Below are 72089 nucleotides of genomic sequence, written 5' to 3'. Positions count from 1 at the left end.
AAAAAGCCTCGGTTCAATGATGAGAAAACATTCAGTTTAATTATCTATTAGTTTGTTTTTTTTTGTAGATCTGTTTAGAATGACATTAACCATGCTATAATCACCCTGCGTCATGTTTAGAAAAAAAAAGGCAATAAAGTTCAATTACAGTGTACAAACGCATAAACATCTTGTACGGGTAACAGATGCAATTTATGACTGGAGCTACAATTTGATCCTTTAACCTTAAACAGATTGCTAATGTGTCAGACTATCTGCCCAGTGGTGTGTTCTCAAGGCTAGGGTGACACGTTTTGAGCCCCTGGATGAAGTGTTGGTTACTCTATATGAGCATGTCTTGCAGGTCATAAGCCTGTCACTGCCAAAGTGGGTTTCTTTTACTGCCACACTGGCGATAATCAGCTGATGCTGGCTGTCAGTCGACATGGCAATGGTACAGACAGGGGACAGGCTCAGAGGACACATGATCGCCCTGCTGACAAGCATCCCTAACCCCAGCTGCTCCGACGGCTCCTCTGTCATCTGGGAGGACGAGGGAAAGGGGCCACAGGCTGAGAGGAAGGTGGCAACAGGGGCCTGCTGAGAAAAGGACAAGGAAAGAGGCTGAGGAAAGCACGAGTTTCAGCACCCCCAACATAGCTGTGCACCACACCCCTCTCAGCGCGGCCCTCCATTGCCCAGCGATAGAGGTTCAAAAAGAGCCGAGCTCACAACGGGCGACGGCAGGTCCCACACTAAGCCAACAATCAGGTGCTACATTGTTGCACGGCATTAACTCAGACCACTGGGGTGACATGTCACAGGATTCTTGTATATATATTTATACATGCATGTATATGTTTGTCTTTGTTGTTTACACCTGTCACTACAGTTCCTGCTGTTTGCCAGAGGAGACAAAAAAAACTGAACTTTTCACCTACATCCAAAACAGCTTAAACGATTCATTTTGCCATGCAGCATGGTGCAGGCAGTGGCATGCTGTGGGGATGATTTCCTTCTGCACTTATGAGGAAGCTGGCCGGATTTGATGATAGAGTAGATTGAACTAAATACATGAAAATTGTGGAAGTAGACAGGTTACATACAACAAATAACATTAAATCTAACAGTTGATAATTCAGCATGTTTGATAAAGTCTCTGTGTTATGTTATGATCTATATGCTACATTGCTTCAGCAATAGGGATAATGATTAGTATTCTGTTTATAGTTAAATCATCACTGAGGGATTCTCCTCACTGAGTCGAGTTTGGTCACATATGTAGTCATCCAGCTGAGATGCGCTGTGTTCCTTCATGTTTAGGGAGGAAGAACACCCTTCCTCTTGACATGTCAGTGGTTCTGCCCATGACATCTCCAATAGACTCGGCAGTGAATTCTGGCAACCCAGATCTGCTTTGGATTTGTCCAGCTTTGCTATATTGAAGTAAAGATTCGGTCCTTTCTTTTGAGCCACAACCACTGACCACTCCACTGTAGCACCCTCGATATTCATTTGATGGCCTGTTGTAAGAATTGCCCACTCATGTGAAGATCTCTCATCAGTCTGACTGTAGATGTTGCATCAAAGCGGCAACATCTAACTTTCACCAGATAGATATCTGCACTCCGTCCTCACTGTCTAGCTCAATGCTGCAATGATATTTTCTCGTTGTAGCCTTCCTGCATTGCATCATACCAAAAAAAGTGAGCTCAATAAAGTAAGCCCTTTTCAGGGTTACATGGCTTTGTGTTACATTTTTCTGTAAATGTGGTGAAACTGAGATATTTTTTTTCTCTTGACCTTTACAGCTATCTATAGTAAATAGGTTTTATTAAAAAAAAACAAAAAATCACAATGAGCTGACCGACAAACGTGCACACATACACAAACACGCACACTGGAGGAAGCTGGAGTACCTGCAGAGGATCACTGCATCCACATGGAGAACATGAAAACTACATGGTGAAACAGTCCAGGATTTCAACAAACACACTTTTTGCTGCAAGGTTGAGAAATGGCAAAATGCATGTTTTGTACTATTGGATTTATTTCTATTTCATTTTATTTTTATATTAATTTTTAGACATGATCTCAAACTTTTGAACTTTTGATCCTATTATTCTGGTTGTTTTAAATAAAGTGCTCACACATTTTTTATTGCTCTCACTTCCAGTACTTCTTTTTTAACAGTATGCGGCAGCTCTGGAAAAGAATTATGTTCTTTTATTCTATGAACTACTCACAACATTTGTCCAAAATTCCAAGCAAAAACTCAGTATTTATTTGTAGAAAATGAGAAATAATCAACATAACAAATGCAAAGAAAACAAGTTCATATTCATTTAGAAACAACAATACTAATGTTTTAACTCAGAAATCAATATTTGGTGGAATAACCATGAGGTTTTCAATGGGGTTTAGTGCAGTGCTATCTTAATTTTTTTCCAGAGCTGTGAATGTTGTTCTGTGCTATATTGTCATAAATTATCACTTAGTTATGCGCATGTATAACAATATTTTCCCTAAGCGGAACCCAGATTAAGTCTGACAATCTCAACACACAGTTGGCAGTTTTCATTTTCATTCAGCAAAATGAGGTGTTGGATAGTGTTCCTAGCTGCAAATAACCCTGCTGCATCTAACATTTAAATATAGAATTGAGTCGTGGAGCTCTGAAAGCTATGCATCGCCTTGAAAAGTTCAGCACAGTTATTAGTTTAAACTTAACTGTAGCCCCTTATAGACACGGCGTTGTGGGCACTTGGCCACATGCTGACGTGCTCAAATGATCCTACGTTAACGCACATGTGGCAAAGTTCAGGCGTGGACGCGCAGCCCGTGTCGAGCTGAGGCTGCGAGAGCACGCTGTCCCCCCTGGGGGAGGATGGGCTGGGGGGGGGGGTTGACCTCTCCAGCATTGATTGGCAGGTAAACGGCTCAACCTGAATCTTCTCTTCAAGGAATGTGCTTGTGTCTGTCGGAGTGAGGAGCAGCTGGCAGGAGTAAAGACAGAAGATGAAGTCAGCTTTAAGTGTTAGGATAAGAACCTCACAGCTCTGGGTGCCATTTAGCAGCACACCAGACTCTCTCATTTTAGACGCTCATTAGCAAACTGAGGACTGGTTATTGCATCGCAGAGAGAGCGCCTGCTCACCGACAAGACTGTGATTACACTGACGGAGCTACTGCTTAAAGGATTCAGTTTAAAAATGTTCTTACTGCACATAATTAGCCATGACACTGTTTCCTAATCAATCCACAATCTAGACGTTCCTGGGTTTTTGCCACTAGTAATCACATGAGGGCTGAATTATTCTGATAGCTACTTATTCAGATTAAATTTTGCAGGATTGCTGCGCTGCAAAAAAGACGCACGCGCTCACACGTTTCCTCAACCCCCACGAACTGCAAGTGTTGACGTGTTGAGTGTTGATGTATGCATATCCCCTCTCACATACAGCGCTTTAATACCCAGCGAAGGGGCCTGACAAGCACCTCTCTCTCTAGCTCTCACTGCCTGAATTCTCCAATGAACTGAATTAATATCTACGTTACATATGATTAAAAAGAAACATCTAAAGAGAGATTTAGTGTAATTTCTTCACATTAACACCTCTTGCATCACTCTGGAACTGAGAGCATTTGTGTTATGTGACCTCATGTCTTATTCCTGGCCAACATAGCTCAGGAATAAGTCAAACTATTAAATTATCAATGTTGACTGAGGGGAATTTATTTCATTCAAGCATAAATAAATCCAATGAAAAGGCCTCGGGGTATATGATTTGCAGCCATTTGATCAGGTGGATTGCTGGCTGCAGGGTCTCGCTAACCCTGAAAAAAGAAAAAAAAGTCTTTTTATCTTTAAATCCAACCACTCTCCTTTAACCCTAATCTATCATCTCCGTTATCCTGCATGAATAATTGGTGGCCTTAAATAACCACGGCAGGCGTGATTAATCGAAAGGGGTGAGGTGTTGAGATCTGGTCCTACGGTGAATGTGCCGAGCCAGCAAACACCTCGCACTTCTGTGGCCACTGCCATCTGTCTCCCAGTGGGGCTCGTTCCTCCACAGCAACCCCTGCGACTATAACAACATTACCAACAATTTTCTGACACATATAACGCAGATGTCTTCCAGCTACCGCAGGATCTGCTATGTAAATGAGTTTACAATCGACTCCCTTTTTTTTATCCACCTAATAGCCACTAACCTAAAAGGAAAACCACAATGACTAATTTCTGATCTCTGTCAGTTGTTTATTAGGTTAAAAATATCATGAGTACCTACTACTACAAAAAAAATAAAAATCTTACCAACACTTTCTTACATGTTTTAAATCGTTAAACTGATTAGCATTATATTATAAACATAGGTTAAAAAAAAGCCTCCAGGAATTACAGTGCTCGTATATCTACAAACGGAGAAGAGGTGGAATAATGGTGAGCTTTTCTCAGGACTGATCGACTTACCAAAATCACTCTAAGAGTGCAGTGAAGACTCATCCGGCAGGTCCCAAAGTAACCAAGAACAACATCCAAATGCTGCAGAACTGCATTTGCTCAGTTAAGGTCAGAGTTCACAACGATGCAGTAAAAAGAGACTGGGCAGAAATAACATCCATGCGGGAGTTAGAAGCAGTGAAGACGATGTTCTCGTTTTTATGGACTTACTGTGGTTGCAGTTGTGATTCTTGCCGGACTGGTGACCTGGATAAGCCCCTCCTTCAACCAATTAAAAGGCAAACAATTAGATGATCTCAGTTAGATGTCAGATGAAAAATTTTGTTTTCTAGCTCTTGGATGCTAAATACCCATACCACTTAATATCAAAAACTGACACTGTGTGGTTTTAGCCTATGAACCGGTTATATCTGCTAGTCAGTCCTCTCTAGTTCTGCCCCGAGTGAAATGAAGTTTGGATTTTGTGCCAGGCTTTCAACTGAATAGCAAGAACAAAGATGGTATTTCTCTGCTCTTTCCAGGCTGCATTGTTGTGTAAAAACTTTTTCCAATGGACTCATGATCATCTAATAAGTTGAAGTAGCACAACCACGGTATACTCCACAGTGAAACATGGAGCTGTGGCCTGTTGTGAAGTCATGGACTAGTAATATCTGTTGACATAGTGACGCAGATCTATGACCTCTTTCTACAACAAGTAAGGTATTACAGGTTACAAATAACAACAGAAACTCAATAAGAGAAAAAACAAGGAGAACCTTAAATCTGTCCTGCACAAACTTAGTTTGTGACACAATATCTATTGTTGTCAAGAAAACCAGAAGTAGAAACTGGAGCATCATGAACGTCATCTGCTTAAAGTTAAGTGGGATGAAATCACAACAATAATGTAGACAATCTAAGCTGATTTAAGTTTAGTGTGTTATTACACTGCATTCTAGGGATTATGTTTGTTTTTTTTTGCTTGTGTTATTTGTTTTAATAACTCTAATTGAATTTCTGACTGGGACCTTAAATCTGCAAATGCCTAATCTGAAACTTGAATAGCTACTTGGCTATCAATGTGCTGTGTTATAGATCCCAATTACATAGTTTTTTTGTTGGTTAAGCTTGCTTGCATTATGGTTCAAAATTCTTTCAAAGCAGTTTGGAAAATATGTTTCCTAAAACTTCCAACAATTACTAAAGGGATCAGGCAAGATAATAATATAATTTCCACCCTATAATGTCAAAGTAAGTTGTATTGCTACAGATGGCCTTGGGTTAACCAAGCATTCTTGAAAGGGACAGTGCAGATCAACAACAGTTCAAGATGTTTCCATAGTCTAGAACAGGAAAAACAGGGCTCACATTTACAAACACAGTTTCTTTCTTTGCATATTTATTTCGTTTTTCAACTATTTTCAACTGTTTTCTCACCAGGTACAAATTATTTTCTGTTAAAAAATAAAACTGTAGCTTAGCTAAATGCAGCTCACAGGGGTCTAAATCTTACCGACTCTAAGGGCAACCACTGGATGTGTAGCGCCATGTTGGACCTTTATTTTTAGTATCGCATGGCGATGAAAGCTTCATCCAGCTTTCCTCTGACCTTCACTGTTAAAATGAAGTAAAACAATAATCTCATTATTAAAAATATTTAAGAAATGTTTCACTTTATGCCTTTTAGAAATCGGGTCATCCTTTAATCGCTCAGCTATTCACAGTAACAGATATCTTGACAGGGCTTCCCAAAATTTCACATGCCAGCACATGATATGACGCATTACTCGTCTTAGCACGCTGACACTCCTGCGCCACTGACAGCTGAGGCAGAGGCATCCGTGACCAGGAGTCCAGATTGCAGACAGATAGGTCAGCCAGGTGATGCACATTAGTTTGTGGTAAATGTATGCTCTGCTGGCAGAAAACATGCTGCAAGCTGCAGAAAACATGAACTAATACCGTGTCAATACGTCTGAGGGTAAGGTGAAAAGTAATCACAGATGCATCTGTGCAGAGAATGTAGAAATGATGAGTCACGCCTAGAAAGCTGGAACTTTCTTGTGTATTTTCTTACGTAGCTTTCATCCCATGTTGACGTCCATGTAACACAAATCTACTCTACTCTGAGCGTCACTTACAAATAAACAACTTAATCACATAAACCGAGGTTGTTTTTCCAGTGTTGGCACAGACACAGACACCAACCAGTGGTTATTGAATTTCCAGATTCTTTATTAAATGATATTAGGCTCATCAAGAACATGGACACAAAATATTTTCTGCAAACAGTGTAACACTTTTTAATCACAAGTGGCAGTTAAAGATTGCACAATGGGAAGTAAAAACGTAAAAACAACAGAATGTGAAATATAATGAATATTCTTTATTTTACCACAGAGGAGAAATTCAGGAGAAATAACAGAAGCATCGATGTATGTAGATTCACACACAAAAAAAATCGAAATGTTTTAAAAATATATTAAACGAAATACAAAATTATATTAAAACTCTACGCAGTTATCAGAAACAGGATACTTTGATATTAGGGATGACATTTTATGTAATGTGTATTTGTATTTGTGAATTAAAAAGACAACATACATGACATACTTACATTCTGGTAAACATTGTGTAGATGTTTACCAGAAATCAATTGTGCAATAAAACAGTAAGATAAAGTAAGATAAATGTCTAAAAAGATAAAATATGCTGTGACACATTTGGCATAAAAACAGTACAAATGAGTTCAAACCAATGAAGCAAAACAAGCACAATCTCTGTAATAATTTTGTCTGTTTTACTCAGTTTTTCCGTCTCTCTTAAATGGTGTGACATCACCTCTACTCGTAATATCAATAATTATTGAGCTCTCAGTGCAGTGGGGTCAAAATTGAATTACCATTAAAAATAACTTGGCGAGAAATCAGAATCAGATAAAATTGATATCAGCAGGTCGAATCTTCACAAATACAATAAATTGGCAACAAAACACAGATCTTTGTGTAAGAGTCCAGTCTGCTGAGTTTTTACTCATGAGGTAAAAAAAAATAGATATGAATATTTTCAGATTACTGAAGCTGTTTCAGAATCTTCTTTATCAAGTCTCATTAATAACAATAGCAATTACATTAACTAACACAAACAGCAAAGGCCTCCATTATATTGGTAATGTACTGGCAGTCGCAGAAGTCACAAGCAGCAGATATTTAATTAATACAACATAAAAAACCTAAACAAGAATAGAATAGCTAATTAGGTCCTTGGTGTAATTGATGTGACATGTTTAGCTTGTTTCACGGCAGACTTGAACCTCTCCATATTATTTTAGTGCTACACTTTCCACCCATCTCAGAGTGACACCACATACTGACCTAATGATATCATAAACACTGCAGTTTAATGTGGCTATTAATACGCGAGGAGCTCCTCCAGCCTGCCTTATTAATTACACGCTGATGAAATTTGACAGCATTGCTCCTGGGTTGGCCAGCAGCAGTAGCAGCACATTATTACCACTGCCTTTCATATTTCAAGACAGTAAACATGAGCTAATGTAATTCAGAGATACCCCCACTCTCTCTTATTGAAGTTGCCATTTTGTCTTCTTCATATAACAAGCCAATGCCAATTAGAAAATGAGTTTGAAGAGCAGTTTGTGTATTTAGCTAATGATGAATGAGGAAAAACAGAGAAATGGTTGGTGTGCTGTTTACTTTCAGTTTCAGTGTGTCTAGCCGTGTTTGCGCTGCCCTGACTGTGGTTTTAAGGCACACACCAACAGAGACGGAAAATGCGACTGGTGTTGTACGAACCCCTCACTGACTTAAGACCTGGACTAGAAGAAAAATATTTGAGACTTGAATTGTATTCCACCCTAAGGGACTTGAAACAACTTCAGATGTGAGCAAAAGACTTGACATGGACTCTGAGTTGGACTTTCTCCTTGAGTTAATGAGACTTGACTCAGGCGAAAGCTTGAGGCTTGACTTGGATTTGAGACCTGATTCTGATTTGGACTTAGAGTTCAGGTTTTGAGACTTGGTACTTAAATACTCGAGACTTCACTTGGACTTGTCTCTCAGAAACATGAGAGACAAGTGAAAGATTTTAGACTTGAGATAGATTTGCTGTTCAGGGATGATTTGAACTTAAGTTTGGGTGAAAGACTGGAGATTTGATGAGGAGTTGAAGTAAAATAGTTGAGACTTGACTTGACTGACTTGGGATGAAATACTTGAGACTGTATTTGGTTTGAGAATTAATTAGGACTTGGAGAAAAAAAAAGACTTGCAAAAGCATATCATTTATACTGAACTTATTATAGTTTTATGGTTGGGCACAGTTCTTTCCTTAGGTATAATTATAACTCAAACTTTTCTCTGATACCATTATGTCATTACAGACAGTTGCTGGCCACTGCCTTATTTTCCACTGTAAGGGAAGGAACTGAGAGGAACATTCTGTTAATTGGACATCGAGTAAGCCTAACAATGAGCTATGCATGCATGGTGAGATTTGCTCCGCAGAGCCGGGGCTAAGGATTGGGAGGAAGAGGCGTTCTAATTGGCCGTAGAATGAGAAGCTCAAGCCAGCCGTACACGTTCGAGCTGCGACAGCGGACTACTCCCCTCATCTCCGTGAAAATGAGCTCAAGATTCACAGCCTCAGGAGACATAATACATGACAAAGCCAACAATAACGGTTAATTTGAAATCATGTCGCAGTCCTCTCTCTTGCCATCTCCCTCGTCTCCCTCTTTTCGATTTTGCTTCCTCTGTCCCTTCTTCTCCTGCTCTCCCCCTGAAATAACTCATTCATCCTAAAAATGGTTTTCAGTGGGGTTTTTTTCCCTGCCTCCACCCAAGCCCACCCCTGAATACCATTAGTCCCATCCCTCTATGCTCTAATGACCAAATGCATTTCCTAGATTTTCTCTGCAGCAGCCCTTATTATCCTGAAGCTAATGTTTTAAATTCAATTGCAACAATCCATATCCAGGCCAATTTACTGTCTCCTTTTTTTAAAGGCGGCCTTCGCAACGCAAGCTTTAGAGAGCGCCGTCTGTGGAGTGGAGATAAAAGTGGCAGGCTCGCTGTGCGTGTACGAGCCTCCAATCCCCGAACAACAGGACATTTGTTGTTGGTGTATTCACCCAGCGTCTTGACAATACCCCACCACCTCCTCGTCCACATTCATAAAACACTAAAGCAAAAGTGTTCAAAGCATGCAAAGCAGGTCTTGATGAATTCATGAATGTGCCCAAAACGCCCACTTCCTGCACACATGCACGCTCACATGACCTGCACCGCTCTAGCTGCAGGCAAACCGCCTATTAATGTTTCACAGCGTAGTGTATCTGTGTCTCTGTCTCGGTTTCGTTTTTTTCAAGGGCACACTGCCAGGAGGCGAAAGTGTAGGATGAGGGGCGGGAGGGGTGCTGGTGGAGGGCTGGGTGTTCAGATACAGACAATATTTCCCCCCATCTCTTGTGCCTCAATGCTTCAGTGCTTGCCAGACTCAATCACATGTGCAGTGTGCTTTCATGAATTAATAACGGGCACTTTGGAGGCCTGGCAGGAACATGGTGACCACACGCTGATGGAAGTTTAATGAGCAGCACGGGGACCACGCTGCCATGGCACCGTCGGGTCTCTCAGCGCACTAGGCCATGTCCCCGGCCTTCTCTGCAGAGGCACAGTGTTTGGACTCTCATTACCTAGATAAATATATCTGCCCTCTGGATCAGCCCACAGGCTTCTGCTTCCTCCTCCTCCTCCCCAAGAGATGCTATCACAGCCCTGATTACACTGCCCTGCCCTTGGGACGACGGCTGGGCTGGAATCACAAGAACACAAACATCAGTCTCAATTCACTTCCTTGCTAAACATCAGACCCTTGCACAGCCGCTGATCCGCCACAAGTCTGCTGAGGTACAGGACAAGTCCGGCCAGAGATCACTCCAGAGCAGCGGCTGGTGTAAGGCTCAATGGTTTTTCCAATAGGCAATTATCTAAATCAGGTCACATTTGGATTCAAGCTGAAGCATGGGGTAATTACAGAGGTCAGTCACCAAGAGTGTACCTCCCTTCCTCTCCCCTCCCGCCTCCTTATTTCCAATATCCATCTCCCTCCTGCTCACCATTCAGCCTCTCAGGAACAACCCACTGATGAATCTCTGAGATTCAACACGCTCACGGATTTAAGGCCAGCCACAAGCATTGATTTGAAATGGCCGATGTAGCAGGGCGCAGAGCATCCTGCCTGTGATAATGACTAGATCAAATGCATCACACCTCCTGAACCGGTTGGTCCAATACCAACGTGATTCCAGACCAAATTCAATCACACACCTAATTCCCTTTTAGACTCAGCCAGGTCTCTTTTTGTTTTTTTACTTAAACTCCTTCCTTACTTCCATCCAAATGTAGAATAGTGATCGTTAATTTATCAAAAATGAGACTAAAGCGCAGTACCTCAAAGTATTCCTTACCCTTCAATGTTTTCAGATGAATTTGTCAAGTTTTTGGCAATATGTAATAAAATAAAGAGCACAATGGTAACGTGGAAATAAAGTAATACAAGATTTAAATATGAAAGAAAAAAATATAAAATCTCAGGAAGTGCATTTCAAGAAAATTCATGCCAACAGGAGGAACCATTTCAAAACCGAGTAATTACATTAATAACACTCTCAAAGTTAAATGCAGCCAGATTGTCAGATTTAAGCAGGTATTAAACATACTTTTCAAGACAGTATTTCTGCATTAAAAATGTTTTTGTTAATCTGATGTAATGTCCCAAACCTAAATTTAAGGATCTTAAGACTCTAAGTGGAAAATCATTATAAATAGCAGAAATAAATGCTTCAGTCTTTGTGTAATTAATCTCTAAAACATGTTTCACCTGGTGAATTAAGGAAATAAATGAAAAAATTGTCAGATTTTTTGAATATCACTGCATATTGGTGTCTATCCATACTGCTGCGTGCTAGAGAAGAACATTTCATGTTAACATACAGAAAACGCTTTGATTTAATTCCATTATAAGCTGCAAATGTGACTGGAACAAGAAAAAACACGAACAAAAGATGCTATATTTCCTGGAAATACATATTTAGTAGTATGTTGTGGCAAGAACTGAAGGAGCAAATGCATCATACAGCTCCATAAATAGGCTGATGTACAATCCAATCTCATTAAATATGGCAAATGTCATGCACATTCGCGTCTTTCTTGATAACAGTGAGTCATGGGTCTGTCAGAACAAAGTGGCGAGGAACATTAATGTGAAAGAGAGCTAATTATGGATGGCAGAATCTTTTAACACTTTAGCACATTAGTGAAGCCAGCGCCATCGGATATTTCATGTATGATACTTAGTGGGTAATTCTCACAATTTTACACCATTTATTTGTTCTGTCTTTCATTTGTAAACTGCATAATGTTTGGTTGAGAATAAGATGCTTTTTTATTACCTAATACGATATATTCCCCTCATCAATTAAATATGTAGTTCATTATTTGTTTCAGATTTTTTTTTTTTTTTTTTTTTTTTACATTTCTCATTTATTTCACTTACAGTATTATGACAAAGCCTTGTTATGATCACAATTTCTACTTGATGCCACTTTGACGAACTACAGGTGGAAGGGATAGTTAAGCGTTTATTTTTCCCCAGGTAAGATTTGGGGATTTTGTTTTTCTTTTTTTTTTTTACTAGAAACACTTATCCTACCTGAAGCAGAACAGGCTGAAGAAAAGTGAAGAAATCCTCAGAACACGGTAACACAGATCACACATTTAACTAATTTGAGCTATTTAAAGCAACTCAAACTGAAAGTGTTTGTACCTGTCACATGCAGCGCGACATAAGCTAACAACATCCTACGCTTTCACGTTAAAAGTTTGTTGATTTTTCTTAGTTATTAATGCATGAGACTAGGTTGCTTGATGTTGTTGACTGCATAATTTCCAAACATCTACAAGATCTGGAGCAGCACAGACATGTATTATTGTGACTGCATGTTTCAAAATTATTCAGAATCCAAAGGTTTACTCCACTCAAGGTGGAGTCTCTTCTTTTTCACATATTGTTTCTAATTTCAAAACATGTTTATTTATTTCATTTTGACACTTTACCATACAGATTATAGTGCGCTGTTCTGTGGAAGCAGCTAAACAACATTCAGGTTTACTGCTTCCATGTTTGAATAATTCACTTATTCACTCTGTAGCACTTTTCATCTGCTTTCATGTTCATCTCTGAATCAAAGTAACTGGAAAATAATACTGCATTATTTATTATATAGCACATATTGTGCTTTTAACGTTACTAAATGAAGAGCACTGTAGGCAGATAACACACATTTTCCACTCTTTATGATGAAGGTCTACCTACTTACAACACACTTAAAAAAACGTTTTTGTACAATTTTTGCATCTGGTGTTTTTGTAGATGTGTAAATTACCTGAATACATTCTCCACAGCCACTGCAAGCAGAACATGCACGTTGATACACCTCAGTGGTCTGTCTGTGCCATTTGTATTCAAAAAGTAACTGATGGCTTTGGAGGGAAATGTAATATGCACTTGTAATGAAATGGAAGGGCCTCCTTGAATTCCCCTGTGTGCAGAGGTCTCTTCGTTTTCTTGCCTCTTGCACCTCTTGCTCTCATGTTTATATAACAGTACAATCTCAATCATTCTCTCCAGCTGGTTGAAGGTTACCAGGGCCAAGAGGGTAACAAATGGGCTCAGCGCACCATCTGAGAGCTAGCAAGCTGAAGGCTGGATAATGGTCTGTCATAATGGACAATATAGGCAGAGCCCTCCTGAGACCGGGATACCAAAGAACAAGTAGGCTGAATTATTCATGGTTACCATGGCGGCCCGCACAGCTGCATTACATTAGGCTCTTCATTAGCTGAGGCGTATTCTACAAAAAGCTCGAAACTAAAATATGACCAATATCCCCCATTGAGGGAAGACATTATCATAAACTCTCGAGGGGGTTTATTCCTGCCTAAATGTGCCTGAGTGCTGACCTTCCTCGCCGCAGTAATAATGTGGTGGGGATTAAAATGTGATTCCATCCACGACAAGAGCTCCTCATGCTTATTCTAATGATGGCTGCACTGTGACAGCCCGGCTACGTCTGACACTGCAGTCATTTCCCACTAATAAGACACTTAACACAGGGCCTCTTGCTCCTCTCTGCTCTTGAATTCGACAATGAGGTAGACACAAGTAGCTGAGGGGAAATTGCACTCTCGGTTATATTTGCTTTGCACGTATATGTACAAAGCTGTCATCAAGATGACATTTAGAAGACTGTATGTCAAGCAGTATAGCATTATAATATATAATACTACCTTTGTTTGCTTATACAGAAAATAAATCAAGTGTTATTAACAGTAGTCTGTATTAAATGATTTAAAAAAAAACATTTCTGTCTTTTACAGGTTGATTATAAAAAAAACGTTTTGATCCTTAAAATTGTCAAAATGTTTCACATTTGATTCTTTTATGAGACATTATCTGGTTTTTCCAAAACGGTTTGTCAATATATTAGCTAATAGAAGTCGTGTAATTTGGCTATTGGAAGCAAAATTATACATTTTCAATGCAAAAAAACGCCCAAAAACTAATTGCTTGAAACTAGCTTCATCGGACAACATTATACATTTTCCCCTCAAGCTTAACTCTTGTAGTTCAACAAGGCAGGTTTCTGAGGAAAAGTAACTCTGTTTCCAATAGAGACGTCTCATAAGTACTCATATGAAAATGATGCTTTTGGTTTTGCAGAGCTAATTATACAAAAACTTGTGTTAATGTTTGACTTGTACAACCATAAATTTCATAGCTTGTCAGAAAAACACCTGATCTTCGCTGACTTGATGTCATGTTAAGACACTGAGAAAAAACGTCTAACTACTTTGAATTCTGTTATTTTTTAGTTATTTTTTTAGTGCTGTTATTATTTGCCATACACTAACAGTGTGGGACATCAGCTTGATCAGTTGTTTAGATGTATGATGTTTTCATGCCTATCAAAGTCAGTTTGGGCGTAAATTTGCATTTGTAGGTATTTATTATTCATGTGAAGAGAAAAATTAGCCTGTGAAAAATTGTGGATGCAAGTTGTCATTGTATTTGACATTAATGGGTGTGCATATAACAAGGCAGCTTCCCCTTAAGGAGCCAAATTCTGGGCTTGAGAATGGTCCAGACATTACACCTTGCTTCATTAGACTTGCAACGTCCAACTAACTCCTGATTGGTGGATTATTTAGCAACTTTCTTTTCAGCTCGGCTCCAACTGACTGTCAAAACTAAGAACTCGGATTCTCTTTTCCTAGCTATGAAATAGCGGTGCAGATCTTAACTTTTGTGAATTGGTCAAGAAAGTCATTAAAATTCAGTTATCCAGTCCATGGACAACCAAATTTTACTAAAGGAGCTGTGTATGTATGGCATCCTTAAAACAACTTATTTTTGTGTGGGGGAAAAAAAAGCCTAACCAGTCTCACTGATGAATATGTAAATTGAGCTCTTCAGAATAAACTACAGCATTTTAAAAATGCTACTAAAATTTCTGTAAATCACCTGGTATTGCTCATTTTAAAGCTACACATGACTAGTTGTCCTCTATAAAAAATACATCCTTTGAAGCCTTTTATATCTTTAAACAACCATGCAATTGAAATCAAAACATTGAGGAAAAAGCAATAGTGATTAAAAACCGTTCACTCTTTGTTTGGACGAGAACAACTAAAGGGAATTATTCACTCTTTTCTTTATTCTTTTTTGAAATATGATGTTTTTTTAAAAGTTCAACACCAGTTGTGTCTCTTTGAGAACATGTAGCAGCACCACTGCGAGCCGTTTGAATGCATACAGTAACACAAGATTGATTTCTTGACAAATTTCATTTTGTCATAGAAAAGTGCACAGACTTGTTTTTCTTTCTGGACTCTTGATATTCCTGCACCGTGAAAACCTCCACAACAGACATGTCTGTTTGTCATATTGTGTGTTGTTCCTCACACCAGTGAGCAGCAGCACCCATGACTGAGCAGCACATGTACAGACTTGTCTGTCAGACTGAGGTTGTGTGAAATCTGTTCCGTGTGAGCCACCACTGTACATGTACAGCTGATACCTTGCTAGCGTTGCCACAAATATGAATGTAGAGACCATAATATATTAGATGTCCTTCATTTGTTTCATCATCTTTAAATCTTTAGCAAATGAAACAAAAGTAACCTCCTAGGAGACCACCAGCTCCTACCAGCTGTGGAAAAAAAGAGAGCATAAAATAAATAGTTTTGGGTTCACTTCTGTTTCACTCACTGACCATAGAGCACACACACCTCATAATTTAATAATAGGGAGCAGACTGTCAGAGCAGAGGAGCTCGTGCTGGTCACTCTGCTGCCAAACAAACCCACAATTCAGGGACCCATGAGTTAGAACGACCCGTAGAGTTTCTTTTAAACCCACAATATTGGTGAAACTCATGTCAAAACTGAACACAGAAATGCACAAATGCACACATGACACACGCAGCCAGTAATGTATGCCTTATTGAGCACAGTTAAGGATCTACTTTCCAGAGAAGGCAAAAGGATTAGCGCTGCTGAAACATGAGCAGTTATTGAAAAGTCAATACATTGTCATTAAAAGTGAAGATTGTTCCCTCAAAGAGAAGATATCGATCCATTCATGTGCTTACTGGTCATCAACTCGACCAGAGGTCCGCTGCCAAACGGGGATGTGAGGTTTCTATTTCCTGATGTTAACCCTTGCTGGTGTATCCAAATAGTCTCAGTGACCTTAAATGACTCAAAGAGGGTTAGAGGTCATCTCGGTTAGATAACTACAATCATGTAGTGGCGTGAACACAAAACAGACGTTGCACGTGTATTTCTGTATTTCACGTTTTGCCACATTACAGCTACAAAACTCAATCCACTTTACACATCTGGCCTTTAAGGGAGGGCTGGAGGAAGAAAAAACAAGCCTTGAAAAATCCTGTGTGTAGTTTTTCATAAGTTTTAGCTGTAAAAAGAAAAGATATTCTTTTCTTTCAGGTTCACATTAAGAAGAGTGAGGGAGTTATAGATCCTTTTAACAATGAACTGCAGAGACAGTCACTGTAGGATAATGCAGCACTGCAGTGTACTTCTTTGCAGTTCAGAATAATTGTGCACATTATTTTGGCCAAAGAGATAATCTAAAGACTAAAAGTAAAAGCGAAAATAAATCTCTGCAGCCATGTCTTCCATACAAAGCAATGAGAAAAAACAGAAAATCTCAAAAGCTGTTTAATCACATGATGCTGTCTGCACAGTGATTGTGGACTTCATCCTCCTGTGCTTTCACTAACCTCTCTGACACACCCCTCTTTTCTTAGAAACAATGCATTATTTAATTGGATATTACTCTGAGGCAATCCACATGCAGAGCAAATCATAAGAGAGACCTAGACGATTCCTTAATCCTTTGAATTTGTGTACACTGTGTGATTTAGCGATGCAGTGGAGCAAAACTCAATCATTTGAACAGAAAGAAAATGCCTTCTTTAATATTTTTAATCCTCTTTGAACTGTAAACTCCATCTGTAGTTTAAAGTGATGACTCATTCAAAGCATGATCTTAATCCGTTTTCACGCAGCTTAGTTCTGAAACCAAAGGGAATCAGAGGGGGTGGGGGGATTGAAAGCAGTCGTCAATGCAACAAACCAGAAACAGTTGCATTTATTTTCATACAAGGGCATTAATGCTTCTCTAATGCCCTCCCTCTGTGTTGATCAACACAATACAGTGGGGAAAAAAAATAAAACCCATAACCTGTTTTTAATAAGAAATTGCTAGTCTGCAAAACTCTACATAACGTAAACATTAAGATTAATTATTGATCTTACATTAATTGTTTTGAACATTTCAAGAACTTTTTGTGTGGACCTTTATATGTAATGCTGCTAATACATAGATTGCCTTCCCTTTGTTGTAATTTTGTGAAAATATCTTTCCCATGTGACTTACAAATGTTTTGTATTTTTTCCAAAGTTTACACCAAAGTAGACATCCATCCATCCATTTTCTTACACCCTTGTCCCTTGGTGGCGTCGGGAGGGGTGCTGGTGCCTCACCAGCTAACGTTCCGGGCAAGAGGCGGGGTCACCCTGGACAGGCCTACATTGGGCCTCATGTAGATCCGCCACTATGCACAGGGAGAATATGCAAACTACATGCAGAAAGACCGGGGCCGGGAATTGAACCCAGAACCTTCTTGCTGCAAGGCAACAGCTCTACCAACTGCACCACTGTGCAGCCCCAAAGTAGACATATTAAAGGAAATTGTTTTTATGATATTTTCATAAAAGATCCAGTGGATGTAAAATGTTTTGAGAACACTGTGTCTGCTGCAAGTTTGGATTTAATTTCTGCTTACCTGCAATGACCACGCAGCATTTCCAATAGCAAATAGCATATTTGCTATTGGAAATAGCAAATATGTTTGCTTTCCAATAGCAAACATATTGGAAATATGTTTGCTATTTCCAATGAAACAGGTGCTTACTTGTTTCAATAATTTATGCTCTGAATGTAATACGATTCCAATACCTATGCTCATGGGGTATTTAATCATAAAACGAGACTTCTTAATGTTTAATTAAGAAACATCTGCCCTAGATGTGGATAAGTTTTACTTCCATAAATATACTCGGCCAAGAAACAGTTTATTTTACCGTGTATTTGCTTGTAGTCTAATTTATGGGCCCCATCTGCCATCTGAAAAATAAAAACGCAAAAAATCTTTAATGATGCTCGTAAATGCTAATTGTCAAATTAAATTTTGAACATATCTAACTCTCAGCTAGCCAGATTGCAGTTTGTGTATCACTTGAAAGTCATAAATGTGCCACTTAATGACTTTATGAATGACAACTTTCCTGCTGTGGTTGCAAGTAAGAGCTCACATGCAGTCTGGTTTCTGTAGCCCAGAGCCAAACTCAATTCTCAGAGGAGTCGAGAGGCAGCTTGACTAAACAGATCTTCGCTGGTCTGCATTGTTTTAAACCCCTTTTCTTCCTCAAACAGCTACTAAAAGGAATGCGATATGTTCTTCATGCTCAGATGACATAAATCTTCGAGGTCGCCGTTCAGATCTGTACAACAATAAACTGCTTCTTTCAGTTTCTGCATCTTTAGGTCAAAGCTGACCACAAATTCATTTCAGTCGTACGCCGGTTAGACATGTTTTCCGCTGATTAAGAAAAGTCATCTCAGTTCTTTGCTCGCCTCTGATCAATGTGAGGTTTTGAGGCAGAGGTTTGGCACCTAAACTCAAAACTGCGCTTTCATACAAGCGAAATGTTCCCCCAGGCTGCGTTCACACCGAATCTGTCAAAGTGACACCTTCCCACGTGGTTGTGCTGAGATGTGGGCAGTTTTCTTTGTAACCACTGAGGGAAGATCAATTTTACAGAACACTCAATTCTGCTTCCTATCATCTCTTCTCATCTCTTTTTAACAAAACAGTTATATTAAAAGCCACAAACCTGTGCGAAAAACAAGAAGGTTTTAGTCTAAACATTCTCTGCAAGGCTTTTCACCCCCCTCTCTCTCTCTCTTGCTCAGTTTATGCAGGGATGAATGCAGCTCTGGGAGTTATGGATGGGTTAATTAGCAGTGAGAGCTCATCTCATTAGACAGTGAATGGCATTGGTGCTGAGTCTACAGCATGCTGTCAGAGCTCTGATAACACATTCTTCCACAGAGCTGCTTCAGCATCTCTGCGTGTTTATTTTTCTCTTTATAGACGGTGACACACATCATTAACCCCATGCCTCTTTCACACGACAATGATCCAAACTCACACTTACAAAATGACTTTGCCTGCCAGCTTGCCACATCATCTGAACAAGTTGTCCGTTTCTGATGGCAAGCTGTTATTGTCTTATTATAGCACTCCAAACTGTATTTTTCTCTTGGCTAATTTTGTGTTATTAGTATTAATGGGAAGCTTTTAAACATCTAATTAGCAAACAGTGTGTGCTGTTTAATCTGAGTGCGTGTTCTGTGACGGCCTCAGAGGTGTGTTGGAGAGCGTTAGTGGATGAAAGCAAAAAGTGCACAATAAGCAGGTGAGGGCAGAAGTTTTGGAGACGTTTAAAGAACGGTTTTATTACGTAGCAATAATCCAGGCGTTGTAAATCTCACATGGTGCCGTTCTTTTATGGAATGGAAACAGTGCGACACAACTGCAAACTTATCAAAACATGGCAATAAACTCACTGACAGGCCAGACAAGGAGAGAATTAAACACAGAAGAAGTCAAGAGGGCCACGGTGACTCTGGAGGAGCTGGAAAGACCCACGGCTCAGGTGGAGGAATCTGCTAACAGAACAAAAGGAGGACACAGCAAACATATGAAATAACATGCTCTAAATTAAACCAAAACTAAACTTTTTTTTGTGTAAGTGCAAAATATGTAGTGTGAAGACTAACATTGCACCCTAAAGGCCCTGAGATTGGTGATGACATTATTTTTGCCACTGGGAAACCTTTTTTGTGTGGAAATGGCTAAATTAAAATCTAGCCTTGAATCCTTTTTTTTCTGGAAAGCCTTGAAAATCGCTGTTCATTGATGCGTTCCTTTAAATTTGACTCAACGGGGATGTAGATTAGAAAGAAAGAGCAAAAATATCAGCCTGTAGATATGCAGGAAGTTCCATGAATTATTAGGTCAGTGGGGCTAATTACATTTGAACATTTCACTTTTCAGATAAAAAAAAGGTCAATTGAATGCTAAGGATGCTATTTTTTTAAATAATTCTGCACTACTGTGTTCATAAATTGACACTAAAATATATTGTAGTTTGCAGTTGCAATGAGACCAAAGATTAAATCACCATGTTAGAATGAAATCAGATTAATTACGAATCCCTCACAGAATAAAACTAGTCTTCAGCGTGCAAAAAATGAGTAAAAGGTACCAACACCTCTCAGAGACCACTGCTTCTTGCATACAGTACAAATAGAAAAACCTCACAGATAAGTAGATCTGGAAACATTTCCTTTTTGGGGGGCAAACGAGTGGCAAGAGGTCTAGGCTGGGTAATACTGCCTCTTGTCAAAAAACAAAGAACAAACATGCCATTACAGCAGTAAATCTGTAAGACAGGATCAGTGGTTTAAATGAGTCCAAGTGAAATGTGTCTCTCTACTCCAGAGGGCCAGTTGGGCCTCATGTAGATCCGCCTTGGCAGACTCTAACATTTTCTGTCTGGCATGTCTTAGTTTTGCTTAACACAGATTTATGAGACTGTTTCCAGCTGAGATAAGGTAAATTAAAGGTGTGCATTCTTTATAGGTCATGATTCAGCAGGACGACATGAAACCTCCACAGCAACGCCGTGTTTATAAATGGACAAAAACTCAGCGGAAGATATCTTTGAATGAGAAAATAAGAAAACCTCTCTTGTGGACGGCTCAAGTCATGTCACTCTCAGAACTGCTGCTTGTTGCGTTAAATAAAAATGACGTTTCGGTGGTGATTTCCTGGCCACTCCAGATAAATGACAGCTAATTTGCGCTTCCTGTAAAATTATTTTTATTAGCACCCGCTACCAATGTGATATTGAGTGCTTCGGTAGTCATTTATACGTCTATCAGTGGGCAGACTTTATAAATGCTTTGCAAATAAATGAAATTAGGTTTAAGGTGCTGTTCAACTGGTGAGTCCTGAAGTCTTAATGGAGCCCTGCCTCACTGGAAGATGTGCAAAAAGAACATACAGCCACAGTCCACTTTATTAGATACATCTTACTGCTGTTGTCCTGAAGCCTGTCTGGCACCAACATTCATATCACTAACAAAATCACCTACATCCCTTTTTTACCCATTCTGATGCCTGACTTGAACTTCAGCAGGAAATCTTTACCCATCAAAACCTAATTGTACCGAGTTGCTGCCACATGACTGACTGATTTCTCGATGTGTTAACATGAGCGTGAACTGGTAAGCCTAAGAAAATAGCACACGAGTGCAGCTAAATCATATAACAATCCGTAGTTAGAAACCTAACTTACCTGAAAAGTGCAATATACTACAGTAGAGAAAACCTATAAAGAGACTGGCCACTTTCAGGTCATAATTCACACTCTTGCTGCCCGCTTTGATCACCACCATTGTTGTCTAATAGGCCATGATTTCAAAGAGTAAGCCAGCATCTCAGAAGAAATCTGACTCACTGATAACTCTTTAGTGCAATCATCATCTGAAAAGTACAATTTTAACCACGATTTTCTGATTAGAACGACGCACAACAGCTTCAGGACAGCCAGGAAGATGATCACAAAACAGAGTTCATTCAACATGATTCTTCTGAAGTCAGTAGTGTGGCAGAAACGCCTGACACACATTTTATGCATATTGCTCACATGAGAGCTGTTGAGTTATGCACCGCAGTCTTTTCCCTGATCTCGGCTGCAAAAAATGGGGTTTTGTGTTTGTCATAGTTCTGCTGCGTGAACTAAAACAGGATAACATCAAGACTAAACTGTGATAAATTTGCACTGTGTTCACAACAGGAGGGGTAAGCAGAGAAGCTCATGTTCTAGCATAACCAAACATTTCCCAAAAGATGTCATATTTCTTAATATGAAGGAAATGCATGCTCGGCATATTGCTTTTGTCGTTTGAAAGTCGGCTGCGTGGTGGAGTAGGTGTGAATGCTGTTGATTTGCATCAAGAGAGTCTTGAGTTCAAATCTCGGCTTTCGGTCTTTCTGTGTGACTCGGTTCTTGTACTTCTGTCGATTTCATTTCCATACCCTTGTCTCCAGTTTATACTTTTTTTTTTCACAGGCTAAATCCAGCACCAAGGAATAACTGTCAATATTTAAACAATTTTAACAACCTAATGATGAAAATGTGATGCTACATATTTTATTTTGCCACCTGAATATTCCCACCATGTTGGTCAAACACAAATCATTTGACAAATCAGTCTCCACCCAGCAGGGTTAATGTCTCCTGCATATTTATAGCTTTTTTTTTTTTTTTTTCCAGATTTCCAATCAAAGTGGCTGGCATGTCTCTGGTGCGAGCCGCGCCTCTCAGTTCTCCATGAATCATTCATGCTGTTTAGCTCACAGTTGTTTGGGTGCATCTGGCTCGGGGAGGTATGAAGTTGGCCAAATGGAGAGGCCACATGGCAGCTCCAGATGTTTTGCTTTTGTATATGCACAGCTCATCAAAAACAACAAGCGGTGCCACCCTGGAGTCTGATGCCATCTGTGGGGGAGCAGACAACTGCTTCTCGAGTTCCCCAGTGAATAACTGGAGGACTCTTATACAAAGTTTTGAGTTATTTTCAGACAACCCCTAATGCCAGATTCAGCAACTCGGAGGACAGGAAAAGCGATTCGGCTGATGTAAAAAAAACAAAAAGAAAAGAAAAAAATGTGGGCAGCAGGCTGCTAATTTGAAGTCAGCTCTTCAGCAGGAGTGCTTGGGTTTAGGAAGAAGTAAGCATCTGCACAGCAGAAGTGTCCTAGAGCAAGACAGCAAATCCCTGACAGCTGCTGGGGAAGTTTTACAACTGTCTGACCTCCCTATGAAAAGAGGATGAAGCGCTTCACCCTTCAGGGATCAATTAAACAAAGAATAAGCATGCCATTACAGCAATAAACCCATCTGTAAGGCAGGATCAGTCTTCCAAATGAGTCCAAACAAAATGTTGCACAAGTAAGAATTTTACGGCTGATTCCAATATCCATGCTTTGCAAACTTTTGACCTACTGATGCCAGAATCGATAAATTCTCTCTCCAGGAAGTTAAATAAAAACAAAAGAAAATGATTTTTATATATTTCTCAGCCCTCTGATGTAATAGCTTAATGACTGTTAATATTAAGTGTAGAGGTGACGGCATACCACCGTGTGAGACCACTTTATGAGATATAATCTTTCACTTTCTTGAGCTTCTTATGTTAGCGATTGACCTGTTTAGCACAGTTAGCATTACTAAATTTGCAGTTTTCATGTCTGTATCCTTGAGAATGTTAACCATTATCTTCACTACAAGATTTCCTAAAGAAAGCCATCTTTTTCAAATCCGACATGTTCCAGGTAGTTGAAAGCAGAAAATGTGAAAAAGGGAGCAACTCTTGTTCTCCGTTCAACCTTCCTATTAATTTCTAAAGTCTCATTTTCTGTCAATCTCTTGCAACCTAAACAAACTGAGAAATGTCTCGACACATTGTCGAAAATGCTTGCAAATGCTACATTTTCTGCTTTACGTGACATTTCTCACTAGCACTAAAAATTGCTGACTATTATCTCCTGAAGCTTCCACACTGAAGAGGGTTGTCAGTGGAGCTGTCCAAACACTGAATGCCATCCTGGGTAGAATTTGCTTCATGTTGCCTCTGTACTGTTTCACTGAATGCATTTATCAGTGCTTTATTTTGCTAAATAAAAAAGGAAATTAATTGAAAATAATTTTAATTTCATGCAAATTCAAAATTTAAACATTGCTTTCAGTTGTAAAATAAAATTCACTTTGATTAAATTTGAGCACAGAAGCCGAGGGCCCTGGGAGACCTCTACTGTTCTGGGGACGATTAGCAGCTACGTAGTTCACTTATGCCTGTAGTCAGCTCTGCTATATGTGGTGCATGCACTGATTGGACAAGAGTTTAAAATTTGAATTCCGACTGGTCAATCACCAATCGGGGATGATCCGTCTGAAAATAATCTGATTTCTATTTTTTACTCAAAGTTTTACATATCTGTCTGCTCACATTATTCTAAACCCCGTTCTCTGCGGGCTTTTTGTGTCCAACCCCCTTTTGCACATCACAGCCATCCCCAGATTTCAGCTTCTCTCAGTAAAATCATTATTTAGTCCTTTTGTAAGCAAGCAGTGTCCCAGATCACAAATTAATCTTTCATATGTTTCCAAGATCTAGCCTGCTGTAATCCCATCTGTATGAGACACAACAAAGCACAGCGAGAGAGCGCCCATGAATTATTCATTCATTTCTCATGAAAGGCTTTCGTTATGTCTGTCATGTTTCACTCTTGCAGGGAAAATCCATTGATCCTTGCCTTTTCTCTGACAACAAGAACAAACAACCGACATCACATGGGCTGTGCATTTTGCAACGCTCCGGCAAATAGATCTGAGAGAAAACGCATCTGCAATGGGTTGCCAGGTTATCTATTCTACATATGTGCATAATTCGAACACACAAATCGCTCACTCATAATCGTCCTCACACCAGATTAAACATATCTCTTACCTAATAGCTGCGAGAGCGGCCTGAGGGAAAATGCTAAAGCGAGACACAGCGGATGAAGTCACATGCGCCTTGCCAGAAATCATTTATCTCCAGTATTATTATAATGTAACGAGCATGTCTTCTTTCTGACAAGTTGCCTCCATAATTCAGCGCTACAGAATAGAGAAAACAGCATTGTTAACAAGAAAAAGGCTTTAAATCACAAGCAGGAGTACATTTCCTGTGAAATATTAATGTGGAAAGTGTTTGTGTACAAGGAACAAAGGCCAGAGTGTTGTACATCAATGGGCTGACAGTGCTGCGGGCTCTGCTTACTCCAGCTATGGCACATTGTGTATGTATAAGGGATTGGTGCATTGGGGAAAGAGAGAGAGGGTCATTTATAATGTATAGGTCTGCTGGAGCATGAAGTGTTGAGTCTGCCTGGGTTAGTGTGCGCCGCTCAGTGTGGCTGGTCTTCACCTCGCTCCAAGCAGTTGCCTTATTTACTTTAAAGCCTGTCCTCTGGTGACTTGTTTGGGATCTCAGGATGCCTGATGGATGAGACAGATCCAATTCATTTTTACTGGGATGGGCAGAGAAGACGCGACTCTCCCTTTGAAAGTCACACGGTCCGCATTAGTGTCTCTTCACCTGCAGTGTAATGAGGTTAGTTGGGGAGTTGTCTGCAGGATGCTTCAGTGATGCTCAGCAATTCCAAAGTGGCAGACCTGGATTGAATCCAATCAAAACCAGTCCAGTTGCTTTCTGCCGAGCTATAGCTATGAAGACACACACTCATCCCACAGACTGGGCAGCAAACTGGTGGTTTAGTCGGGGAAACTTAGAGTAGGTGATTCACAACTGAGAATAAAGAAGAAGGAGCTAAGAGAAATAATTTAGCACTTTAAAACAATTCAAATTAAAAAAGAAAAGTGTCATATAAGTTGAACAGGACGCTACGGTAACATACTTTGCAATTTCGCAACAGACCATTGTTTCACTTTGGTAGGTTTTGCTCAGCCAAACAATGGGGCGTTTTTCAGCGTTTAATTATTTTCATTGATATGATGTCTCTCTACTGCCGGTAATGTTAATAATTTCACACAACCTCTTTTCAAAACATATGATCTAACATGGAGTTTGCATGTTCTCCCTGTGCATGGTGGGTTTTCTCCAGGTACTCCGGTTTCCTCTCACAGTCCAAAAACATGACTGTCAGGTTAATTGGCCTTTCCAAATTGCCCCTAGGTGTGAGTGTGTGTGTGCATGGTTGTGTGTCCTGTGTGTCTCTGTGTTGCCCTGTGACAGACTGGTGACCTGTCCAGGGTGACCCCGCCTCTCTCTCGGTACGCTAGCTGGAGATAGGCACAAGCAACCCTCCCAACCCCACTGAGGGACAAGGGTGTAAGAAAATGGATGGATGGATGTTTATGTTTTTATTTCCATTTTTGTTTTTTCACGTGGCAGTTCCTATTGCTTCATGGAATGTACCTTTTCAATACCTTGTTATTAAAAATAATACATTTGTTTCTTTGTAGAGATAGCACAAAACACTGCAGCGGTGCTTATAATTGGAAAAACACAGTTGATGGTCACTTTTGAGACTTTGGTTGAGCACAGGAATAATTTTTAGGACTTGGTAAACCCTAAATATCAAACTTTTAGACATTTAACCATGTTGTTTTGAGATTCGTGTCAGTTAATTGCCTTTTGAAAACAGTTTTACCTTGACTGTTGAATCAAATTCTCTTTTTACTGCATTGGATGTTTCATGTTTAGAAAAAAGTGGACAGAGACTGAAATATTTCTATTGTATGCAGCATTTCATAAAGAGGCACCAAAAAATTGTTTGGTGGTCAGATTTTGCCTTTTCTTTAGAGAAAAGCATGATACGAGATATAAACAAATATATGGATCCTGTTCTTTTATTGTCTTATTTTACAGCGCCCAAAGAGAAATTGGAAAGCTGATATAAGCAGGTTAAAGCGTAGCCCACTCCAAACCCCCCCAAAACAGAAACTGACCACAAAATTTACTTCTTGCTATTTTGGTGGTTTGGAATGTTTATCAGGCAAAAGGAAAGAAAGTAAACTTACCATACCATTAAAAATACTACTCTAAGTTCCCCCCCCCCCCCCCCCACTTTGCACCTGTAGCTTGTTCTGTTGTTGTCACTCATGTTTCTTTCATAGCTCGCTGCAGCTGATATGACAAGTTGCCCATGCTGATTGTGTGTACTTGACTATGTAGATTACACAGCAGCTTGAAGGATAAGAGTGTTGTTGTTAGCCCGGGCTGCCTCCTCCCTGCCTGTCAGCTCCAAGCGAAGATGAGCTTGTGGCCTGTTCTGTCTGTTGTTAATCCTGCCTGTTCTGCTTTGTCAAAGCCTGTGTTTGAACAATGGAGCTGTCTTCTTGTCTGCTAATTTAGGAACAAACATTTGCCTGCACAGCAAACAAGCTCTCCCAGGAAGTGCTATTAATAGGATAATTAAGCAGACGGTAATGAGCGGGATTACAGCTAATTATGACAAGATTTGTTTTGGCATTTGCCTGAGAGGCAGCAGAGTGTTAAAGTCTGCACAGGAGTTCATCGCTGCACTGAGTGAGCAGGCACCTGAGTAAACAGACTGGGACTCATTGGGGTGCTGGTGCGATGCGTGCGTGCTCTTCATGCGAATGTTTGTGGCTGAGTGTGAGGGAGTGCAGTGATAAACAAAAGAGGGTATAACAAAGGCTGTGGGGCTGCCAGAGCAGGCTAGCTCTGTGCAAGAGTGAAGGTTCGCCCAACGTGTCCCTACACAACGTTCTGAGCCGTGTGGCTGTCAGAATGCTTTAGAGGTCTGTTGTTTTGCCTTCTAGTTCATATTATCCATTCACAAATATTATGGACGTTGAAGATATTGTTTTTACATTTATATCTAAAATATAAAATTAAACAAACTGGTGGTTGAAACAACATCAGGAGATGAAATAGCACTTAGAGGAGCAGGAAATGTCATCTATCTTGACTTTCAAGCAGCAAGATAACTTGCAGGAGAAAGAATACGTGATCATCAATGTGTGTCCACCAGCCTGTGTTGAGTCTCCATGGCAACCAACTGGGTTTTTTTTTGTTTTTTTTTTTCTAGCCTTTGTCTCCACTGCATCCACTACTGTTTTGGGTTTTAACTAGATATGCACCACAATGTCAAGATATAAAAATTTCACAAAACACCCATTACGTTATCTTTGAGATAAGAGGATGTTAGCTGCCAGCACTGCTTGGTCAAGCTTGATAAAACTGTGTTTTTTTTTTATTTAGCTGGTCATTTAAATGTATTATTAACCTGTTAAGCTATAGTAATAAATGTAACAACTGGCATTTATGAAATTATAAAAACTGCCAATTTGGTGGCATATGATAAATAATAAAGTCCACTTTGAGGAAGCCAGACTCTGCTGCAATTAAGCTTCTGGGTTTGAGAGAACTTAAAGCAAAAAGTATTCTGGCTTTCCTGTTTTTAGGTAGACGTTTTTGCCATTCAGCCATTACAAACCAAAAACTTGTTCATCTGAAAAACAATTAGTTTGGAAAAAACACATTGAGACAATAGATTTTGAACTTTCATTTCATGCAGCGGGCCTGAACAGTTAATGCTTATTTTTATAAGGTGTTTTTATTGATCATCAATTTATTTTAACAAGTCTCTTAAATTAAATGACCCTCGTGAATAAATGGATCCCACAGGATATTGTAGAAATGTTAAAGTATTCTTTGGTGGATATTGTGTATTTCATTGTTTACAAACGGTTCTAAAGGAGCACAAAGAGGAGCATACTTCAAATAAAGGGCACATTTTATCCAACCCAGCTTCAGCCCAATTCTCTGCGGGGTTTTGAACCAAAAATAGGCGTCAATCGTGGCAGTATGTTTGATTTTTGAATGTTTTGTGAATTTGATGGTATTGTGTTATTTCATACATGTTAAAGCTTAATTATTATGGGGATGTCATAACTCGGTCATCTCAGATCTTGGCTTTTCCAATAAACTGATCTAAACGACGTAAAAGGAAGATGTGAACACCGATTTGTTACAGATACAAAAGGATGCAAAATAAAATTTAAACAGCTCTTTTACTGGTTTGTTTTTCATGATATCAAAAAGTGTAAATTTGTATGACAAAAAAACTTGATTTAGCTTCATTTCAACACTTGAGTCTTTATTTTTGTTCCACTTCTAAAGATATGAGCAAAAAGGCAAATCCTTTATTTGATGCAAGATAAAAAAAAAGACATCTTGACTCCTTTTGATATATTCTTGGTTGTAGAATCAGTGTCATTTTACTCATGTGATAAGAGATTAAATTAGACTTCCTTCCTTCTCGGGGACTCAGCATTCAAAGGAATTAAAACTGCGGGGTGACTTTAAGCGACATGATCCTAAATTCACAAGATTCAATCAAAAACTGACAACAAACATGCCTAGTTAAGGTGACGGGGAATCTTAATGCGATTGTAGCTAAAGCTTAGACAGCAAGCCGCCTCCATTAAAGCGTGCTGCACAGCCCAGCAAGCTCCAGATAAGACAGCTGAGTCTGGGATTTAGAGCTTTGGCTTATCATCATCTTCACACCACTGTCTCACCACTAGCAGAGCACACAGACCCTGAAATCCAAGTTTGTCTTCAGGCTGTAGGTGCAGTCAAATTCAGAGGGGGATGGGCGGGAGGGGGCATTTAAATGCGTTACAACTTCTAATTAGGACCTTGATCTCTTTTTGCCTTCTTAAAAACACAACTGCTTTGGCACGACAGCAAGACTTTTCATTCTGCTGCAGAAGCCGGGATGAGATTATGGCGGGAGGGAGAGAGCGAGCTGCGTGGAGCACTGTTTCAGAAATAAAATTGCTTTTATTCCACCCAACATGTGTTCAGTGAGATTAAGGCATAATCTTGCGAGGTTTAATAGGAATGCGTTCGTGGCCTTCCAGCTGAGGCAGAAAAAGTGGAGCATGTATGCTCCCACTTTAAATCCTGTTTATTGAATTATAAGGAACCTTAAAGGATAGGGAACGTGATGCATACATTTTAATATTTTATGAAATCTCGAAGCATGCCATCGTGTAAATATGCAATGTTTAAAAAGCTTTTTCTTTCATTTTTTTTGAAAGTGAAATCACTTTAATTTAGTTCTATGTTGAAAAATAGCACATACTGTAGATTTTAATATAAAGAAGGTTGTTTTTATACAATGCATGAAATTTGACCAATTCAATAGCATATCTCATTTTGCATAAATTCCCATTTAAAGAGTTACATTTCATTATTTTCACTATTTTCAGTCTTTAACACCAGATGTATCATTGTTTTGATACTAGCCTTTTGAGATCCCTACCTTTTAAACATCAAAAAACACATACTACACTTTAATCATTAAAAGGAAAGACAGAAATGGATGCAAAATATTATATTGCTTTGATCATGTATTTTACACATTTATATAACGATATATGCATTTTTTGTGTGTTTTTCTGAAATCCCTGCTACTTATCAAAATAACTTTTCTACAAAAACCTGATTTATAGAGCAAAAATGATAAAAATGATAAATGTTAACATTTTGTCATGCATAGAGAATAATCTATTCTTGATTGCAATTACTACAGAGATACATTTCTTAGTGTGTTTTTATGATACAGTCAACCATCTGGGGGTTAAAGAATTATATAGAATGTCAAGCATTTAGGAATATTTAGAAACGCATGTGAGAAATTATCCTTTTATTTAAGAATCAACATGAAAGAGCCAAAGCAATCATAGAAATGCCATTCCAGACTACATAGTGCTTTACTCTGCAACATAAGAACATAGTGGAAATCCCTAACCTCAATTTATGTAATCCAAAGACCTCGCATGAACTTCAGTTTGAGCTGTGGCTTTCAAGAGGTATTTGGAAGTTAAAGTCTCAGATCAGATTTGGACAGATTAGAATTACGAGTTGGAAGTCTGGGAGGGGTGGATATGAGGATTTGCACCGCTCCACGAGACGGCCCTGTCAGTGATAAGTTATACTGAGCCACGGGGTAAGAGGATTGCCTGGACTAATCCGAATCAAAAGACATACCATGTGAATTACATCCCGAAACAGGTTCGCTTACAAAGATTAGAAGCCTGCATGTAAATCCTGTCATACTCTACTTGGCGCTGGAAGAGGAGCCTGAAAGAACAAACACAAACATGTGCTTTGTACCCCGCTGCAGCGTTCTGGCACCGGGTCCTCCACAGGAGTCGGTGGCTTCCTTGATTGCAGCTTTCTCCTCGGTGTTCTTCAGGAGATTAACTGTCCGTCGTTGAGACAATCTAGGCCAGGCACACTAATTATTCACACAACATCTAAGAAAGTGCTTATACAGAGGGTTGAGAATAACCATCCCCGAGTGTGCTGACACCCACAGAGCCTCCTGCTGTTGCCTCCTCCCTCTTCATCCCTCGCCATTCCTCCCTCCAACAATCTCTAAGATAACCTCCGGTTCAATGAAGCATTTGTTTCTCTTCCTGTTTGACATGGGCGATTGCATCAAGGCATCTGGCAGCAACTTACTGTTAAGACGTCAAAGTCTGTTACTCTCCACTGCCGTGACAGGAGAAAATAGTTTTTAGGTCTGTTTTCTCCCTTTCTCTCTTACCTCTGTGGAAGCACTGAACAAACAAGGCTTGTATCTCTGGCCCAGAATGCTTCAAAGAGCACATGTCTGCTGGGACTGGCTGTGAAATGTAGAACAGTGTTGGCTGCTTAGCTTTGCACTTCAGCCAGAGCAAGCTCATATAAGAGCTCTGCAGAAATCCGGGCAGATCTGTAAAWMWRGGGGGGGGGGGTGCGTTATATGGCACAAGCTCCTTCACTGCAAGAGGTGTAAACATTTTATTGCCGTAGAAAGACAGAACTGCAGTTTCATAAATTATCCTTTACAGATAGTGTGGGTAATAAGACAAAGTGATGTCAGAAGCTTGAGTTACACGGGGTTATAACTCCTGATAAAAGCTGATGACTATCCCTGCATAAAAAGGGGAGTGAGTGTGCTGGGCCGCGGTGTATATAAGGGAGATATACTAATATCATTACCCTACACATCAAGGCTTGCAGGAATGCAGTAAAGCAAAGCTATTTTGTTGCAGATTGAGTGGATGTAAATGCTTTAGGGCACGGTGTAAATGGGAAGCACTGAGACGAAAGCAGTGGGAGCCGGCGCAAGAAAAACTATCAACCGGGTGGTGCAAAACTCTCCGCAGCGCTATGAAGCATGCCGAATAGAGGTCTCTCACTGCAGTATAACGGCTCATAAAGCCGCAAATGGTATTTCCACTTCATTCAGTCTCAGGGCCATGTTCCAAGGAGCTCCCTCAACGATGGAATTGAACCCATTAGCAATCGATTAAAGAACCAGCAGGCAGTCACTGCTCCCGCCTGCGGGGGGAGGACAGCGTCTGGCGGTAGGGGCGAGAGGAGGCCCGTTAGCCAGCATACCTGCCCCGGGGATTGAGGTTCAAATCTTTGTTTATGCAGAAATAGTGGCCAATATGCTGGCCTTGGGTGACGCCCCCTCAGGCTCAGATTAAGATATTGACATTGCAAAGGAATATTGCATGTCGGGGTTTGATTGACACCTCATGTCGCTGATGGGAAAGGTACAACACCGTGCCCGGAGAAGGAGGCTCCCAGGACACCTGCTACTCCTCAAGACATTATGAGTTACGCTCCTGATAAGCATATTCATAAATCCTATCGAGTGTTTGAGATGTGGATGTTTACCCAGACCGTGAGAGATATGAATGATGAGCAATTTGACCTTTGGCAGCGGAGAAGAATTTTAATCAAGTGACATCATTTGACCAATCCATAAAATGATATGAAATGGAAATAGCCATCTGATTACCCCGGACCTAGAATAGCTTTACACATATGACCTAATTTGACCCACATGTGTGCATGTAAACAAATTATAATATCATCCAAAGTTAATTTAGTACAGAAGTGAAACTCAGAAAATGCCAAAAGTGACATTTGTGCTGAATTTGCCACCAATCTGGTCTAACATTGTCAAGAAGAAGATGAGAGAATCTAACGGCAACAAAAAAATTAAAAAGGCCACAATTAAAGCAACCCAAGTTTCCTTAGAACCTCTGCTGATCCACAGTCTGATATCCTTAGCATTTCATACAAAAAAGCAGCAACGGGAGTACAGATATACTTTTCAATAGGTGATATTTTGCATTAAAAATCCTCTTCATTATTGATCTTATAAAATATTGCAATGTTCCGAGAAGTTCAATGTGGGGCTGCCATTACCAACAGAAGTCACCTGGAACATCTCTGTATAATGAATCCATGTGGCTTTCATATTTTAAAACTGAATTACTGAGATAAATTAAATTTTAAATTACATTCGACTTGATTGAGTCGCACCTGTACACATCACCGTATATATTCAATGGACATAAGCCTGTCAGCTTTTATTCTTGGTTTTGACCTTTGTCTGCGTGGGCCTCATAACTGACATTTTCAATTACACTGCAAACAACTTATCAATATGCATGGATTTCCCAGCCAATATGAGAGCAAACAGAGTCGTTTGGAGAGCTGAGTCTGTCAGGGGAGAGAAACAGGGCAGACATGTCAAGGTCAGGATTTTGTTAATGAGGGACGGGCCGCTGAATAATTGAATGGGCCGAGCAGTATCGACTGTTGAAGCAGAAGCATTTAAAGCGCTGGCGATCGTTAAGAAAAATCCTCCCAGCACTTTATGTTCCATGGCAGTAATTTATGCACGGGCATCCAAGCGGGTGCCCTATGGTTCACAGGACTGAATGCACAAAGCAATGAGTGGATTAGCCAAGCACACTTTAGAGACAGCAGCCAAGCGTGCAAGTCATTCCTCTGGATGAAGTGACAGCTCTGGCAGAGCAATTATAATTCAGCTGTGCATTTTTAAACACACGCACAAAGGAAGCTCTGCGTAAACGGAAAAATAGCTAACAAAGTCTGAAATGCAGAGGCTGAGAACTACCGTTATCTAAAATGATGTGTCACATACGCCAAGAGTTCCCATTTCACCATTTTTACGTTTTCACATTTCTGTCTCCAAATTCCACCGTTTCCCCAGATCGAGATTTTCAGAAACCTCGTTGCTTATTAGCCAGTTTGGTGGCGTACAAACGCAAACTCTTGCTCACATTTACACCAACGTCTTCACACTTTGAAAGAAACAAGAAGTCCCTAAGTGGTTAGAATGTAAATGTGGAACCTTCAAAAAGGGAAGAAAGAATGAAAAAGGACGGATGGATGGACGGATGAATGGATGGATGGAACAGCACAATTAAATGCTTGTAAACAAGATCAGCAATTCTAGTTTTTCCTAATGCTCCCATTGTTTTGAGCTCAATCTCCGGCGTTTTTAATCTGCACCGAGAGCTGCTCAAGCTGTTGTTGTTGCAGCAACATACTCGAGCAGTTCTCAGGCCTTTAAGCCGGCACCCCTCTTTCCTCACAGTAGGTTGGCAGCTTTGGGAGGGAGGGGGAGCCAAAGAGAGAGGGGGGGGGGGTTAATCCCTCTATGTAATTACTGCTCCCTGCAACGGCCAGACCATCTCTGTGTAAATCAGATTAGCTGACCTAAATCGCTCTCGTTTCTCTCTACTGCATCAAACAATTCCTTATCTTTGACCATAGAGCTAAACAACACCACTACTCCAACCTTCCACCCCCCCTCCCACCAAAAAAGACATGGCCTGTTTATTTGATCAGCACAGGAAAGCAAACAGTTCCTCCATGATACACAAACAGACTGGACTGGGCAGGGCCGGCCTGGCTGGGTGGCCGCAGAGAGGCTGAGTCACTGGCCGGGGCCGACGACATGCAGATAACCGGCTCCATCACGTCCGCAACTTTCATACGGGCGAAGCCATTAAAACGAGAGGAAGCCCGGCAGACGCATAAAGATGTTGCTGAGAGCTCGGTAAATAAAGGTCAGCGAACATGATAGAGATGTATTACTGCTCTCTGTGCTGCCTCCTCACCTCCTTCCCATCCAATTTATTCCTCCGGTCTTACATTTACAACTCTGAGAGCAAAGGGAGGGAGGTGGCGGTAGGGGGGAGGAGAGGGAGAGGGAGAGGAAATGCTGCTCTTCAGTGGGAACAGAGACGGGCTAAAGTAAAGAGGGGGAACAAATGAGGTCTGTGATCCTGCCTGTCCCCCCTCCTCCCTCACTCCCTCCCCCCCTGAGCCCCAATCAGGCTGAACCACTGCTCTCAGCGCGACAGCCAGGCCTTTGTTGCTGTCTGAATGGAGGTTAAATATCCCTCGAAATCAGAGCTCTTTGGCTTTCTGGACGCATAGTCAGAGACCCGGTGCCTTTCACATGCTAATGCCTGTGTTTTTTATTTCCTTTGTAACCATGGTTAGACAGTGGTATCATGCTAAAGGGTGATGAATAAAGCTGGTGAATTTGTTTTTTTCTCAGCTTCTTCCCCTCTCTCTCTCTCCCCCACATTTTGAGCCTCGCTCCCTCTTTTATCACCATCTCTTCGAAGCCGGCCCACATTCCATCCCCCCGCCTCCTGCAGGGGTTTAAAAAAGCACAGATGGTCTCTCCTGACCTGCTATTCATCATTGTGTCAAAAGCTTTGTCAGAATAATGCTCCCCAACATCGCGCTGAAGGATTTTATTTGTTTCTATTGACGGGGCCTGTTAATTTCACAGACGTCTCATTAGGCCTAAACCACCAATTAATTTCTTTTGTTCTCATTAAACGGCTAATTCTAAACATGAACCGTGCTGACAATGAGCGCCGCTCAGTGCCAGAGCCGCAGACATGGAGCCGCTGGAGCGTGAAGCAGGCAGGTAGAGGGAGAAAATTGAAGAGCAGGAGGAAGGGCGGAGAGAGTGGCAGTAAGAGGAAGAAAGTGAGAGAGGAGAGCCATGACAAAAGCCTCTGTTAATTTGGAGACACCCTTAACACCAAGCATGGATGGCAGCTCATTAACTGATCACAGATTTATGTTTTGTTTTTTTTTCCTGTTGGGGAATCAAGTGGCCCTCAGGCGGAAAGGTTGCAATCATCTGTTGGTGGTAACAGCAACCAAACAACTCTGGACCGACATGAAAATGATAGCAAAAATAAATCAAGATACAAATGGCAACAAAAGTGAAAAGTGAAAAGCAAAGACCGGGAGCCAAGGTGGCACTTTTTCTATTGGAAGTGCTCTTGCACTCTATTATGGCGGCGCAGGCTGTCATTATGGCCGAAGATATATGGAAGCCTCATAATATCCAGAGATTGGTAGTTTGTTAGACAGCACTGTACAATTTGCTGCAGCCTTGAAGGATCCTTGAGCCTCTCTTGACAATTTACCGAGGGGAATTGCCAGAGCGTTGCCTTTTGTCTGCTGGAGACACAGGGGCAATTATCCAGCCTCCTGTAATGTTTCCCTGACTTTAATCTCCTGGCTGAAAGCGTAAAGCAAAATGGGTAAGGTTTCACAGTGCCTCTGGGTTCTATTAACACACAACTGCTGTTTCTGCTCAGGCCCGGACAGCTAAGAGAGGGCTGCCGTCTGACAGACAGGTTCCCCCCAGGGCTTTTAGAGGGAAAACATGATTATATCATAATATATTTTCAAAAACGGATCCTTTTTGAAAGATTGCCCCCTCTGTCTTTTCAATAGAACATGGCGGTGCTTTGGCCAGGGGCGGTGAGGGAGCCAGGAGTGACAGGCACGTCAGTATATCAAGTTTTTAACTAGAAAAACGAAGAAATCATGAGTTTCCTTTAGACTTTTTTACTTTTCAATTTTTAATGTTTTATTTTTAAAGCTTTTTAAGCTTGCCTTTTCAGACAGTATCAGTTTGTCTTTTTGTCATCACCTTAATCCTTAGCCTACACATCTCTTTTCTGTAGGAACTTACTTATTATTGGTGACTTTTTTTCTTTTTTACAGATTCAAAACAAACCACCTCCATATTTCTCCATGTGGTATATGAGTACAGAACATTATGAGATTATTATGTTAACTTTTCCAAGTCAGGTAAAACTTTATCTCGTACTTTTGTGTCAACATAAAGAATTATGCTACTGGTTTTTGTAAACACACACTTAATATATGATACGGTGCCACCAGCTTCAGAAAGACAATCTAAAGATAACTTTCAAAGGTTTACATACTAGCTAAACACAATTCCTCAGAAATGAAATATAGATGTGTTTCAATGTCAAACTCTCTTCCTTCAAAGAAAGATGAGATTGTTTTTTTTTTCAGAGTATTTGATAAAGATCTGGATGTTTTCAGATCCTCACAGCTAATTTCAGACATCACATGATCAAATCTTGTAAACTCGCATCTCTTCATTGTTAACCAACAATCGTTAGCCTGGAGTTAGTAAATACATCTACGAATCACTTGATTGCACAGGATATTGTCAAAAGAAAACAAACAAACAAAAATAACATGCAAGACATATTTCCTTAGAGATTGTATTGGTTCCTGTCTGAATTACAAAAGAATGTGTTGCTTATTGATAAGCACCAACATCCACTGACTGCTGTTATGGGATTGTGTATATAAATTTACAAATTCGTCCAAAAATAACAGAAAGATAGACACTCTGACAAATTATATTGCATTATTAATCCACGAAGCAGTAAAGTGTGCACATTTTGTCAAATCAAAACCAACTGTTTAAAAAATATTCAAGTTGCAAATTCCTTATATGCAGGAGCAGATTCTTTCCAATTCAGCAAAAGTAGCCACAGTGTAAATTATTTTAAATAATAATTAGAAGCAAACACAGGCGAAGATTAGCCAAAGGGAAATCCAGTTCTCATCACCTTAGCTCAATATCAGCATTTCCCCCGTAATTAGTCATGTTACTTATACACCTCCAGCTGTGCTTTAATCACCGAATGTGTGTGGAAAAATAATTAGCATCTTAGCATAATGCACATAATAAAGAAGCACTTGTAGCTGTCTTGATCTTAACATCAAAGAGCATGTGGGTCCCTTCATGGGGCATTAAAGTAACAAGGAAAAAAAACAATCTAATCCGAAGCCATATTATTTACAGGATTTTTTTTAAAATTAGTTATTACTAAAAGCAGAAACAAAACAGAGGCTCTAAAGACAAGCAGAGAGGAATTTATTTATCTTGTCGTTATAGTTGCGTTGCCTCGAACGTGGCCAATGCCGACAGCCGCCTTGACCTCGATATCTAAAATAGCATCCAGTCCACTCGTGTGGCCGTGTCATTTCACTAAGCTCTCCACGGGGTAAAGAGCAACATCAAGTTTTCATGTAGAGAGTCCTGTGAACATCAGCAGTCTGAACACAGCGAGTGACAGAGGCAGCGCTGGCAAGCAGCAATCCACCCTAATCCAAATGAATCCGGGTCTCCCAGGTTTGTTCATCCTGGTTGGAGGGCGATGACTGCTCTGCTCTGCTGGAGTGCTTATCTGCTGTCAGTGGTCGGTGACTGTACAGGCTTCATGTTATCAGGGCTCAACCTGCTTGGGGATTGGAGGGTCCACGGAAAGTAAACACAGAACCTGTCTTTCGCTTATCTGTCCCAGGAGTGAGTGTGCCTGTAATGTCAGCGTGTATGTGTGTGTGTGTGTGTGTGTGTCTGCATAAAAAGAGAGAGGAGAGAGAGAGAAAAACAGAGAGCAGGGAGCTTGTTTCCATGGCAACCTCCTCCTTTATTTCCCCCACCCCCCCATCCTTTGGCCCTCCCCTCTATAAGAGAACCCTGGTGGTCTTTGTGTAATGCGATTCCACTAGAATGCACTGTGGATTAGAGCTGTGTTGCCTTTGGGCCCTAGGCAGGGCAACAGTGAAGACATTATTACCCAGATCAAATGCTGTAATCACTAGGCACCGGGGGCTTTCACATGCATTGGAGATAAAACCGAGGACTGGCAATGCTCAGGTGATTAGAGGATTATTATTCTGAATTTCAGCAAGGTGCCAGTCTCACGCTGTCAGAAAAAAAAAGAGAGAGAGAGAAAAGAAAAAGATTTCCTGTGTGATGAAAGGGAGAACATACAAAACAGAGTTTCAGCCAAAAGATCAAGATGATATTCTGTTGGGTTGTGGGTTAGAAAGGGTCATTATGAGATTCTCACATTATGATAATCTTGAGTTAAAACAGCAGAGTTTCAGGGTATTACAATTTTTTACACCTAGAATTAAAGCAGAAATATCTAACATAATCACATAGCTTTTATTTAAAACAGAAAAACTCTTATTTCTGCAGCCAAATTAAATTGGCATGTTGATTACTACACTTATTGCAATGCTTTCTATACAATTTATTTATTACTTCTTTGATTTTGATGCTTAGACTTAAGCAGAAAAAAGGTCCTTATAGACTATCCCATCTTTTCGCTATTCTGCTTTTTACACAATAGTGCTCAGAATAAAATATATTATCCATCCTAAAACTTACTGGTACAAGTCACAATAAAAACTGGTGATGGTTATTTCCTTTAATTCCTTTAATTTCCTTCACTGTTACTTTCTTTTGTCAGATTATGTGACTTATTCAGGCCCAAAATGATTCCCTTTACAGCTGGATGTTTCATAAGAAACATCCAGCTGTAAACAGGTTGGAAATCAGTTCCAACCTGGCAGATTCTTTGTACCCACTTTGGTAAACAAAAATTTCAAATCATCCTTCACTCATTCTACTCAGTTTACTATTAGGAAATGTAGGTACTGTGTGTGAAATAAACAGTAAATATTGATGGCAGAAATGCAGAAATTAGTCTTATTTGACTTAAAGGCCATTATCTGTCATATTTATGAGTAAGTGGGTCCAAAAACCTAAATCAATAATAATAGTGATATTTTTTTTAAAAAGTGCTATTTTAATGAGTGATGAGTGGTGCATTTTGAATTTCTACATTCTGAGTTTTTGCCTTTACTGTTGACGGAAATGTTGTAAACGATGAAAAATGTACAATTCTTCTTCCTGCCAGATGACCAGAAGTGTGCAGCAACAGGTGCAGGAGGGGACTCTGCTTTACTCCATGCACCATAAAAAGTCACCGCTGCACTTTCTCTGGTATCTTATTGAAGGACATTAAAATATTTGTCCTGATGGAAAAATTTTAGTGTTTCAAAGCCTCAGCATAACCTGACACAAGCAACCAGCCCATGCTTAACTGTGCTACTTGGTAAACCAAAAAAAGATAGCATGTTATCAGTCACCGCTCGGTTTCCTGCATACATTTCAGATCTTGCCTCTAACAATCCAGACAGTCTATGCAACTGGACTACGCTCTTGTGTTTTGAACTTCTGTAAAGCACTCGGGCCTCTCTAGTCTCTCATCCTGCGCCACCACCCTTCTTTAAATAGCGGAGAGCAGCACGGGCTTTTGCATGAGAACCCGCTGAAAGCCTTCCATTGAAAAGTAGATCAGCGGAAGGCGAGACAATGACCCCCTCGATGTCCACGATTAGGCTCTTAGAGGTGCGGCCTTTCATCTGCAGATATTCCACTGTTTGATTAAGAGAGGAAGAAAATCGTACTTGAGCTGGGAGCTTAAGGTACAAATGCACACAGGAACTACACACTTCATGTGGGAAAAGAAAGACTACAGCTTTTAACAAATGAGCCCGTGAGAGCGTAGCGCGGCGGCTGGCTCCATGCTGAAAGCATCCGGCCCCGCTTTTGTAATCCAACAACAACATCTCTGGAGAGACAGCCTTATGAAGAGCTCACTGCTTCAAGCACATGGTCCTAGAAAAGTGTTGCAGTGGAGTGGATGGACTGGGCCATTCTCCTCATCCTGCCCCAACAAATTCAGCGACCAAAAGGCCACTCAGCAGAACTCAAGAGCTGTGTTTACGTCATTTCTTTCCTTCCTGAAGTGGCCCTGAATGCAACTTCTGTCTTACTGAATCACACTGACGATGACCGCGTGATGTCACAGTGCAACCATGAGAACCTAACGAGAGATCGGAGCTGACAGTGACCACACTCGGGGCACACTGCGCCTTTGAAAGCTGCACTAAGTTCATCCCTCAAATATTAATGCGAGCTCAGTCATTTTCTGAGTTCCAGTTAAGCCAGGAGATCCACCACGGCCGCTCTAACAGCACACGGAGTGTCTTCCGCTTATGTCTGCAGTTCTCCTGAGATAGATGTCAGCTCTGGATGCATTTACAGCCATTTGCTGATGCACTTCCACTTACTGTCAAGGAGAGCCTGTGAATAATATTGCATGTACTGTAAATGCAGACTGGAGTACAGGAGAATCCTAGCAATAGTAACAAGACGAACTGAAGCGAGGCCTCTGAGGACAAGCTTCTGGCTTCCAGGCAGCAGACACAGAGACAAGATACTTTTAGCATGCCCTGCAAACTGTGGATATAAACATGTTACACATTGTGTTGGACTCCCACGTCAAAATACGATGCCGTAATAAATTATATCAAAATGTTTCCCACCTTTATTGGGAAGTACTATTCCATACAGTTCAATAAAACAAAAATCTGAACAGGGGCATATGAAAAAGATCTAGCTGGTCTTTTCACATAAATGTCTTTTGTTTGAATAATAAAAAAAGAAATAAACTATAAAGTCTTTTGACTGTGATAACACCTCGTGATCAAAGGTATTCTTTAAGCTTCTGGAAACACAGTGTTATAATAGCTGTATTTTTAGTGAATAACAGTGTTTGCTTCTGTTGCTTTTTTTGGTCATGCTTTTATCCCTTATTTCTCTACAACGTCTTTTGTTTTATTGTTATAGATTTTTTAGGATACAGGCCAGTGTACCGGAAGCAAAGGTAAACAAAGCATAAGTATGGACACACCCTTAATCTAATAGCACGCCTTGATTTAATTTCAGCATTTTGTCTTCTTGCGTCTACATGCCATCGATAACAACAAATCCAATGAACCAAAAATAGAGTTCCGCTGTCTTAGTAGTCCTTTCCTGACATTTTCATCTTTCAAGTTAACCTTGTAAGACCTTGTGTTGCAATATTACACAATCTCTATTTCAAACAAAATAAATATGCAAATATTGATTTTTCTTTTTTGAAAAAAATATTGATTTTTTTGTTTTTGTACCCAGACTTGGAGATTGAACACTTTTATTCAGTCTTGGAATGTTATTAGGTAGGAAACTTGCCTATAAATTCCTGCTAAAGATCTCTGTGAGTCACTGTACCACATTAAACAAAAAGAAGGTAAGTAAAATGTCTTTTAAAATTTTGGGGGGTGATCATTAGGATGTGTACATATGTTATGTTTGTGTAACACTTGCCACAAAATTATTAGCATCATAAAACTGTACAAAAACCTATTTTCACCTCCAAAGTGTTACAAAGCTTGAACTTTTAAAACATGTTTTTCTATGTCTGAGTCTTCCACATTTAGGTTATGGTTTGAAGAGAGCAGATCAAAAATATCTAATTGTACAAAAATATCAGTTAGGACAAGGATACTAAAAAAAGGTTCTACAGCATTGCATATATTTCTAAAGTGTTGACTGGCAAAGCAGAAGTCCTTTCTTTCATAAATACATCCAAGTCCGACTAAAGACTCTGCAAACTTATGGAAGAAAGTGTTATAGGTAGAGCTATGACTAAATAGGCCTCAATTTCAAAATAATAACCGTATTGCCAAAAGAACACAGTGAAATATGGTAGTGGCAGTATCATGCTCTGATGCTACTTTACTTGAGAATAATTAAAAATGTAGCAAGAACCTGCTAATTTTAACCCACAACATCAAGGTGTCCTCTAGTAATCAAATTTTAAAAAAGTATTTGCACTGGAAGAAAATTGTAGCTGTAAAAGCCAGAGTCAGGAAATAAATAAAACTAACAAAAAATCTGAGGCTATTTTAAGAGTAAGCATGCACGTTCAGTCACATTATTGTACCTTTTCCATTTCATTTCTGAAGCTGGAAAAAGGTCTGGAGTGATACTGTAGTCTTTTTTGAAAAATGTATCTAAAACCTGCTATTTCAACAGATGTGAACACTTTATGTTTCAGAAGAGTTTCAGATGTTGGAAATAAACTAATTTGTTGTCTTTCAGTTAACTGAATTTATTACCAAGATTGATGGAGGATACATAGATGTGATTTATTCCCTTGTAAGAAAAGCTGCACAAAATCTCATCTAAAAATGAGTTTATTAGCATAATAAATTGCTAGTTTAATATAAAAAGATTAAATTAACATTTGCAGACATCTGTAGACTTGACACTAATTCATACCAGTGAACTATTTGAAACAGCAGCCAAAATAATGACGGAAATACAATGAATCAAATAAACCCTTCAAAATTAAATAAAAAAATATATAATTTGACTATTTTTAAAAAGAGCTGATATGCAGATTTTGTGAAAACAGAGTTGGATTTTTTTTCAGATTCTCCCTGACTCTCGTGTTACTTTCATGTTAAGGTTTTATCCTCTTTAAGATAAATGAAGTAAGAGTTAAATCATTCATCTATTCCCTAAACACCTTCACAAGCAGAACGGCAACGGCAGGTTAGAAATCAAGTCCAGATTATACTTTATATAAAAACAGTTTATTGACTTATCAACAACTGTCTACTGTACAATCCTTATGGGTGAAGATGAATGTATGCGACAGTTTATGCAGCGGTTGTTGCTGCAAGAGATTTCCAGGCAGAATATTGCGAGTACTGAAGAAAGCAAATGGCATACCTAGGATGTCAAATGTGGACGTGGCTTTGCTTGCCATCTATATGTGTAACCAAGCAAGTCTTGCATATCAGTCACAGGCCGTCAAAACAAGGAAGGCAATAATTAACTTGCACAGACTGATGACTTTGCAGAGCGGAGCAATGAATTTTCATACAATGGTTGAGTCAACATCTGAGCTCAAGTCACGGCTGCCTTTCAGGAAATCCATCAGTCTCCCAGTTGTTAGTTATCCATTTTGGTATTACTGAAAGCAGCCAGTGTTCAGGGACAGATCTTCATTTCAGAGCTGAGTTTCTGCTGACCAAAGCCAGTGGGCCAATGAAAACTGAAAACAATGAATTTCTTCGTCCTCCAGACGGGGACAGGGGGTGAAAACGGGCAGTTCCGGAGTCTTCTGTGGCTAAACTCCCTGGAACAAGCATCTGTTTTGTACCAAGTAGCAAACAACAAAAAAAAAAGCTGTTGTCGGGAAAGAAAGAAAAAAAAAATCCTCCAAATTAGATTTCCGAAAAAGGTTGCTCTTGACAAAGAACATGGGAAAAAAATGGAAAGGAGGGGAGGGGGAAGGAAACAGAATATCCTCTTACAAAGTCCTAATCTAATTTCCATCCCCAAAGGGGACAGAAAATCACAGAGAGAACAAGAAAGAACCATCACAAGCGAAATTGGACACCAAAATATAAATCTATAAAAGGCCATTTATTACTCCATTATGTACACTTTTCACAGGACCTCCGAGGAAAAGCTCCAAAGTGAAGCACCGCTTCTAGTTGTGTCATGGAACTTTATCTCCACAGTCGAAAGGATAAAAAAAAAAAACAACAAAAAAAATCCAACAGGAAAAAAAACAAACAAAAAAAAAACAGCAAGACGTCTTTTTGTTTAATTTCCTTTTTTCTCAGTGCCTTCGCAAAACCGCTCTTGCTGTACGGAGTGTTGTAATAATCAGACATAAAATCCAGGTCCAGAACAGCGCCACCATCCATCCCAGTCTGGCACTGCCAAACTTTCTGTCCTGCAAAGCAGAATCCATGTCGTCTGTTTGAGGGAAGATAGACGGAGGAGGAAGAGCATGCTGTTCCCAAGCATGGGCATGCTCCGATCCGAAGCCGTCCTAAGCAGTCCTAATAAATCACTTCATACACGGTGGCCTTCTTGTCACCGGAGCCCGTCACGATATACTTGTCATCCGTCGAGATGTCGCAGCTCAGGACCGAAGAGGATTCCTTGGACTGTTAAAGAGAGAAGATAAAAATGTGTTATTCCTGGAAGCGACTAACAAACTTTGGTCCATTTAAAGTTAAGTGGGGAGGATTAGCTGACTACAGGGGTAGATTAGATTCCGGTGACATCAAGTTTTTGGCCCTCAAAAAGACTCCTCTGTCAGGTCAATAATTCAGTTTCAGTTTTCACTGATAGGGTAGACCTGCGAGACAGCGGTCGGCGTGTCCTTCCGCTCGTTCTTTCAATACAAAGGGTATTGATCCGCATACCTGGAATATGCTGGCGCCATAAGGAGTCCTCCAAGCGTTCAACAGATTGTCCTTCCCAGTGCTTACAAACCATTTACCTGCAAAAAAAAAAAAAAAAGGCAGTGCCATGATCAGGCCTCCTTTAACTAATGAGAGACAGGGAAAATAGCTTCATAGCAAGACTCATTACATATTTAGCCTTGAGGAGAAAACAACTGAAAAAAGGCTTTTAGCTCTTAGTACCAACAGTATCTGTGCACTATAAAATGCTTCTCGTTTTGTATTTTATTGGGATTTCATGTGATAAGAGTCACAAAGTAGTGCATAATTGGATAGTAGAAAGAAAATGATACACGAGTTTAAGATTTTTTTTTTCTCTGGAATAAAAGTCTGTAGGATGTCGTCCTAAAAAGTTTTATTGAGCCTTTTTTTTGCTTCAGTTATAACTAACAGTTTTTCACATCTAGTCATTGAAATTCCTGCCAAATTAGAGGCAAAAATAAAAACTAAGAAAGATTTATTTTAAAAACAAAATGACCTAAGCAGTCTGATGTATGTAGAAAAGGGATCTTTGTACTTGTACACTCCCAGTCCCCAAAAATGATTCGTAATTATCCCACAGGTTTTCAAATTCTTTAGTTGTTAGGGTTTACTATTTTCTATTTTCTTACTTCCTGTAAAATACTTGACTGGATTTTCTAGGCGGGTTAGATTCCAGGGCTCGTATCTACGCTTTATTTATCTCCATCCAACTTCTTATATCTGCAGCTTCCCCTTCACACCTGTAGAAAATCATCCCCTCAGTCAGATGCTCCCAGAAGTGGGGATGTTGTGTTTGGGGTGACTTCTAATTGTAGTTGAATGAAGTGGATTTTACATAGGATTATCAGAGTAAAATGGGCTAAATAAAAAATACAAGCCACACATTTCAGATTTTAATTCGTAAAAACATAAGAAAATTGAAAAACTTTCTTTTTACTTTGACTTAAGACCAATTTACAAATTTGTGTCGATCTAGCTAAAAACAGCAAAAGTTAAAGTTTGTGGTAACATGAACAATTTCAAGGGGTGTTAATAGTTTTGCAAAGCGCCATGTTATTCTCTGTTCCTTATATATGAAGGTGAGTTCATACCACAGTAGGCGAACTTCAGGGAGAGGACGCAGCTCTCGTGCAGGTGCAGCTGATACTTGTCAGGCTTCGAATGATGGAGCACCTCCACATTGCTGCTCTCCATTCCAACAGCAAGCCACTCTCCCGTCGGACAGTAGCCCAAGGAGAAGATCTGGAGACGGGACAGAAGTAACAGTTCAGTGGCTAAAACGACATACTGGTGGGTTACACGTTTGGTTCTGTATTAAACGCCTGTACCTGTGAAGTGAAGTCATGCTGCTGCAGTTGTCGACCCTCCCTTAGATCCCAAGAGCGAACAGTGTTATCAAGGCCGCCTGTCCACAGTTTAGTACCATCATGGGAAATGTCAATACAGCTAGCACCATCTGTATGACCCTGGAACTGCCTGCAATCAGAGTAAGAAGGAACACAAACATGTATTGACATCCTCTTTAAAAGCTCCTCACACAAGAGCAGTTCTGTTATGGGGCCAGAGCCCGCACACTGGGAATATGTTTTTTTTTTCTCCCCTAACCTAACAAGAGTCTGGTTGTGCAGGTCCCAAACGGCGATGTTTCCATCACTGCAGCAGGAGAAGCAGACTTTGGCGTCGGGGCTGATAGCCAAGGCGTAGCACGCCGGGGCGGACGAGGTGAGCTCAGCCTTGATGCGGGGCGTCTGGGAGGCCAGGTCCCAGATGGTCAGAGTGCTGGCCTCGCCTCCAACAATCAATGTGCGACCATCAGGCAGGAGCTTACAGGATCGGATGTAGTTATCCCTGTTCTGTCGCGCGGAGGACAAAAAGCCAATCAATACAAGCTCTGGCCAGTGAGAGGAGTGCAGAGAATTAGAAACGAAATCAGGAGAAAAATCCTCAGACCAAATCAACCAACAGGTGTTCTCCAGGCTGACCTGAACCAAGCGGAAAGACGTACAGATGGTCACGATTGCGCATATATTTTAAATTTCCCAATTTTTAAATTAAATATTTTTTCTATACAATGATCTCCAGATTATTTGGTGATTTTCTTCATGGCATACATTAGTGCCCTGTATTAACAACAAACATCCGGATGGTCAATCTTTTCTGTGGCCATTAGTGTTCAAAAAGAACAAGGAATGACACATCTGTAAAACAAAACTCAAAGTGTTCTTTGAACATCTTTCCAATTTTTGGTCCTAATTTCAGAGTAAAACTTTGCCATTAAGAAAAAAGGTTCCCAATTGGCAGATAGTGGTTCGAATCTGGACCCAAATTAAAGCTGCAGTAGGTAACTCTTATAAAAAATTATTTTGTAAACATTTGTTAAAAACGTCAGTATGTCCAGACAGTATAATTTGAGGCCAAATAACTTGTTAAAACACAAACAAAAAAAAAAAAAAATCAAGCTCCTCTGACTTCTCCCTGTGGCCCTACTGCTATCTGCAGAAAGAGCTACACAGATTGGTCAGAAGCATCCAATCAGAGCCAGAAGGAGGGTCTTACTGCTGTCAATCAACCTCATGGAGCGTTTTTGGAATTTTTTTTTCCTTTCTTGAACTTACATCTTTAGCATGGGATGTACTGCTAATGGTAATGACCTGATTGGTAAATCTAGCAAAGAGGATGTAAAAACATTTTTGAAACATTTTTTCACACTTGTATAGACCTGGAAACATAATAACAATGCTCACACTCTTGAGCCTGGTATTGTTTTGATCAGACACTGAATAAATGCTTGCATTTCTGAGTCAGTACATTTACTGTCAAACTCTTAAGTGGGATGTTAACCCTGTACCAGTTGGGATGTAATCCTCAACAAAGGATTATCCGATTTTAGATGGAGTGACACAGTTTATAAACTCCACAACAAAGGCTAATTGTGAAATGTCAGAAATGAGTGAATCGGGAGAAGGTTCTTACCAGACAGTCCAGTTGGGATACGGGGCTTTTGCTGCCTGGCTGACTGATGTCCCAGATTTTGACGCAGCCCTTACCGCCGGTGTAGACGTGACGGGTGGGATTGCTAATGGTGACGGCGCACACCACTTCGCCGTGGCTTAGCGTGTTGATCTGACGTGCATGACGCGGGATACCGGGGCCGATGAGGGCATCGGGCGGGAAGGGTACAGGTTGCATCTGACCGTCTGCGCTGACGTGGAAAGAGTACGCACTACAGAACAATACGCAGAAGTGAAGTTACAGTCGTTGGGTTTGGAAATGTGTGAAAGTGCTTCACATTTGGTGAGACACTCACGGTTTGCCCCCAGAAATGGACGTGAGGCTAGCTGGAAGGCCAGGGGCTCTCATATGTGTGTGAGGGTCAAACCCCTAAAGAATGAGAAGACATAAATGTTTGAAATTCAGCTCTGTGATCAAAGAAAAAATTCTAAAAGTGTCCAGAAAGATCTGCATCAATCTGAATTTTTACTAAAATGTCCAAATTTCTCATTAGAAACTAAAACATAGGACATAAGAACATCACAGAAAATACAAAAATCTTCTTCATCATTTATATTAGAAGTGGAGGCAACATCACACTGAGACTACAGTTGCTGTAAAACCAGAATTAACTATATCAATAATGATAATGGACATAATAGTTGTAAAGTTGACATCTGTCTTTCCTCGCATATAAGCATAGATAGCACTGCTCAAATAACACACCCAGGTCTGGTCCTGAGACCTGCAAAAGTCTCACAATATTTCTAAATCCAAGATCTTCTATAAGAGACAGAGTCCGGAAGAATTAAACAGAGAAACATTTGAGCACTCTGTTGAGCCTTCCTGTTATCTGCAGAAAGGCTTGCTCTCTCTCGACATGTAAACTGCGGACATGCCTCAAAGCAAACAAAAAAATACAGTTTTAAGTAGCTTTTTATTTCCCCCTGACTATTTCAATTATTTAACCAACTCTGAAAATTGCTAAATCTGGGTGTTTTTTATTCAGTAACTTCATCCGCAATATAGATAGTTATTGCTGTGATCCCAAACTGGTGGCACTTCCTGGTGATCTTTTTTCTTTTTTGCAAGGTTATTGACATTATGTCGTTATGGCAACCGCTATTGTTATTGTGAACGATCTCCGGCACTGAAGTTCCCCATGCTCACAAGGAGACATCTCATACGGCACTTGTTTAAGGAAGGAAATATGGATACGTCCTGAGTTTCTGAAACTTTTGCACAATCAAAACCATCGAAACGTTTGCTTAGCTACATGTCTGCCCTGGCCATTTCATCCATTATTTTTATACTTGGTTTTGAGGTTTTAATCTCCACAGTAGAAAATTTGGATAAAATGCAACATGAAGGCTCGTTACCTTAAAAAAACAGATACATTTTTGATTTGCCTTTGTCAAATTTTGGAGAAAAAAAATTTGCACTGAATGTGACATCATGAGTGGCATATTGAAAGAGGCAGAATCGTTACCATGGGAGAGCGACCATACGCTGCGGCTGCTGCAGCACTCATCTGAGGGGAGATGTGCAGGCCAGCGTATACGCCTGGACTGGTCAGACTTCCATTCATTTCATGGTGGCCCATCATGGCAAAGGGAGGATAGGAGCCCGCAATGGACAGAGGGGTCCGCAAAGCTGGTGCTGCTACAGGAAAAAAAGAAATTAAGAAAAACCAAAACAAGAGATGGATATCAGTATGTGAGATGACCGCAGACTGGAAAAGAATGATAATAAAACAAATAAATTCAGCCTCTATCGAGGACAGAGAATGGTACCAACCGAGAGCCTCCATGCCTGGTGGTTTGCCCAGGATGGGTCTGAGCCCAGGAGTGGAGCTCGTGCCAGGGGTGGGGGCATCGTTACGCGGGGTGGGGGTGTTGGATTTGAGACCAGGCGTGGAGGATTTGTCATTCTGTCAGGGGAACAAGAGAGCAAGCGCATTCACAATCCCAAAAACCAGGCACTGTGCAGACTGACAATTTGAGAGCAAACTGAACCTAATCCAATCTAATTCTGACAACCCACAGCCATAAACTGCTATTTATTCTAAAACCTATTACGGTCACAATGGAGATGGGGCCGTTTCTATCCCCTTTAGCTTTAATCTTTCAGCGAGGCAGAGGCAAAAATCCCAGAATAGTTAAATACATTGAGCTATTAACAGAGGAGACCTGACTGATCCTGATGCGGGACAATTTTATCCCTGACATTTTAGTCATGCACTTAAAGCACAGACAGCCATTCCTAATCCACAACAGAAAACGCTCCAGATCTATACCCCTTTGCTCTGCCTGCAATTCCTTTTTAAAACCCCCTTGTGTCCTAGTTTGTCCTCATCTCTCTTGATGTCTTACGTGACTGAGCTCCTTGGCTTTGGAGGACGGGGTGCTCCCGGAGGAGGCCACCGACGCTGGGCTGTTGGGCGTGTCTTTCTTGGGTGGGCGCGGTTTATCGATGCCGTTTTCAGGCGGGGAATGGGCCGGGCTGGCCCTTGGAGTCGCTGGATCCTAATAAAACACAGATTTTCATGGTTATGTAACAGCTTTAGTAAAAAAAAGTAGGTGTTATCATTTAAAACTTCAAACCGCTCACCTCATTAGACACATCTACCACCAAATCGTCACTCTTCTCTCCATCACTGTCCTGCAGACATAATTAGAAAAATCAGCCACCTTAGCAGACATACTCTGGATCAACGTGTGTTTCTTTCTGAGATGGATAAGCCTAGAGCCAGAGCTAGTTATGGCTGTCACTGTGAAGATGCCATGCAGGTTGGTTCATATCCACAGGGCATTGCAAAGATTTTCATAAGGTTGAGAAACTTTTGACTGATTCTTATTGGCCTTTGCCCTCTGCAATTCAACTAGATTTTCATCTCTCTATAGTGTTCTGCCTGGGATTTCTCCCATTGAAGTGGATTCCTCAAGTAAAATTTCAATCAGGCCAATCAGCAAACAGAAAGAGAAGTTGTGAACAGTGACGTTTATTTCCTGCATTGTTTTAGAATTGTAGTCTGCCTGTAGATTGGCAACAGTGAACAAAATCATTTAGTCTGTGTTGGTCACTCTTCCAAATATTGAATTAACATCAACAGTTAATGGTTCTTTACAGTGCAAGCAATTTCCACTAAGCTTCATAGTGATAAACTGATGCATTATATAAGTCACAGCCAAACGTTAATGAGTAAATGGGTAAAATTTAAAACTTCAAAAGAGTCCACAACTCCAGCAAACAATAATTTATCAATAACTGATAGACCAGCTGTATGAAGCAAAGTGTCGAATAAAGGGCTGGTTTTATAACAAGCTTTTTTTTGGTCAGGATTCAAAGTTCAGTGAATTTTATTGGAAATTTACATATCAGACCAGAACAAAATGAATATTTTAGATGTATCCCGGCTCCAGTTGACCTAAACCCACCACCTCAACAGTCAGTCAGTGAAGCAGCATCATGCTGTGGGGATTATGGATTGGTAAAAATGTGGTTTAATATGAAGTTACAAGCTAATTCAGCCTTGTATTTAATTTTTTTAAATATCTGTATATTTTTAGCTTTAATAGCTAAATGTGAAGCATTTCCGTTCTTATCCTTTAATCAACATACATATCTGCTCATGTTGTCCTTCTCCTCCACTTTGCGTTTCTTTGAGTCCAAGCTGTAGTCTGAGGAGCTGCGATGTTTCTCGCTGGCTGTTCGCAAGCTTTCTGATGGCGATATCGAGTTATTCTAGAGAATGAAAAAAAATATATATATATTGTTTTATTGCCACTTTATTTGCCTTTTATAAAATCCAACAGCAAAACAATGTATGCTTTTCAAATTAAACGACGAACACACCGAGCTATTGCAAACGCTAAAAACGCCTCATTCACACAATGATATGGACACAGCAGTCGTCTGACACATGCAGCTGTGGGCCAGCACCAAACAGTACCCTGACACCAACCGAGCTCAAGCTCTCACACACACACAGAGACACACAACAGAATGAGCCGTTATCTAAATTAAACGGAGTACGGCTTGTTTTCTGAGCTCGCCCACCCCCTCTCCTTATAACTGGACAACAAACAGCCTCACAGGGGCTTGAGCAATGTGTTGTGACTGAACAGAGGGCCTTTTCTCCTCAGAGTCATTTGGACTAAGCATGAGAGAGAGAGAGAGACAGAGAGAAACTATATGCAGTGCGCCCTGGGCATTGGGCACTGTGTCAGCTCCTGCTTTGAGCTCTGATAAAGAAAAAGAATCTATATCCTGCCAGTGGGCACGGCAGCGTGGGACTGACTGGTGCTTCTCCGTGGAACCTGCCTACACAAGCTGGGATGGCTCACTCCAAGCGCCAACAGAAGGGGAGGCACTCGGCAGGAGTCCAGCAGCTTTCACGGGGAGCTTGCCATTTGCCTGCAAACTGCCAAGTTGTCCCAAATCTCTACGTCCCTCCATCAGAGAGCCAAAGCAACAGCACAGACAAAAACCAGAGGAGGGGAACAATAGCTGATGGACTGGAAGTCTGGGCAAAGGGCCACTGTCTGCATAATGGCTGACCTTTAAAGAGATGCTTAGCGTGACTCATTAACCAAAGTCACCACTCTACTATCAGATGACCTGGGACGAGAACACAGAAAACAAAACAGGGCCTGCTAATCGCCCCAGGAGCTCCATTTCTTCAGAGATGACTGAGCCCATTCAGCCGGCGTGGCCCACGGAAACAGAACCGCACAGGCCCGTCACAAGTCATCCGACATCGCAGCGCCTTGAATAAAACACTTCAGCAGGTTCCAGCCTAACGGAGAGCATGAATATTCATCACATGGCCAAAAAGAAGAAAGAGGGAGCTGGTAAACAAGAGAGACAGTAGAGGGGGATCAAACAAATCCTTTAAGAGAAGGAGGGCAAAGTCCTTCTTCAATTGTGATGAAATTACAAGCCTTCTAATCTCTCCAGCATGATAATGCACAGGTTTTATACTCCAAATGCCATTACTCCAAATACTAAAAGCAGATTATAACAGCATATCAAATCAGCAATAAGATACAGCGAAGCCCAACAATCGCTGCGGTCCTGGACACTCACCGTGCTTTCTGCTCCACCGATGTCACGGAGGCAGCGGAGATGATGAGGGAACCCAAGTGAGCAAATAGAAAAAGCACGTCAGTTAGTCAAAAGTAGCAAAAGCTTCTGGCTGAGCACGTGTGAATCAGCTGTGGGGCTCAAGGCTCCGTTCATCGGCGTATGCTGGAGCTGCTGAGTAGCTGATGCAGTCGTCATGGGCTGGGAATGCAACCGCTCATTACACAGACAGAATGTGAACCGACAGGTTGGGTTTCACACCTAAGAGCTCCATGATGCCGCTCTAACAAGAAGCATTACATACTCTACGTGATATTTCGCCCACATTTAACATGATTTAAAACAAGGTTAAGCTACGATATATTTCACTTCAACTAGACACAGTTGAAGTGTCATTGGTTAGCAACCTGTGAGAGTAAGATGGCACAACCAAGCTAAGCTAAGCCATTAGCTTAGCCATCAGATATAAACCTGTTACACTCTTTAGAAAGCAGAATATCAAAAACATTTGATTCAGAGTTCCTATATACTTTTAATTTCATAATTTCACATGTTTCCAGATTCTTAACATTAAAAAAGTCTCTTTAATTGCCATTTTGGGATTTGCATTTTAAACCCCAGATAGAGCTAGAGGTGACAAAAACTGTGAAAATACCCAAACACGTTCATCAATAACTCAAAAACCAAAACAACAATTTTTGAGTTAAAAAGTTTAGATTTTAGTTTTCAGCTAGTCTATTCAGCAAGCTCAAACATTTTCTGATCTCAGTTTTATTTTTCTGTAGTTACCAAGGCTTGGAAAACACTAAGAAATTTAAATTCCATAACTTTTGAGTTTTGAAGGCTACATAGGAACCCTTGCTGTCCGGTCAAAAGACATTCAAAAGGATTTTTCAAAATGACAACAATAAATGTTAAAGAAGTATTTTTTTTTTATAATTAGAATGAAACTGGATACTCAGGCTTATCATGCAACGAGGATCTCATAATGTTCCCAATTTCAGCTAAATAAACTTTCAAAACGTGGTAAAATAACACACCTCTTAGCTCGAGATCATGATGGTTCTTCTCATCCTTCACCGGGAGATGAGTTTGGCTGCCCAGAGCCCCGAGGGCCAGCAGGCCCGATCCAGAGCCGGTCACAGGGGGGATTCCAGGAGGCTGCAGCCCCGAGGGGTGGGGCGGCAGCTGGACCGGAGGGCCGTGAGCAGCGTGGGAGAGGTGCTGCGCCTGGAGCTGCTGCTGCTGCAAGACAACAGGGATGCAGACAGACAAACACCAAGTGGGTTGGAGGGAAGGAGAAGCCCCTTGCAGCACACAACAATAGCAAAGGCACATGTCTATTGTCACCTCCTTTTCCATTTCTAGTTAAAGTGGCATGGGCCCCAAGATTGAGGAAGCGGAAGTTATTGCAAAAAATAGAAATGCACTGATGGGTTTTGTGACCGCTTTCATGTTTTTGGTTTTGGAACAAAAAAACCCCAACAAACAAACAAAAAAAGAACATGCTAAACATTTCTGTCTGGCTTTCACCCGACTGCAGTCATCCATTATTTTTTAAGGACTCCAGGCAACTTTTTAAATTAAGACAAAATGATCACAGACTTGGCATTTTAAACTCTTTGTCTTTTTGTAGAAATTAGCCCAATTAAAATGGCTACTATTTCTAAAAACAGAATGTTTACTCCCTAGGAAACTGAGACTAAGATTTAATCATTTTCATGATGAAAGAGATTGGAAGCTCAAAAGGGTAAAACGGACGTTGCTATATAAACTGTTCAGCCTTCTTGTTATCTGCTGAAAGCCCTGCTCTCTCTCAAAACCTGAATGAACAACACATCAAGAAATGTAAAAAATAAGTTTTTCTGCTTAATTTATTTTTTAACACTTCTAATTTTCACTTTGTTCGACCAGCTTCTTGATTTCTCAGTGCATGTCTATTTTAAAGCATTTTTCTGAACACATCCCATAGTAACACCGTTAGTAACACACAATTAAGAAACAGCAGACCTTCATAGTATAAAACAAGAAAAACACCAAAAACAAGTTTGATGAGAGACTGGATTAGCACAACAACAACAACAAAAAAGAAAAACTCATTCATACTCTTGCATAAACTGCTGCATTTCACTCTGCAGCATCACAAAAGTCCTGTAGCACCAGCGAGTTTAACAATGATCTTTAAAGAAAAGTGAGCTGCCAGGCCCAGAGCCAAACAACTACCTCCTTAAAAACACAATAAATTAAAAAATAAATAAACACAACAGAGTGTGTTTACTGCTTTCGTTTGCACAGTCCTGTATCGGCAGCTCATAAATCATTTGCACACCCAAACTTTTAAGACACAAGGGGAACTCTGAGTGCCAGAAGCTGGCCCTCCTTTTCTCTCATTCCTTGAGAAGGCAGCTTCAGGAGCCAGGAGCAGGGGTCCCACTCCTGGCACTCACTCAAGTCTCCAATATTCACCATCAATATTTGAAAGGCACGGGGAAATGAATGGAAGTTAAAAGGCACTCAGCCTGGGAAGGAAGCAGTTTAAAGCAAGGTTAAATAATACTTAGCTGAGACACCAATAAAACATCAGCAGTTTATTACCCATGTACAAGCTAGCTGAATAATTCAGCTGTTGTTACAGCATGCAATCTTTCTCTTTTACAAGACGGACTTCAATCAGTGACCTTTTACAGCCATTTTAGGAATATCGGGAAGTTGGTAATTACTACAGGCCAGAAGCAGGTAGATTAACTCAGCAGGAGCTTAGTTTAAGGGGTGGCAGGAACCCAAAGGTCTAAATTTGTTCCAAAATATTATTCCTTTTCTCTCCCGGAGTGATACAAGCTATTCTGGAAAATTGAGAGAGAGAAAGAGAGCGGAAGAGTATCCTCTAATATTGTGTCCATGAGGGAAATTAAGGAGCCAGTTCATTGGCATGGGGGAAGACATCCTTGCTCATTGTGTTTAATGAGGCACTGATGGGTAATAAGCATGGCTGATCAGCAAGAGCCCTCATTAAAGGGCTATAAATGAAGACAATAATAAATAAAGAAAGAAGTCTGGCCCATTTCTTTAATTTAATAATCCAAGATAAAGACTTATACACTATGCCCCTTTTTTAACCCCCACACTGAGTGTTACTGCAAGAAACAAAGCCCACCTGAGGATAAACTCACAAGGGCTAACAGGACAATTACATTCAAAGCAGACATGGGCCTGTTACTAGGAACAGAGTTCCTAGTTTAGTTTTTTTTAAGTTAAAGTATCCGAATTAGTCAAATATGTCCTAATACTCTCCAGGAACAGTGTGCTGCCCTGTCCTCGCCTGTTGCTCCACACTGCTAGCTAGATAGCATAGAGATGACAGACTAGCTCCCTTGGTTACAGTAAGGACAAACTGGACTGGAAATATTTCAGTTCATAAAATAACAAGTGTTGGATAACTTGGCAAACTGCAGAGGGAATGTCATTCAAGTCTGGCTGTTTAAGCAGATAGCCTGAGTAATTAGCCAGCTAGCATTAGCCTATTTTACTCCCAGTGTTTCTCCATTAAGAACAGAATGCCAAACAAGCGTACTATTCAATCAGTTCGGCAGGTCAGTACACTTTTGCTTAAGTTTAGCACATTAAATGGGTGTTGACGTTTTTGTAACTAACAAACAGCAGCAGGAAGAATAATCATAGTTTTTCTCATCTAAATCAAAGTAATTAGGCCTTCTTAGTATACCAGATGGATAGACAGAAAAAAAGAGTTAGGACAATATGGGTTAGTCAAAATCATCAAAGCTGTTTTCACCAGTAGTATTGCAATTACCCTTTTGACTTAAGATTGTGAAGCACACCATGCCCAATCAAAAGGCACATTAATTGGATACAAGAACAGCCATGCAACATACAAAATCCCTTCAAGCCACAAAAGCCAAATCCAATCCAAAGTGTGAAAAAGACAAATATTTGTGAACACCACTGACCATAAGAGCAGGGTAGGCAGTTTGCTGCTGCTGAAAAGGAGGACAGAGGGTGGTCAAAGCTACAGAAGTACTGGCCATAATGACCACACAGACAGGTTGTACTGATAAAAAGTGCGAAAGAACCCAGGTTGGCATGTCGGAGACTTTTACGTTCGAACCAAACAGGACGCTCCAGCAGCCGGCTTCACCTCAAGCAGCTGCCCTAGTTGCATTCTATTAATGGCCTGCAGCTCCATCAATAAGACATGCAGCTGGTTCCTGTACACTTGCCTGTCTGCTTGGCATGCTCTTTCACCCCCACCTTGCTTTACAATATACATGAGGATTTTGGCATGTCTACAGAGCTTCTCTGAAATAAATAACTCATGGGAAGGTGTTCTTAAACATACACATACCCCTGACATTAGCGACTGCTGCGAGGTTTGGACCTCTTTGTTTTATCCCTGACGCCACACACAACTGTGTACTAAATCCACCTTACAGGCACATCATGTATTCCATCTAGTCTATTTTTAAAAACAGCAACTTCAAACTATTGAATCACAGAGAAACAATCACCCCAACTCCAACTTCTAAACAATCACAATGTTAGTGCTGCTTTCTTCCAAAACTGAAAACTACTTATAAGACATCAAATCAAATGTTACTGTTGTTAGACACAACTGGTGCCGCTTGCAGTGTAATAAAACATCTTGCGTCAGTCCCAAAATACTAAAATAAAACCATCTCTATTCAAGAAAGAAATCAACCAGAAACAAAAAGGTCAAAAGGAGCGTAATAATTGAATTCCAATATGTGCATCCAGGCATCAGGTCGGCCTCTATGGACCTGCATGCTAAAGGTTCAACTGTTCAAATAAGATCACAGATATCCAAAGCTTTGTTTCCGCAGTGAAACCAGTTGCCTCTGCCTGATCAGTGCAGCATGGGTAAAGCTGATCAATGAGCAGCAGATGGTGTTTTGAAGCAGTGATGAACACCAAACATTAATTGTTCGGCGATGAGCTCTGCAAAGCGCAGAGCGGCGGGGATGTTCTGCTGTCTGAGCCGTCTCGGGGAGGCTGTTCTGCTCAGCCTCAGCCCTTTTAACTCCCACAGCTATCCAGGTCAAAAGTGAGGGATGAGGCTCCTTGTTAAAACCTTAGCCAATTAAAGCAACACGGGCTGCGGAGGGCGACTCAAGAGCTCTCAGGCTCGCATTTGTAAATGCACAACAAGGCAGGAAACCACGCTACCGAGAGCAAAGCTGCAGAAACTAACCGTCCCAGTAGAGTTACGCTAAATATATGGAGCATATCAGTCACATTGTTTTGCTAAGTGAGATGCAGCAGGATTTATAGTTTACCCATTTTTTTTAGATTTTATATAACAGACCAAAACATAGCAACGCACAATTGTGAAAAAAGAGAGAAACAGAGTTATGGTTCTGAATTCTTGCCAATTCTTCTTTGCGAATAAGCTTCAGCTCAATCAGCCTGAAAGGAAAACCTTTCTGAGCATCAATTTAAAAAAAAAAAAGCCTTGCCACAGATTTTGATTTAGGCCTGGTTCATTCTTAGTCATGACTGTGCTTTAAATTAAAACATTCAAATCCAGTATGGAGTCTTTCGCAGCCTCTAACAGCTGCTCTGCTCCTGCTTATAAAAAAACATTCTCACAGCATTATAGTGCTTCCACTGTGTTTTACAGAATGACTATTTTCAGGGTTTTTTGCATCTCGGTTCTAAAAGTTAAAAATTTTTTTGCCTGATTTGACCAGCGTGCCTTCCACATGTTCTTCCCCTGCATGACATCTGACAATCTGCCAGGAGGAAACATTTTGGCTGTGTTTCCCCCCCTGTAATGTGCTTTCTTTTTGCCTCCATTTCATGTAGAAAGCACAACTAAAAGCTGGCCTAGCTCTCAACCGAGTTGCAGATCTCTGCAGGTCCTCAATCACTGCTCCTTACTCAGGTGGTCAGTTTAGGTAAATAGGTTTCTTTTGGTTGGTTTGAAGTTGTGCCATGCTTTTTCCATTTTTTTGACTACACTTAAGAGGAACTTAAATACTCAACTGTGCATCACATTATGTTGGTCTGTCACATATAATCCAAAAAATACAGAGACATCAATACGTTTTCATGGCTGTATGTCAGTCTATAAGTGTAGACAACATGTTCCAATTGTGTCTTTTAGGTGCATTGAATGTCTGCCCCTACTCAAGTTGAAATGAAGGAAAAAAAGGGAGTATACACACGGTGAGAGGCAGATTGGGAAGTCCACGTACCCCGATGATGGCATTCAGCTCGGTCATAGTCACCTGCTTAGCCCTCTCCACTGCCTGAGCAACCTGCTGTTGGTGCTGCGGGGAGACATTTAGGCATGATTATTGAGACATCCCAATATTAGTTTCTTTTTCACAACACTACAAGGACTTCCAGAGTGAGAGTGAATGTCAACAACACGGTACTCAAAACTACTTAATTGTCTCTCTCTACAACACAGGTAACAATATGTCACTTTAAAAAAATATATAAAAAAAGCTGTGACACCGTTTGAAGGCCACATTCAAAACCTACCTCTTGTGACAGGAAAGGCATAATTTGAGCTAAAATTGCGTTCAGTCGCTTGGCAATCTCCGTCTGGAAAAAAAAAAAGAAAAAAGAAAGAGAAGCAAAATAAGTTGGAGGTGTATGAAGCACACAGTGACTGCACATAACCCCGCCTTTAATGTTTACACCGATTAAGCCAATTACTCCGGCAATCAGAACTGCTTGACTCAACATCCTCTAAACAGCGTGATATTGACATTTGAAATATTTAAAACATTAGGAGAGCCCAGGGGGATGGAGCACAGCTGTGCTGAGAGAGCACTCCACGTTAAACGGATATGAGCAGGCAGAGTGCGTCTGCGTCGAGAGGATCTCCCCTCCCTGCCCTCGCCTTCCCCCCGCCCCACACAACAGCAACTTCTCCGTCTCTGTCCTGCACTTAACCTCAGAGTTAAACCGCACAACCACACCCTTTTATGAAGCCGAGGCCTTCAACCTGCGCCGTTTACTTACATGTGACAGTGTGGAGGATCAACGTTATGAATCGCAGCGCACAATGATAACAAACCATACCAACTTTGTGGGTTACTGTCCTCCAATCTGTGATCGATAAGCATTAAAAAGACAGCAAGCGGTCTGCGTCAGAAGCAGCCTTTCTAAGAATCAAGCCGGAGCAATTTCTTGCTGCCATCAACCCAGCACCCTCTCCACGCCCCACCCCCCCCTCAACCCTCCTCGCCTCCCATCCACAAAACCCTGCCTCCATTCTTCTGCTTGTCGACCAACTGCCATGGCAACAGCTACAGCCCTATCTGGCTGGGGATCATTATGCAAATGGCACCTCTGCTTGACCGTAACAGGCTTTAAAATCATATTACGTGCTTGGAGGCAGGTCATTAAATTGAATTTTCAGCCTGTCGATCACATGAACGGACCAAATGAATGGTGGATAAAAAGAGCGGTGGGAGAGGGGAGTAGGATCCACCCCCACTCTCCTGTAAAAACACAGCGCAGCCAGCTTGTTCTTCCCCTCGTGCTCGCTCTCTCTCTCCCTTTCTCTTTCTCTCTCCTTCTAGGCTTGGGGGATGAGACTTTCAGGTCTGAGCTCTGCACTGGGAGCAAAGAGAATAACAGGGCCAAAGCTACATCATCTTTGGAATTTATGAGACGCAGTTCAACCCAGGGCCACTGCAGAACACAAACACATCACAGGGATTTTCTCTGATTTCTCATTTGGAGCAGCAACGGCAGCAGCACACACGCACAATGTAGTTCGCAGACCGCCGGCTTATTTATTGCACATGGCAGAAATGCCAGGCAGTTTCTGGCAGGCTGACATATTACCTCAGAGCAGAGCCAAAGAGTGCGATGGGAAAGTAATGACCGACGGAAGAAGACCTGCTGACCTACGTTGCAACATGGATAGCTACTTAAGCTAGGCGAGCCAGAAAACAAGCTGGAGATGTAATGCGAGATGAAATAAAGTGATGGCTGGCATCGGAAACAGCTGCATGTGCCACTCAAAAACTTTTAATATTAGAAAAGACTGAAAAGCGGACCTCCTTAAAAACCTTCATTCCGATTTTTCCTTCCACTCAACTTTCTCTTAATTTGCTGAGATAAAGCACTCTGAGCAGCCAGTTTAATTTGCAATTACCTCTTCTGACCTATTCTCCTTGAGGAGGGCGTCTGTGATCTGTGTCCATAAAGATCTCTCTTGGGCTGTTAGACACATTTCTGTATTAAAACTTAATTTTTATAAGTCTTACATTATAAAATAAAAAAGCATTTACATAATCTGTAAAAATATTTATTCCTCTAATGAATTTATCCCTTTTTTCTCATTCTTAAACTAAATCATTAAAATAAACAAGCTTTTAGATGATGTTACAGTACTGAGATACACCTGCTTGTGCTGCAGAAAGTACAACGGTCCAAAAGGCGATTCTGATCATAACTTACTTATTGCCTTGAGACAAGAAGGGGAATGACCTGTGGTCTCGTACGATAAAGATTTTATGGCTGATACATCAATGCGGTTTTGTAAGAGTTCTAGAAAGAGTTGACAGAGGCCATTAGAAACGGCTGGAAAGCTACCGGGGCCGTATAATCCATGTTTGCCGAGATAAGCCTTGTAAATAGCGCTCGAACATTTGACGGGATTTGTAAAAAGTCCTCGAGCACTCGGGGCCCATTCCTCTGTAGCTTAGTGTCATGGTGACAGCTGGCTGGGAGAGGTCAGGAGGTGCCGGATCCGCTCTGCCCTAAACAACTGCCAGCCTCCGCGCTCCCACAACACAACATGCAAATACATGGCAGACGCATCAGCTCAGCTCGCCGCCGCTGTCAAAATAGATACAGTGTAGCGCCGCAAGGACTTCTTCTTTTTTTTCCTTTTTTTTTTTAGTCTGCTGGCAGATAAAAATGGGGCTGTTGTCACTTTAAGTAGATGACAGCTTGGCCCTTGAGAGGCCAGCTTTGCACGGCTGCTACACAATTACAGGTACTCGGACCTGTGTAGCACCACTTTAAGAGCACTCTCAGGCTGGCGTGTCAATTGTGTGCAGAGAGGTATTTGCCTGTTGTTATCAGCAGTGGGAAAAAGGACCTGAAAAACACTGATGGGCATTAAATTTAAAGGAAAAGCAGGTGATTCATCTGAAAACACTGCTTGACTGGTTATATTTAAAGAGGCAGTAATTTGTACTAGCTGAAAGCGTGGCCTTAGGGCATGACTTTGCTACTAAGAAGAATCTAGGACCAGTAAGGTCATCTCGTCTAAACTGAATAATTAGTTTCCCACTTAACTGAAACGCAAAGAACCAGCAAACTTTTTAAATGGTAATAGAAGTGAGCCAAATGGCCTGCGTAAAGGGACACATCATCGGATCAGCAAACATCAAACATTAAAGGAGTAGTTCAGAAATTTTGAAGAAAGGTACAATTAAAAGTTTATAAGCAACTGTATCTCAGCTGTTTAAATTCAAATTAGCTGAACCTGGAAGGTCCAAGACCAAAGCAGACTTAAAATCACTCTGGCCTCAGTTATTTATGCAAATGCTATTTTAAACCACCGCCAAGCTTGTTTCAGACACGTTTTACACAGAAGTTTATGCTCATTTACACAGCACAGGAAATAAAGGTTGGAGGCAGAGCCCCAGCAATGATATTCCTGGGTGAAACCGCTTTAAGAACAAAACGTGTAAAGTGAAAGTATAAAGTATAAACAAAGCTGTGAACAAACTAAAACCTAGAGCGTGATGTGCGTTTCCAGCATATAAACAAAACAATAATATTCATTATCAGTCAAGAGGACTACGATTCAACATCTAGCCAAAACGGATGCATTTCTTACTGCACGATAAATATATTTTGTGGCTCAACCTAAACCCCAAAAACAGCTCCAAAGGGTTGCATTTGTATCCTGGTCCCTAAATATTAGACATGGTGAGACATATAAAATCTCTAACATTAATCTATCTCCTCACTGAGCTGAAAAGAAATACTTTGCATGTTCTGCTCCCTATATGCGTTTGCCAGTATAAGGCAATGTTGGCACACTACCTCCTACCGTCATTTGTTGAACTAGTCACTAGCTCCTGTTTAAATAAGCATCCAAAGTAAACAAGATGACAGTTTAAAGGGTCACAAACCAGCTTTCCAATAAACCGCAGCAACAGACTTTTCTTTGACAACTTCAGGATCAAATCATCTGAACCCCATTTAACTTGTTCTATGCGAAGACAGCAAAAGTTTCTCCATTCTTGCAAGTTCTGAACAAAATCTTTCCATTTACATAAGTGAACCTGACAGCCAAAAGCTTATACCACAAGACTATTAGACTGACATTCAGTCCCTTGTGACATATTTGAGATGTAAAGCACTGATGGCTTTCAGGACCTGCAGTGTCTGAAGCCACTTTTCAATTTTATATGAACAAAACAGCGCTTTGGTGCTGGTTCCATACGTGTATTTTCTGTCTTTAAGCAAACTCATGGAGGCACGAGTGTGTGTTACAACTGCAGGTAACAACCAAATCTGATTGAAGTCAGAGTTTGAGTCCCAAACCCCCATCCAGCTCCAGGAAACAAGCACCATATGACGGCAATTACAAGGCTGACGTCATGCAGAAGAAATTAGCCATTTGCCTCAACTTTCTGCCAGGGCTGACAGAGAAGGATCAGATAACACTGTCACATCAGTCCATCCAAGCTGTGTCGGCGTGTGCATTCTGAAACCTGAAATATGTCCCTGCGCGGTAATGAAAAAGGCACAGTAAGAGGAATGAGCTTCCACACTATGGAATAAATCTCTGGGCAGGGAAATAATATGGCTGTGTGCATCCAATAATCCACCCCAGCCCTGCCTGTTAACCACTCCTGATCTTCTCCTCCTCCTCCTCCTCCTCCTCTTCTTCTTCTTCTTCTTCCTCCCCCACCCGGGTTTGTAAGGCCGGGGAAGCTGCAAGGACGAGGTCCCGTACTGTTTGCTCACAAACACGCCGTTCAGGAGGTTAGGGGCCCCACTGATGAATTATTCAAGCGCTTCCATCAGCTCTGTTGAGGCTCCTGATAAAAGTCAGACGCTAAAATGGATCAGTCGATTAACCTGTTTACACAAAGCCAGGCTCTTGCCCCTCCCCCTCCCAGCTCTATTCTCCTCCTCGTTGTTTCCAGCTCCCATCCCCCTCCCCCCACCCCACCATCTTCCCTCTGGTTGGCGATAAGTGCCTGACAGAACCTATCAAAGGGGCTCGGGGCCTGACAGACATGTGGCAATGCGACACACAGCCCCAGACACTGATGGATCATCCCACCACGCCAATCCGTTTTGCCGCCAATGCTGTCATTGACCAAGGAGAAAAGACAGACTTAATGGTTTAAATGCTGCATGTAGCAGAATCTGAGGATTACTCATTCATTCAATCTTTATATTACTTCAGGCATTATTGTGATTGATCTGTGAAGCAATACGAGATAGGCCTCTTGGATAAAGATAAGGACGCAATAAATGGCTAAATGACTTTTGCTCCGCTCTTGTAATTACTGTTCAGCAGTTCTGTCTTTGTAATCGTCACGTCAACGGCAGAGCTTGTCAAAGTCTACCTTTAATCTTATCAAAAAGCTAACTTGAATTTCATGACACCACTTGTAGATTTCCAATAAAATGGCTGAGACTGATTGTATAAATGGTGGCACATGGTTTCATTCATTCAGCACATACGCCTGCACACTCCTGTCAGGTTTACAGTGTATGGGTTGACTAATCTGACTGCTCTGATCCAATGAGCAGAGAGAATATAATAAAGATAATAATGCAGTGCGCAAAGAAATCAACTTCTGACCAGAATTGGACAATTTTCAGCTTGATCAGCCCTGACTATTGACCTGCCGAACAAAACTCAAAAATCCAATTTCTTTTCGATCAGTCAATGCAACATTCTTCAGCGCAACATATTCATTCTTTGGAGTGGATGCTGTTACTGAGGGAAGAAGACTCTAAATTTAGCCACCATCATTTATAATGGGGTGTTTACATGCTAAGTTAATAAATAGCCATTTAAAGGGAAACTATGTTTTCAAATACATGTTGAGAGATGCCTTCAGTTCATTAAGGCTGTAAAAAAAAACAAATGAACAGTATATCTAAAAATCTGCTTTAGCCTTTTCAAGTTTTAGGTCTTATGGCACAAGCAAGATTTGGAAATACTGACAGTTTATTTGAAATCCCAAAGCTAAGGAAAAGAGTGTAATTTTCCAAAGCGAGAATCTTCACGTGTGAGTTTGGGACTCCATTTATGCCTGCAAGCTACAGGGTAAAAACATCTGTCATTCTTTATAGATTCTTATAGGTATTCGCAGCAGATTAAGTAATGCTTTGAATTTGATTAAAAAAAAGACAAATATCACTGTGTGATGTTTGTGTTGTAGCTATACCTGTTTAACTTTACTGGCTAGAACATTTTGTACACAAAACACTGCTACTTTGTAGTCGAGAAACAACATTTAGGGAACTACCACCCTAGTTACACACAGAAACGTCTGCTTTAGTAATACAGGCCACACAAACCATGCTAAATGCTAGCATAACACCAATTTTGAAATCCTTTTATGATTGTTTTATAATATTTAGCAATAGCCTGTTTTACACTAACTGCTTTCTCTAACACACAGTGTGACGTCGCTTCTACACATGATATAATTATTAGCACTCACAGGGTAAAGGATAGCAAAAGAATATTTGAATTCCGTTCTGATATAATAATTCTTAAAAACAAGTTAAAATTGGCTAAAGTTTGTTTGGCAGGTCAAATAAGCTTAAAAAAATTTAATCAGTTTCTCTATTAAAAGTTACGGCAAAAAAAATTAAATGTTACATACCTGTTTGTGCATCTCTATGTTCAACCCATAAGACATCTCGTAGTACTGAAAAAGAAGAAAGAAAGTACACATTACACAAAATGCGTGATATTGTCATGGTTTTGAACGCAACTAATAGGCTCTGCACAGCCACTAATCAATGTGATTGATCCCTACACTAATCACATTATCACATGCTTTTGAACAGTGGGGATGGAAAAAAAAAACCTTGAAAGGTGATGAACTAAGATCAGACCAGAAGAGAAGTTCTTTGAGCAGCTGACAGTGTGCAGCCGATAAATTGATTTTTTTTTTTCCCCTCTGCTGTTTGTAGTGTAGGCGCAGGGAGAAAAAGGGTTAGATGCATTGATCACTATCTTAAGCCCTCAGATCTCCACGATGTCTGTTTACTTAGCGTAACGCGATTGCTCAACACTCTTGATATTTCCAGCCAGGTCAGTCCGTCTGGCTGCCTGAAATGTAATCCGTGGAGTCCAGAATTGGCAACCGGGGCAGAAATGGCTTTCCAGTCAGCGTCTATTTGATGAGGCCAATGCATTATTCAGTCCATTAGCTTCTTCGAAAATTACTCTCAAACAAGAGAGCCATTCTGTCTGAGATCAGAGTCTTACAGCCGTAGCGTAACCTGACACCCATTGCTGGCTGTGGGATACTTCCCAACATGTTTACCTAACCTCCTGGATGTCAGACTGACATGTTGTTTTCACAGGAAAAACAACAAAAAAAGTAGTTTAATTTAGGCCAGAATGTATTGGTTTAAATCGCCCCTGCTGTGTGTGTGTATGTGTGTGTGTGAGCGCGAGTGTTTACCCGAGACAAGCGAGTACACATCCACAGGAAAACCTGCTCATTGCGTCATGTCTGGGCTCATTTCTTGCGTCAGCGGCACACCTATGTTTTTCTTAGCGGCTGCTTAAATAAAAGCTAATAATTAAAGATTATAAAGAAGGTTAGTGCAAAGATACAACCGCAGCCCTGTTCCACAACCTCCATCTTGTTTACAGTGGCCTCCGTCAACAGCTCGCACCTAATTTATGGCCCTGCATATGTCTGAGCGGTGGTTGGTGTCTCCAAGGAGAATAATCAGATCAGCACACACAGAGGGCAAAGCGGCAGTCAACCCCTTGGAGATCAGAGAGGCGGGCTTTAATGAAGCCCACTGCCCATCAGGAAGAGCTCTTCCGTAACAACTAGCTGCACCAAACCACTCCTCCTTCCCACCACCACCACCACCCTGAGGGCTTTCACAGGCCCGTACCTGACACCCAGCCCGCCCTAACCACCACATGCAGGTGATCACAATAGCCTGCGTCGCTCCACCCTGACCAGATCTCCAACAAGCCTTGCAATTTGGTACCATAATTGCTCCCCATTGTAACGCAAGCTTACCATGACATAGTGGCGCTGCATCTCCGTTTTCTCATTGGCCAGTTTGTCATACTCCACCTTGAGACTGAAAACAGAAGACAAGGTGTCAATTTCAACCACTTCAGCACTCATTCACGCGTATCTACTCGTCAGATGAGGAATAGAGTGAAAAGAGAGGGGGGGGGGGGGGGGGGAAAAAAAAACCTGGCCCTTTCTCATTGCAAGTAGTTTATTGCTCTTAGCCTTCACAGACCAATAAAGTAAACCGACGTTCCTGTCATTTCTGTGATAATCATTACCTGTGATACTGGGCTTGGAGGAATTGGAACTCGTCTTTAATTCTGTCGCAAGACTCGGCGACTGTAAATTTGAAGCCAGGCTGGCCGGGCTGATGTGGAGCCTGAAAGCAGAAGGAGAGAGAGAGAGAGAGAAAAAAACATTTCAGCAATCCGACTCACCGGTTTGTGGAAGTTTTATTCCACAAATTCAATACTTCCAGGATATGAGCGTCTCCTCTGCAGTAAGACATTATAACACAAGCAGAGGTGGGCCCATACTTCACACCTCCAGCTGCTAATAACACCACATGAGTAGGCTTTCACACTGAATATGAATATGAAGCCGCCACCTGTCCTTGCATACAGCACAAGTCATGTGAGCAAAAGCGTGTTAACATGCAAAACATCTGCACACTCATCAGGAGCATGGGGATGACCTGCATTAAGAGTGGAAAATGGGCTTTGTAGGGGAGTTTTGCCTCCTTTTTTTTTTCCTTTGCACAAATGCTCAAAGTACATAAGAGGCACGTCTTACCGGATGTCGGCCTTGTGGATACATCTTGAAATGTATCCTTTGTTTATGTCTCCAGTGTGCAGGTCCTTTGGCAAAATGGTCGAAATTTGGCTCACAGATGATACCAGTCTCAGCAGACAGGGGTGGGGTAAGGGGTGAGGGGAGGTCGTGGAAATGCTATATTCGAGTGGGGAAAAAGACGCAAATTAGCCTGCACACATGTATAATAAACAACTTAATGCAGTTCCAAACAAGTCCACAGTAACCGCAGCAATTTTAAGTCGTGGAAAAAAGCAACAAAATGCGCGCGCCTCTGTCTTCTTGATGACCTTATTCGGTTACGATTTTTTTTTGTACACATACACATATATATATATAAAAATTATTACATATTTATAATTTAAAGTGACTCAATCCAATTCATCTCAATGTGGGACTTTTAAACACTGATCATATCGCCTTTCTTTATCATTATTATTATTATTGATGTTCGTCAAATGGCCAGAAAGCCCCGCGCTCACAGGACACCACCGACCGACCGCTGCTGGCTTTTCCGCCGACTTTGACTCCGCACGGAGCCGCGAAGAGCCGCGCTGCGGAGCGGAGCGCCCCGAGAAGACACATTAAAATACGCTGAAACAGAAATCAACAGCTGTGAAAAATACATACCCAAACGTGCGTCCTGATCGTCGGTCCGACTGTGGTTTCCCCCAAAGACAGAGAGGGAGAGTGAGGGGACAAAAAAAAAAAAAAAAAAACACACAGAACGGTATAATTCAGGCGTTTAATCCCTCGTAATGTGGGCGCAGATCTCGACAAGCATCCTCCACTCTCTCCAGAACGCACCCAGCCAGACTAGACCAGACTGGAGGGAGCAGTTGGGAGAAAATTTCGTGCGGTCGGGCTCGATTAAACTACTTTATTCTTCGGCGTTGAACCTCCGAGGAATGCGCTCCTTACACGGCTGGTTAATCCTTTCCAAAAAAGAAAAAAGGAAGAAAAAAAAAAAACATATATACATATAGGCTTCCCAAAAAAAAAAAAAAAAAAATCTCTCCTACGAGTCGAAGAGGTTTCTTTAAACGCGTAACACGGTACTCTCCACAATCTCGCATTTCCCCCCCAGTTGTCCAGCTTACCCCGGGTTGCCACACACAGGCAGCAGGGCTGAACTGCCGTGGAAGCGTCTATCTGTCCAATCGCATTACTCGGAAGGAATATGGCCACATCTGCCTATCGGAGAGCGGCGGGCCCCACGTGGGGTGCACTGATACATGACATCATCCCGCGGATCCACAAGGCATCAGCCGAGCCGTCCCACAGTGTGTTCGACAACAGCAGCACGCAATGATGTGCCGACGATCATCTCCAAATTTGACGGAGGCTGCAAAAATATCACGTCCGCGCTTCATTAGGGGATGCTTGCTTGTTTTTCTGTGGATAAAATTATTTTAATTATTTCTTAAGGGGGGGCGGGAGAGGGGATGAGACCAGCAAGATAACTTGGAGGGGGGGGGGAGATGATGCGCCTTGCAACAAGCATTCTTCAATTTTAACCCTCCATACCATACAAGGAAACGGGCTACATAAACACGAAGTGATGTTACTGTGAAATATCCAAAGTGAAAGCCCCCCCTTCAAGAAATCCGGCTTTAATCCGCGCCTTAATGCACGTGCACCGTGAAGGGCACGATAATGACCAATCGATCGTCGACGTTCGCCAAACTAAAGCCATAAATTTCTACTTTAAGCGGCTCGTGATTGTTGCACAACACGTCCGCGCCCCTACCTATCAGCATTTGGGTGATAGCTACACAGCGGGAGGGGAGAGAGGAGAGGAGAGGAGATGATTGCCTTTGTGTGATATGAACATCGGCCATGTCTGAGCACTGCCTTGTTTTGAAGCTTCGGCTCCTGCCCCACGTGGGGAACTCCTCTGCGGCTTTAAGACCTCTCGACCAATAGCGGCGCGGTGCACTTACTCGGCGGCCTCCCATTGGTCCGCCGGCGCCGAGCCTGTCATTCTCGGTGCTGGGTTGTCAATCAATACCACGCGGGGTCAAGCGCTGACAAATGCCTGTGCTCCCCGGTCCTCTGCCTGTGAATAGAGCCTGGAATGGCTGCTTAATTAGCTTCGAATGGCTTTTCTCTCCAGTTCAAACAATCTGTTACCACCACGTGGTAATGAGAGCCTACATTAAACAAAGGAAGAAAGGAAGCATGCAAACAGTTGTAACATTACAACCTGTAGTTTTCCTTTACATATGGGTCTATGTAAAAAGCAGACAAAAGGATGTTGTTTATCACAAAAGCAAATCGACCTGTTCTAACAGTAGGCACGATTTCAATGTCGTGTTTAATTGAAGATGCAGCGTTTCAGTTAAATGTCTAAAAAGACCACACTACTTGTCTGTAGCCATGCTAATAGGAGAGAGAGAGCCTTATCCATAAATACTTATGATATGGTAATTGTGTTTTATTATAACGAGTCATGTGATGTTTAGGTCAGGAGCAGGTTTTTGCCTGAACTGCCAGAGCCAGGTCAAAGCAAAAGCAAACTAAGCGGCGGCTTACACCAGCAGGGGGCCTCCAGGAGCGCTGGGATATTCAAACTACTACAAATGCAAATCATAGATGATAATAAATGTTTATAAAATGCTGAAATCTCACGTGTATTACACTGCTTTCACATTTATTTTGGTTCTGCTCTGCATTAGGGCAGGGTGGCTTTTCTGAATTATGAACATTTTAAGTGAAGTCCTGCTGGGAAGATTGTTTGTTGGAGTCATATAACCACCAATTATTCCAGTAGGCTATGAGTAGATTAGAAAAAAATTATTTTGTCAGTGCAGGTTTAAAACATCCCTTGGTTAGTCCCAAACATTCTGCTGTAAGGGCACCATTTTGTTCAAATAACCAAAATGAAAAAGGTACAAAATGGTGAAGAGATAAATAACCGCATGCATTGTGTTTGGTAACTTTCACGTTGTTGGCATTTACGTCATGCCAACAACTCATGAGATCTAGGAATCAATTTGTCAGTTGTTCAGTCATTTAAAACATTGGATGGTTTAGTGATATGCAAACTGAGAGGCTGTTTAGGGCCCCCACATCAACAGGGACCCCAACAGAGCGCCGGACATTTTCAAAGATGTCTACAAAAGCAAGTTTAAAATATCAAATATAAGTGTCACTTAAGCAAAATGAGCATTTTGTTTGATATCTTTCCTCCTCTGCTTAGTCAGAACTCACTTCTGTGCTCCAGGAGCCGCCAATATGTTACTCTAGCAGCATGCTATCACAAGCGCTATCACCGGTGAATCATTTCATACCAACGTGACACGTGTGTATAACGTGGGTGGATTACCAGAGTAGCCATGATTATTCATGCGGTTTTAGAATGAAATCAGGATGCATGAGTTTTTAAATGACATAATTAGTGAAATCTCATCTCTTTAAATGAAACTCACGTTTTGCAGGGATTTCTGTCGTCATTTCTGCTGTCAAATAAGAATCATGTCTTCCAACTGTTTGGGAAGAAAACTGCAACAAGTCGGAAAGAACAAATACTGATAGAGTGTTCGACAGTTCAGCACGTAATATTACGTGAATATCAATAAGTATTATAGCAGCAACTTTGAACAGTTAATTAATTATTATTGTTCATAACATATATATATATTAGAAAGTAAAAAATATGCCTTTTTATTTTCAGAAACAGACTAAAAACATTTTTAAAGAAAATTTTCACATCCTAGTGACCTTTAAAGATGACAATCAGACAGGAAGTTAGAAAAGTAAAAAGGGAGAAAGCTGTTCAGAAAAGGTTACAAGGCTGGGAATCAGACCCTGGCCAAAGACTGGCTATTAGTCTTTGGCTCACTCAAAGACTAATAGCCTTCATACTGGAAGTAACCTTTAAATTGTTGCTTTAATTTAAAGGTGATTCTAGTAAAAAAAAAAAAAAAAAGGAATAGCTTTTTTGTGTCTGTTATTAATAGAAGAAAGTTTTTGTG

At 41.0% G+C, this 72089-nt stretch overlaps 1 protein-coding gene across 9 annotated transcripts; it reads right to left on the bottom strand.

The window, feature by feature from the left end:
• Positions 1–43287: 43287 nt before the first annotated feature.
• tle3a (TLE family member 3, transcriptional corepressor a) lies at positions 43288–69428 on the bottom strand. Of its 9 annotated transcripts, none has more exons than XM_008412175.2 (22): positions 68743–69428; positions 68095–68250; positions 67581–67681; positions 67303–67366; positions 65914–65958; positions 59561–59623; positions 59239–59343; positions 57004–57033; positions 54079–54283; positions 53042–53049; positions 51575–51697; positions 50564–50614; positions 50326–50478; positions 49751–49883; positions 49443–49612; positions 48270–48343; positions 47936–48185; positions 46568–46815; positions 46291–46438; positions 46054–46204; positions 44942–45018; positions 43288–44680 (listed from the first exon to the last, which is right to left on the bottom strand). In XM_008412175.2, the coding sequence occupies exons 2-22, from the start codon at positions 68116–68118 to the stop codon at positions 44573–44575; spliced, it is 2331 nt and encodes a 776-aa protein (XP_008410397.1). In that variant the 5' UTR covers positions 68119–68250; positions 68743–69428; the 3' UTR covers positions 43288–44572. The 9 variants fall into 9 exon arrangements, with proteins under 9 accessions (XP_008410397.1, XP_008410395.1, XP_008410396.1 ...); XM_008412173.2 differs by having other exon boundaries at positions 49443–49615; positions 68743–69424; XM_008412174.2 differs by having other exon boundaries at positions 49443–49615; positions 57004–57030; positions 68743–69424.
• Between the last annotated feature and the right edge of the window lie 2661 nt (positions 69429–72089).

This window comes from Poecilia reticulata, linkage group LG6 (genome assembly GCF_000633615.1).
Source record: "Poecilia reticulata strain Guanapo linkage group LG6, Guppy_female_1.0+MT, whole genome shotgun sequence".
Lineage (NCBI taxonomy): Eukaryota > Metazoa > Chordata > Actinopteri > Cyprinodontiformes > Poeciliidae > Poecilia > Poecilia reticulata.
This window is presented reverse-complemented; position numbering and strand designations above follow the sequence as displayed.

What these genes read in the sequence shown, in the direction of transcription:
- tle3a (XM_008412173.2), bottom strand. Translation starts at nt 68,118, where the DNA reads ATGTATCCACAAGGCCGACATCCG. An exon ending in TTCCCAATCTGCCTCTCACC is followed by an intron (nt 57,034 to 59,238) that starts GTGTGTATACTC and finishes CCTCCTTTTCAG; the next exon opens with CAGCAGCAAACTGCCTACCC. An exon ending in CGTATGGTCGCTCTCCCATG is followed by an intron (nt 48,344 to 49,442) that starts GTAACGATTCTG and finishes CTCATTCTTTAG; the next exon opens with GGGTTTGACCCTCACACACA.